The sequence below is a fragment of the Eucalyptus grandis genome, chromosome 8 (genome assembly GCF_016545825.1).
Source record: "Eucalyptus grandis isolate ANBG69807.140 chromosome 8, ASM1654582v1, whole genome shotgun sequence".
Lineage (NCBI taxonomy): Eukaryota > Viridiplantae > Streptophyta > Magnoliopsida > Myrtales > Myrtaceae > Eucalyptus > Eucalyptus grandis.
The window spans coordinates 40427392-40495859 of NC_052619.1; the positions used below are offsets into that span (position 1 = coordinate 40427392).

The 68468-nt window shown below is 39.3% G+C and overlaps 5 protein-coding genes across 6 annotated transcripts; 2 read left to right on the top strand and 3 right to left on the bottom strand.

Moving 5' to 3' along the window:
- Positions 1–6321: 6321 nt before the first annotated feature.
- Positions 6322–7947, bottom strand: LOC120287221. Its single transcript, XM_039299949.1, has 3 exons — positions 7927–7947; positions 6952–7730; positions 6322–6868 (listed from the first exon to the last, which is right to left on the bottom strand). Exons 1-3 carry the CDS (start codon positions 7945–7947, stop codon positions 6322–6324), a joined length of 1347 nt encoding a protein of 448 aa, XP_039155883.1.
- A 3828-nt stretch (positions 7948–11775) lies between these two features.
- LOC104414423 (nuclear transport factor 2) lies at positions 11776–19899 on the bottom strand. The gene is given in 11 exon segments (XM_010025536.3): positions 11776–12315; positions 12406–12484; positions 13443–13508; positions 13592–13713; positions 13910–14099; positions 14208–14273; positions 14276–14469; positions 14878–15184; positions 19212–19346; positions 19511–19624; positions 19772–19899. Coding segments are annotated over 10 exon segments (1335 nt in total). The 5' UTR covers positions 19550–19624; positions 19772–19899; the 3' UTR covers positions 11776–12178.
- Positions 19900–28268: 8369 nt separating this feature from the next.
- LOC104414424 lies at positions 28269–31689 on the bottom strand. 2 transcript variants are annotated; one of them, XM_039299108.1, is made up of 5 exons: positions 31400–31689; positions 31111–31245; positions 29274–29360; positions 29084–29179; positions 28269–28871 (listed from the first exon to the last, which is right to left on the bottom strand). In XM_039299108.1, coding segments are annotated over exons 1-5 (402 nt in total). In that variant the 5' UTR covers positions 31401–31689; the 3' UTR covers positions 28269–28788. The 2 variants fall into 2 exon arrangements, with proteins under 2 accessions (XP_039155042.1, XP_010023840.2); XM_010025538.3 differs by having other exon boundaries at positions 29084–29173; positions 31400–31688.
- A 6654-nt stretch (positions 31690–38343) lies between these two features.
- Positions 38344–40141, top strand: LOC120287222 (plant intracellular Ras-group-related LRR protein 4-like). The gene is made up of 2 exons (XM_039299950.1): positions 38344–38784; positions 39905–40141. The coding sequence occupies exons 1-2, from the start codon at positions 38344–38346 to the stop codon at positions 40139–40141; spliced, it is 678 nt and encodes a 225-aa protein (XP_039155884.1).
- A 3180-nt stretch (positions 40142–43321) lies between these two features.
- Positions 43322–46085, top strand: LOC104455494 (disease resistance protein RPV1-like). The gene is made up of 4 exons (XM_039299951.1): positions 43322–43918; positions 45046–45350; positions 45469–45577; positions 45897–46085. Exons 1-4 carry the CDS (start codon positions 43322–43324, stop codon positions 46083–46085), a joined length of 1200 nt encoding a protein of 399 aa, XP_039155885.1.
- The last annotated feature ends 22383 nt before the right edge of the window (positions 46086–68468 follow it).

Sequence of the window (68468 nt, forward strand, 5' to 3'; positions counted from 1 at the left end):
GAGGTTTTGGTTGCCTATCATATGGCAAGCATAAACTTGAATATCAATCGACACCTTGTATATTTCTTGGCTACTCTCTTAATCAAAGTGCTTACAACTATTTGATCCTCAACAAAACAAAGTCTTTCTCAAAGTCTTTCTCTCATGTCATGTGGTGTTTGATGAGTCCATGCCTCCTTACTCAAACTTGCTAAAATGCTTCATTGTACTAGATCTCAATCCGTCTCTACCACCTCAAAATACTTGTGCATCCTCTCATTTTTTATTAAGGAATTTCAGTCACTTCTTCAATATAAGACAATTAAGCCATACCATGCATAGTCAAACAAGTCTTTAAGTTCAACAGATGGAGAAGTTTTTTTATCACTATTTAAATGGCCCCTCACGACTTTGGTGGAGAATGCCAATTTAATGTCCCCGGTGCATATCCATCGTTAGCCATTGAAGCTCCATTTATCCTCCTACAAACTCAAACACTTCATTCGGCCCCTCCATCATAGTTTCATAAGTACCCACATGTTCTCATCCAATGATTACTCACTCTCAAAATAACATTAATAAACTCAAATAGATACATTTAGCACCAAACATCCTTTATCACGTTTACTTGAACCAACATGTGTCTTCCAGGCCCTAAAAGATCTAGAGTGGTGCACTGCCGTGTTAGAGAAATTTAATGCAATTCTCCGAAATGGTATATGGCAGCTTATACCACCTAAGCCGCATTATAATATTATTGACCGCAAGTGGATATTTCGAGTCAAGCGAAACTTAGATGGCAGCATAGTTTAGTAGAAGACACAACTTGTCGAAAAAGGGATTTCACCAATAGCCAAGACTTAACTATGATCATATGTTTAGTCTAATTGTTAAACCCTGGTTGTTCTTTGTCTAGTTTTGTCAAAGGGTTAGCCCACTTCTACAATTAGATGTCAACAATGCTTTCTTACATGGCTCTCTCATGGAGGAAGTTTATATGCATCAACCACTAGAATTTGTTGATCAGTCCAAATCACATATGTCAAAGAAGGCTAATTACGGTCTTAACAAACCCCCTTGTGCATGTCATCAAACACTTAGTTCCTTTGTTAGTTCGTTTGGATTCATCCAATACAAATTAGATTCCTCACTCTTTATATATAGACATGATGGCATCATTACTTATTTCTTAATTTATGTAGATGATTCGATCTTGACTAGAAGTAATACATAATTTTTGTAAAAGTCTGTGAGAGCTCTTGTAGGTTAGTTCTCACTAAAGGACCTTGGGGATCTACACTACTTCTTGGGATCTGGTGATACACACAAAAGTTTGGTCTCTTTCTCACAACACAAGTATATAAGGGACATTCTCAATCAAGCAATCATGTTAAGAGCCAAGGAGATGACCACCCCAATGGCTATGCTAGCAACTCTCTTTGCTCTTGTTGATTGAGTCGAACCATACCGATACAACTAAATATAGGAAGATTGTTGGTGCTCTCCAATATCTTGCATTCACATGTCACAGGGCCTGATATTGCTTTTGTTGTCAACACACTCTCGTTTATGCATCAACCGATAGAGTTACATTTAAGTCCTATTAAACGTGTTTTACATTTTTTTCAAAGGGATTATTAATCTTTAGTCCACAGCTTCATGCATTCTTTGATGTTGATTGGTAGGCAATCCAAACAATGGTAAGTCTACAATCGCCTACATCTATTGGCCATAATATGATATCATGGTGCTCTCGAAAACAATGATTTGTTGCTCATTCATCAACTAAAGTCAAGTATCGCACTATTGTTGCGACAGCTTCTAAGCTCATGAGGATTCAATCTCTCATGCATTGAATTGAGTATCTTCTTCGACCACACCTAACATCTATTGCGATAACATTGATGCTACGTATGTGTGTGCTATCTCGTTTTTCTCTCAAGATGAAATACATTACCATTGACTATATCATTTTGTTCGTGACATGGTTAACAAAGGCCTTAAGAAAGTCATGTGTCCACTCATGATCAACCCGTGGATGCACTAACCAAGCCTCATGCATGACAAGCTGTTTTCTTCATTTACGGTCCAAGATTGGCATTCGCAATGAAACACCTCTCTTGCAGGGCATATTGGAGAAAATATCTCTAACAACAAAGCAATTCCGAAAATTGCTCTTAATCGATCAAGACCAATCAAGCAATTCTTGTACTCTTGGCAAGTGCGGTGAGAGTTTCCAAAGTTGACAAATTCAATTTATCTTTTATATAAAAGATTTTATCTTTCCATGTATAAAGGCCACGGCTAGGAAAGTTACTGAATTACAGTTATTCTAGCTGATTTCTTTCTATAAACAATCGGCTAACCTTGTACTTTAAATACAAGTAAGTAATGATAGTAAAGTGCATCTTGTCCAATCCCTCAAAATGTAGGTCCTTTTAGGTCCATTAAAACCCCATTAATTTGGTTTTGATATATTTAACCCATTGCCTCGTATAATTTAAATCTTGGGTAATCCATATATCACCCAACCCATTAAATCTGAGTTAAGATATAGGTTCATGACCCATTTTACCACCTCTAGCCACCCCTTTGATCTGATAATTTAGACATGGCGAGCTTTCTAACTACTTCACGGAGAGGAAATAATTTCATGTAGTGGTGGCAAGGCTCGATTTAACCTCGAAAAACATCCTGGTCCACCCAAAAATAGATATAATCTAGCTTGAGTTTAGAGTAAACAATCTGTATCCGACTCATTGCGCTCGGAAAAACGCACAACTGAAAATTCCCAGCTGTTCAACCATTATACCCAACCAAACTCGGGAGCCAATCCTAAGTGAACATAAACCGGATGTGCACGGAATCCATGTAAACTAAATCCTGCTCCTAGATGTCATAAATCGAAATGACTCATATGTGAATGACACAAAATCCAAATTTTATCGAATCCAAATGATATGACCCATCCATTTACCTCCACTGTTGAAATCAAAACTGAAGTAGGCCTTATTTGAACTATCTGAAATGCGGCACTTGAGACCAGTTTTGACCTGAACTGAACCCGAAAAGTAGACAATTTGAACTATTCCGACTTCGACCCAGCTGAACCTTTTCTGTAATCCGAAATGACATGTACCAATTACGAGAAGGTCGAAATCGAAGTTAGTCCAACTGGAACCGGTCTGACCCACCCATTTGCTGCCTCTAAATCATCCCTTGAATCTATGCGATGTTTTTTGAGTAATTTGATCAAAAGGCGAGCGCTTAGAGCCCAACATTGGCTGAAAGTTTAGGCCCATTGGATAGGCTTGGGCTGAAAAAGCCATGCCCGTTCAATGGACGATGGGAAGGACCTACTTAAGGCCCGACTCGACCATTTCAAAATGTTACACGTTATTAAGATTTAATATGTCCTCAATACAGGATAGAAACAAATAAACTAGTAAAACAAAATAACACGGATGCTAAAATAATTTTCCATTAACTTTCAAATTTTATTAGCTTTTAACTGGAATCGAACGATATTACAAAAGAATGGCCCGATAGAGGGGACTGGGCAGTCCGCCCAGTGAGCTCTAATGGGACTTGCGAGTAAGAAAAAGTATAATGGTAATAATTTTAGTAGACAGTTTATAACCAATTAAAAGAATACATATGGAGTAAAATTAATGAAGTAAACAAATAACCGGGTCAAACAATATTTTAATAAACAAAAATTTACGCAAATTGCTAATGAAAAATAGAAATGGATGGCTGCGTGAATTCCACTTACAGTGAGCTCATGACTTGATTGTAACTTCTTTTTTTAAGATTTTAAACCCTCAATTGATCAAATAAAAATATTAATTTCTCAATTTGTCGATGATCAAAACCAAGTCGTTTTACTTATGCCTATAGTGATTATTTAAAGAATTTTTATTACCCTTAGCATATTTATGACTTCAAAATCTCTCATAAGCAAGCGTGCTGATGCGGAAGAATTGACTGGTCACTCAATGCCCATATATGCCATTCATAGAGATATATATATTTCTTGGATGAAATCGTCGGAGGTCCTTAAATTATTGTAAATATTTAATTTGATTTCTTAACTTTTTTTTTGCAATTAAATCTTTAAACTATGCAATTTTTTATTCTAATTAGTCCTTCCGTGAAAATTATGAAAGGGAAATACCAATGCGACTGTTACACCATCTTTAATTGCCAACGTTACAATTCCACCTAAAAAATGCCAATGGTGTCCAGCATGACTTTGGAAAAAAATAAAATAAATAAATAAATAAAGAGAACGGCTTCCAGTGCCACGGTACATAATTGCCCTCCCTGATGCCGCCGAGTCGTGCCGATGCAAGCATCGCTTGGCCAGGGTCGTGCAACCACTGGCAGATTCAATCGAGGTCACGTGGCCCCAGCGAGTTGCTTGGATGGGGTCATGCAACCCGATGATGCCAAACCAAGCAGTGATCGCATCATTACCCTCATTTCTCTCCGGGAGTGAATATTGGTCTAGAGTTAACGTTGGACCGATGTTGAATCGACCCAACTCTATCGGTCCTAGTTCGATTTCCAAGGGACTGGATCGATCCTTATCTTGAGGTCCCTAAATTAGCACTGTGAAAGTTAATCTTTGGTCTTGGAAATTTAGAATTGGTCCAATTCGGATCAACTCTGACCACACACACACATCTATCTAATATATTATTTACGACGCTTTTGCATGTGATGTTATGAGTATTATTGATAAATGATTATATAAACTTCTTATCTTATCCCATATCTCTATGAGTGGTTTTAATCGTTTTTATGGTTCCTTACTTTTAAAAGATATGGAATTTCTAATGTTGCCTTATCTTAAATTTGTTGAATATGTATTGGTATTTATAACTTAGTTGTACAATGACGCAATATCGATGGATATAAATGGTAGGTTTGCCTTTTGAGGAAATACAAAAACAAAATAAAAAAATTATCAGTTGGTCCTGAGTTGATCCTGAAACTAAATTGAACCTATTAGGTCGGATTGATTCTCGATCCTAAGCTCAATAGAGTTTATCCTCAGTTCCAAAAATTAAGAACTAATATTATGTGGGTTAATCATAGGATTAGGAAGTGGACCAACTTAATCCGGACCATGCTTACTCCAACTTCTTTCTCTGCGTGAGTTTTGACTGATGGTGGTGCTTGCTCCACTACGATTACCCCCTTCTCTTTCTCTCCAATAAGGAAAAGAGAAACACATTTAACCACCAATTTGTTAAGTCAGATTGATGTGACTTGACATGTCAGTTCATGTTAATATTTCTGTTTTCTTTCTTAACATAAAGCCAACTTGAAGAAATAATAAATAATTTAAAAACTCAATTAAACACAAAAGTTAATAGACGATATTGAATAACTTATAACAATTCTAAAACCTCAAATATCTTATAGTACGATACATTGTTGCCCTCTCTCAATGCCGTCAAGTCGTGCCAATTCAAGCATCGAGGTCACACGGCCCTGCGGTTGGGGTAGCGCAACCTCGATCATGCCAAATTAGGTGGTGGCTACCTCGCTGCCCTCTCTCCGCATGTATGTAAGTTTAGGGTGATGGCAGTGACTACGACACCACCATCACCTCTCTCTCTCCATCTAGGAATTTAATCACCAACATGTTAAGTCCGGTTGATGTGACCTAATATGTTGGTTTATATTCCCATTTACATTTTAACGTAAAAACTAACTCAAAAAAAATGAAAAGTAAATAATTTGGAGAGTCTACATAAATTGATGATGATACTGAATAATTCGTTGCAACATTTCAAGGATCTCTAATGTCTCATGCTTAATTTTTTTTTCTTCCTATCTCTTGATCAATAATAAATATGGGCAACGTCAATGTTTATGATCTACCAATAAACTTTGCTCCGGGTGAAAATGGAAGAAAACATGTCCACCTTTTTCTCGGTAACTTTGATATGAATTGTCCCACAAGAAAAGCTCAGCAAAAAGCAAGCATGGTATAAAGTTATTAGCAAAATGGTCAGCATGGTTTGGAACGAATACACATATATGGCAAAAGGTTGAAATCAAGATGGAACCAAGGGACTAACTCAAAAATCATATTCCCCACCAATCTATATCCATCCCCCTAGTGATGCATGATCATATACTGATTCAGGTCATCAGCACCCTTTTTATCAGCAGGAGGCCACCACATCAATTCAAATGAATCCAACCCAAGTAAAAATGTGTACCATCTACTCCATCAAGTCAATTCAAATGGAAGGAATAAGTATTATTGGGACATTTTTTTTTTCTCTTGGAACCGACTTGTGTGTGTGTCACCATAATTTTACCCTAGGGAGGTTCATTATTTCCACAAACTATGGTGCATTCCAATCCACATATGTTACCCACACAGGAGAACAGGCTTCCACCTCCTCCACCGTCAGTGTGCCGTCGAACGTGTCGCCGGCCGCTTGACTTAGACTTGACAATGTTGTTGTTGTTGCCGCTGCCGCTCGACGGTAAGCTCGAGTAGTCACCACGGTCATACAACGTCGGAAGCTCCATCCGCCACCTCTCGAGCTTAGACTGTAACCCTTCCACGCTCTCGTTCAGGCTCCACCCGCCCACGACCGGGCTCTCGACCTCCTTCTCCTTGTACCTCTCCTTCGCCGCCACTGCCGCTGCCACCTCGGAGGGCGACGGGCCCAGCTCGGATTCCGTGATGATTAGCTGACCCGGCTTGCTCGGAAGAGCTTCGAAATCCAACGCCGCGTTCTTGGTGAGGGGCTTCTGGGCGCCCGGGATCTGCTGGAAGGGAACCATCGCCATGTCCAAATCCTCGGCCTTCGCATAGGGCTTTGGATTAGGCGACATATCGGACCCGGTCTTGTGGTTGCTGCCAACTTTCGATCCATTGACCGTGGAACTAGATCTCGAGTTCGATTCCTTCTTCTTCTTTCTTCTCTTTGGGTCGGCGACCCGTCCTCCGAGCCGTTGATGACGGAGTTCGGCCTGTTGAGGAACGATACCTTTCTTTTCAACGTCTTAACTTGTCCTGCGGCCATAATCGAACTCGTGTCGCTCTTGGTCCGCCTGAGTTCCGGTTTTTTTCGCTGCGGCTGCTCCTGTTGATTAGGATGATTAGAAGAAGGCAAAAGATTGTTGTTGTGATGGTGATGGTGATGGTGATGGTGATGATACGGATCTTCCTCGCCCATTAGGTCGCGGTAGCCGACGGCGGAGGCGTTGAGCTGCATATACAGTGGCATGCTCCGCATGGAGCTGTCGAGCACCGCCACGCCGATGTTCAGTATGCCCTGAGGCCGCCCCGAGGGGCGTCGCACCTGGAGGGCCACGAAGCGCATTCCGACGTGGTGCTGTTGGTGGCGGAACGGATGGGGCTGCGGGGTCACGAGGTGGCCCACGAGGACCCGCACCCTGCCCACCAGCACGTCCTTGAACCAATGCACGGCGTAGATCTCGATCATGACCCCGGACGTGTCGGACCGGAGGAACTCCTCGTCGACCCGGAACACGAACTTGTCGTTCCACGTGGGGCTGTTCCGGCCGTTGGAGTCCACCCGGGTCGACAGCTTCCGGTCGGGGTGGACCCAGGCGACCGCGTACGTGCGCATGGTGCGCGCAACCATCGCTAGGTCCTGCGCGGAGATGATGTTCAGCTCTAACAATTGGAAGGATTCAGGATTATCGACGACATTGCCGGCACCGGAATGGAGAGATGGAGGGACCGGACGGTCCTGTGCTCGCCGCCGCCCGGATCAAGGACGACGGGGGAGGGGTTGGCATTAAAAGACCAAGAGGTCGGGCGACGAGGGGGAAAAAATTGCTCGGAAGTCGGCAAAAGGGGGAGATTAAGGACAGAAACGAAAACAGGTGTGCATGAAACATTAGCGAAAGCTAAGGAGATGGTTTTGCCTATTTTTGTGTCCCCACGTTGTCTAGACTCTCCGTCATTTCGGAACTCGTCAACTCCCTTTGTTAGTTGGTACAGAGAGATTTTTGATGATATTTTTATGAAAACTCCAGGAATCAGTATTACGCGTCGAGTGTGTTCAGAAATTCTGTGTGCCAGAAACAAGAAGATTAAATAGGATGAAAAGAAGGTCTTAGATAGATAACCAGGAATAAACAAAAACTGATATATTCGTAATAATTATACTTCAAATTAATTTTGTGACCGCAAAAACCCAAATTAATATACCCGTGATAAATTTATCACCAAAAAACCAAATTGATACATTTACAACAAATTTACCTTCTATTAGTTTCCGTTAAATTGGATTATTATCATGAAAAACCACAAATTGATACACCCATAACAAATGAAAGGTAAAACTCTAAATTAATACAGCTATTAATTGTTATATTGTTTAATTCAGTAATTTAACTATAAAATTTAACGAAAAGTAATTTGTTACAAATATATCGGTTTAAGATTTTTGTATTAAAAAAAATTAGTTTTGGTAAACTGTCAAGATAGGGTTTTTCGTGACATTAACTTAAGAATTATTATGCTCTTGGATGACTAATTTTATTAGGTTTTTAGTAACATTTCACTTTTATGGATGTGATTGTGCTGGGGGGTGCTTTCACCATCTGAAATAAGTACATGCTGATGCTCAATAAATTAGATTAATCTACGTGTCATTACTGGTACTCTAAGATTGAAAATAAATTATAAATTCGATATATGCATACAGAATAAATTTGCAAGGAAGACTAGTACATATTTGTAACACAATTACGGAATAAAAGACATAAATTACTTTATAGTTTCTTTGAAAAAATAAATAAAAGAAAGTTAAGTGAAAAGCCAACCGGCATTGTTCAAACAAAGAGGCCCAAAAACTACATTTGAATTTGTTAATTTCTTTGGAGAAAAAAGATTTTTAATCTTTTCAAAAGTTAAGATCGCGTGGATCTTCTACTGATTAAAAGCATATATTTTTTTTTACTGCTCGCATATGAGCTCATAATTATGAAACATAATTAGATTATGGGGCACTGTGTGGGTACTAATAAATTCAATTATTATAATATGGACAATTTATTAAAAATTAGGAAATACACGCCGGTAATGTACTAACTGTCTTAACCGGCGGGTGTCCGAATAATTTAATTTTTTCTTTTTTTTGCATTAAAAGCTAGTAGGAAAGAAAGACCTATTTATCTTTGGTAATTACGCTACCTTAGGACCGTTATAATTACGACCGCCATTCACCAAGGGTTTGGTCATCGCCTCCCCTGTCATTAGGTCACCAACTTTCTCGATCTTCTAGCATTGGGTAGGCGTTAGCCTCATACATAGTCTTACGACTTTGCGACCTGTGTTTTTGATAAATAGTTGCCTATGCTAGGTCACCGCGACTTCCTTTATCAGGAGGCCTCTTCTCCCGAAGTTATGAGACTATTTTGCCGAGTTCCTTAGAAGAGTTGTCTTGCGTCCCTAGGTATTCTCTACCTACCGAGTTGTGTCAATTTTGAGTACAAGTACCCTTTTGTTCAAGGTCATTTGAGCTTTTTCTGGAAGCATGACACAAGTTACTTCAGCACTGTAACACTTGGTACTCGAACATTGAATCGGGGTATTTTCTCTACTCCTTATCCTGAAAAGCAATGGCACTTTGCATTCGTTCATTTCCTATTTGATCCCTTTAAATTCCATATTCAAAATTGCAATCGAATTTATTCATTAAAAAAGACTCAATTCCATATATTTCTTATGTAACCATAGGTGCTATATTGGATTTGAATCAGAGTTCCGATCTATCTATATTAATTGACTATCTCCATTATGTTGTTGCTAGCAAATACCACTGTTTTTTATTTAGGATCTTCCAAATCATTCATGCATGAGATTTGGATCCATTTATATTGATTGACTGCCTCCATTATGTTGTTGCTAGAAAATATCACTATTTTTGGTTTTGAATCTTTCCAATCATTCCTACGGGAGATCCAAACCTTTTTTTTTTTTTTTTTTTTCTGATCCTTTGATAAAAGATTCATTCTCTTCATAAAAAAGAGGAGGTAGAACCAATAAAGATTTATGTCTCAGTTCAAGAATTGTTTTGATCCAATACATAAGAATCTATAGAAAATGCAAATCCTTATGATGCATCATATTCGACTTGCTTATTGATAGAGTGAATAGATTTGTCATTTCTTGAAATCTCTTTTCTGATTCAAAATCGTGGCATAACGTGTATCATCTCTTGTTTCGGTCTTTGGTAATTATGCGATGTGTGCGGGATGAAAGCATCTTCAAACATGATTGGACATTACTTGATTGCATAAAGAGCTCTAGACACCAATCGATATAGAATAAAAAAAAAAAAAATTAAGTTGATAGTATACTTTTAGTTGCGCGATCACCCACGGGCATAAATGATCAATACGAAAATGCTCCCTCGTATTTATCTTTTTAAATGTTAACAGGTAAGATACAATCGTAGATTACTCATCGAAATAACAGATAAGACGAAGATAACCTCTCAAAATTATCATTTTAAAATTCAAATGGACTAAGATTGAATTGTCCATTTATCCGACTTTGCGCACTAGCCTCGTCAAGATTTAGATGAGATGAAAAGACACTGCCTTGTAATTATCAATTAAAAATTTAATTAGTATTAAATAAAATGGTCATTTATTTTTCTTTTCCTAAACATACATGAAAAATTATAGCTCCGTTTGTTTAGTAGAAAATGAATAATTTTAATTATATTTTCTTAAAAATGATCATTTATATAACTTGAAATATTCAATCAATTGAAAATATTTCCATTATCGACAATAATTTATTTCTAAATATTTTCTTGGACGATGAAAATAGTTTTAAGTGATACAAATGATTATTTTTAAGAAAATATTTTCTAATTCTTTCATTTTTCGCAAAATAAACGAAGTTTAAATTACAAAACTAATAAACGAAGTTTAAATTACAAAACTAGTAATTTGTAGCTTTCAACCAATATTTCATTCAATTCGATTTTTGAATGCGGAACCTTTTGAGGACTTGCTGCAAATGATGTTCTCAGCTGTCCTATTACTCATGATCTCAAATTGCATGTACCTCTGATTTTTTTAAGGATACATATCACAAGACATGTCTTGATTTGGCTCAACCCTAGATTGATTGACGGACGGTGCCTTTGCGTTCTAACCAATTTAGAATGAAAACCTCGAATTACAATTACCGACCTTTTTCAGATACCAATTTATCTCATCAGAAATTCAGAACGAACCTCTTTCAAACACGAATCTATGCTATCCGGGAGGGAATAACTTGAATCGGTATTTGAGTTCAATTCGAATGTGAAATTACCTCAGCCTTATTTACAGGTCCAAACGCAACAGCAAATTGTAAGAGTTCGTTCAATCAGTCTGCAGGTCATTCAACAGTTAAAAATGAATGTCTTTTTACAGTAACCACTAACATAGGATGAAAACATGCTAATCGATCAGCATCAAGTTTTATTCTATAAAAAGCACAAAAAAAGATTCATCAGGATCAGAGCAAACATGGAATAATTATAACCAAATTCGTGACAGAAACAAGGATTTAATCATACACACTCAAATCAAGTAGATTTCAACAGTATAATCGATATCAGATGCAACTCTTTCTTGCTGTTGTCCCGGACGAATCAATCACTACGCGGGGAAAAAGAAAACATACCAGCTGCGGCCTTTTCAACTGCAGACAAATTCTCGACGCAATACCTATATCTTTAGGACACATTCAATAATGTCACATTTGATAGGAATCGAATCACTCAATGAGAATAGAATTTCAAGGCGAATACTATACCTCTTATTGATGATGCCAATGAGTTCAGAACTTGGACTCATACAGAAAATTTCATGTGAAAACCAGGTAATTGTCAACAAATTTCACTCCGAAATGTCGGAGTTTAAACTCAATTGCGGACTCATACCCTATAAATTAGCAAAAGCCGTGTCTGGTACCATTCTTCACGAATATGTCCTCCCAAAAACAGTAAAATTGGCTCCTGTCAGTATCAATTTATGGTAAAAATTGATGGGATTGAATGTGATGAGTTCAAAAAGTTTGGCCTCAAAATTTTGTGCTCCTTTTGCTAAGCTTCTCTACTCTTGTAGGCTTTGCCCGTTCCTCGAATTTTGTTGCCCCAACACACCTCTGTCTTGTCGAGAACTTGGCTTATAGAAACCGTTCCCTCTTGGCTTGTTGTATTCTCTGTCCACTCCATTCTGCCCACTTCCCCCTGCTAAAATTTCTCCCGCCAAATCGCCCCCTCGAAACCTCTGTTTGGTAGCTACCTCTCCCTCTGCCTCGTCCTGCTCAAGAAGTGTTGATCACTAAAAACTGAAGAATAAAGAGGAAATTCATAAATAATAGCGACGCTGAGATTTATATGCAAAGCGTACTTGGTCGGGATGGAATGTTGCTGTTCGGTCTCCGTTCTTCAATGTACACTTGTCGCCCAGCAATCTGTGCACTACCGGCCTACATAAAAGATAGGTCAAATGGTCTTAAGTCATATATCCACAATTATATTGGGTCATCTACAAGAAAATTGCAATCCGCTAATAGCATAGAAAACAGAAAATTACCCATAAAACATCTAAAACTTACAATTTTCATGAGCACCTTGAAGAAAAGAAAATATCAAAAGTCACATGCCCACCCAAAAAGTGACTTGATCCAACTGAGTTTCAACCAAAAAGTCAACGAATAAAAATCCCAGTTAACCTCAAGCCCAAGCCAAGCCAACCCAAACTCAACACAACCTGGCTCTCATAAAAACCATCCTCTACACAAAACCAATTAAAGACAACATCTAGACTTCACTCAATTTGGTTCACCTTGTGTAATAAAGTCTTGATAAATACATTTTGTAATGTAATAAATATATCAAAAGGATACACCATTTTAAGACCATATCAGCTCAGAATTCTCAGTGTTGTTTTTTTCTCCAATCATAAATAGATTTAAAGTTGATGATACATAGCATTACTTTTCACCCATAAATTTTCAAGTTCTTTAGATCTTTGACTGTACCAATGAAGTTAACCATACAAGCATTCAGTTAAAACAAAAGTGCATTTCATCCCGTAAAAATAGTGACAACAACACTGTCTCTTGTTTCTCAATGCAAGCCAAAAGCAATGAATAACGATTAGTGCACTATGCGTACTTTGAACCTGCTGCCTATAACTTCCTGTCAATGCATTCTCCACAGTTTAAACCACTTAGCTAAATTGTTCAGCATGCATCACAACAACAATAATTCCAATAGGTTAATTATCTATAGGTCGAACCACCAATTCAACGAGTCCCCAGTGGAGTGGTCAAACTGCATACCAATCAAGTGTTCTCACACAAGTCCAGGTTCAGAAACACCATAGTAGAAACAGATCTAATTTTAATATAATATGAAAAATGATCCAATGCAACTACATACCTTGACAGCATTGTGTACAGCATCCATGTCTTCAAATTCGACAAATGCATAGCAAACACCTAAATCCTGCATATTAACACATTTCAGCAAATAAGGAGAGCCAACAATCTGCTTTGAATCTTACAGTTTAGAAAGGACAAGAGCGAAACCTTGCGACCCCGAATGACTACACCGTCAGGCCTGATTTTACCAAACTGCTGAAACTCCTCCTCTATTTCAGATTCAGAAACAGTAGGCGGCAAATTTCTTACATAAACAGACTTGATTTCACCTAAAAGGAAGCAAAGAACAGAAAAGATTCTTTTATGAAATTTTAATGGAATTGTTTACACAAGTGGAACACTGATGGACTGGAATGCACTCAGAAAATACTGTATGCAGTTCAACAGAGATACTTAATGCTGAAGCTTACTTTACACTTCTTCACAAGACAATCAATGTTCGATAGGGTTTGCTGGAAAACTAACCTTCATCATCTACACCTGAAACCTCCTCTACTGTCTCTGCTCCAGACAGTTCATGCACATTAGTTGGTGCAAGTGGCTGCTGCCCCGTGGGCTCCGGAGTATGATCCCACTCTGACGCAGCTAAAGAATTCTTGTTCACTGAAGGAGGTGGAGCTACAGATGGTGCAGATTGTCCCTTGGCAACACGCAGCTATTAAGCAAACAAGCAGGAATAGTTACCATTAGATTTGTGAAATTATCAGGTGTACATCTATGTTGAAACAGCAAAAAAAAAAAAGTTTCTAGATGCAGCACGCACAATAGAGGCGTAAGTACGCTTTTTGTGGCTCCCCAACAGACTCATCAACAGAAGTTGGTGAGTTATCTTGAAAGCATTTACAGCATTCTGTATGGAACCATTTGACTCTGCCGGCTGATTGGTCTCCAATGTACTTTCCGACTCGGGGACTGGCTGAGACCTTTCTGGCACTCTATAATTATCGACTGGGCCATTTTCCTTGACATCAGATATAGGAGCAAACTCCCGTGGCTGGACTTCCCGCCCATCACATATGTAGGCACTGTAAATCCCATTGCTTACTCTCAGATTCTTACCAAAGAAAGTATAATTCAGAAGGAAATTTATTTCTGTGTATTAAATCTGACTACTCTTCTTTATCCTTTAGCAGGTATCAAGTGACTATCCTTTATTCCAGCACCACTATACAGTTGAATTCATGATGACCAAACAGTTACACGCTACCATTCAACATAATTTGCAAGATTTGAATTGACAACAATAGACCCAACACAGCGAAGTAACCCACTTATCTCTTTTTTTAGCCAAAATTAGCCTATTTGAATAAGAGCGCTATGAATCATGATCACTATTGCTTCCTTCTTTCTCCAAATGACCATGTTAGGCCACCATCACTAATTGCATTGACAACGTGATTACAGCTTAGACAGTCAAAGACAAATATTTTTACCTGGCTCCGGAGTTGGGTGAGAAGCACTGAGTTTGGTAGGATAATTGCTTTGAGCTAATAGAACCGCTGGATGGTGGTGAGTTTGGTCTTCTTCGACAAAATGGAAAATGTCATTCAGAATGAAATAGCCAGTCTCTTGTGGAGCCAGAAAGAATGTTTGGACAAACTTTCTGCTGCGAGTGAAGTTCTTTTGTTGCACAGAACCTGAAATCATCACAATAATACCGCCATTCCAAGATTCCAGTGCATGTATCGTCTTTATTTCAACTCCAGTGTAACTGACTGACATGACTAGCTTGTGGATTTGCTGCCACAAAGAAAGGAAAATTTAATACAGGCCCTCTCTGGACACATCAATCAGAAAAAAGTCACACACTATGGGCAATTAAAGACAGGACCACCATATTAATAAATGGAAACATCATACTACTCTACAGCAGGCAACCAAGCAGAACTGTGCATGTCAAATGGGGGGTCATATTAAAAGATATAATATGCTGGAATCATGAATCTCATATCTAAAAGGATTCGCATATACATCGCCACATAAATACCAAAGTAAGTTCCCTGGTGCGTATCTTCTCTTCATTGACAGAATGCATAAAGTTCAAGATTTATATATAGATCTGATAAGAAATAAAATAACAACATTCACTTTGTTTAGGAAAAACTGCACAGAGAACAATTTCCGTTGACATCATGTAAGATTCAAACATAGTCAAAGAAACATGATACAACTCTATGCCAATATATTGGGAACAAGATAGACCCTCTGCATAATAGCACCAAACCGTTGCTCACAGACCAAGCAGAGCATATGGTCCAGCTATTTATACTTTTCAACCTAGAGCCCCTCGCTTGCCACTTTCTGGGACCAGGGAATACATTTAGGGAAAAATAAAATTGGAAGCCATTTAAGAATACAGTTTGCATAACTGCAAAGAGCCCGAGTAATTCACCGATTTTTCAGCAATCAATAAGAACTCTTTTTTTGGCTTTGGGCTCTTATTTGTAAATGGGTTGGCAACCCCTTGGTGCCTCATACTGAAATTCTCTTTACTTATCCCCCCTTCTAACATAAATTCCAAAAGGTATAGATTATCAAATATCTCCCTTCTCAAACCATTAAAGCTAACCTTTTAGATAATTCACTGTGGAAGTTAATTAATCGATAAATTGCTAAAACAAGCTCTTACATCTATGTTTTCCACAACTCATTTCCAACACAATAGATTCATTTCAAAGTTAGACAGCAGAAGCACAAAAATAAAAATAAAAATCCTTGCAATGTAGAAATTGACCAACATTGTTCACACACAGATAGTTACATAGTACTTAATAAGAATGATAAGATACAGAGCAGACAAATTTGCTAAAGATTTATCTAATAGATAATATCTTATTTAAAAAACTTTAACATATATTTGCATTTTGTGCTATAGATACCTCCTCTTCACAGAATATAAAACCCTACAGATCACCGATAACGATACAAACCATAGTCATCCAGTTGAACTTTAAATTGTGAACTGCAACCTAACCTTGAAAGTGCCTGCAAGCAAGTGCCCAATACTACATATCTACAAATACACTTGAAAGACAAGTAAAATGAACTGCAATGCAAGTTGTCTTAATGAACTCTACTGATAACATAGTAAACTGAAAGGTAAATTGAAATATTGTCTGGTTTAATTGCATGCATCATTTTCCTACAACTGAGCCTCCCCGTCGTGTAGGGCTAGCAATTTGTGTTGGGGGTACAACGGTATTCATATTTGGTGTAGATAAGTGTCAACATAAATCATCATAAATTTGATACCGTGTGCCAAATATTTAAATCATGAGGAAAACACGTTAACTGGTTTCAGAATGTGGGGTCAAACATATCATATTGAGTCATATTTGGGATTTTCTACAGTTCGCATTTTTGCTTCATGTTGCGTAGTGCAAAAAAGTCATGTCAGATATTGCCATCCTTGTAGCCACAGAGACAGCGTGATCAGTCCTAAAGAAGTGGACTGAAACTTATTTTGAATGTCTTCCTATTTCATTTCTTATCAAGTTCTGAGACTATGTGTCGTCTGCTTGCAAAGCAGGCAGGTGCAAATCCCAAGTAGAGGTCAATCCAGAAGAACCCAGCCTTCTCCTCATCAAAAGAATAGCTTCCTGGAGCTGTATGAGCTCACTTCCCCTTTCCTCGGATTAGGATGCTCACTTCCCCTTTCCTCTGTTTAGATGCATAGATCGAGATGCAAGCCAACACACGCCACTACTTCGCCACTACTTCGAATGGAAAAGTTCGAAAGGGTGACCTAACCTTCAGAGCATCTTACTGTTGAGAAAGATGCCAAGTGGGTGACGTTTCTTCGTATGTATGAGGCTCAGGTATAAATCCAGATAGTAGGTTTAGATCTTATTACTACAAGGCAGATATATGCAGAAACTCACCGACACACCCAGAGGAGAGGTCTTTCAAATAAAAAAGGTTGAATTGGGCAACCTTAAAAGACAAATAGAAAAGAAACTTGATTTATCATGTATGGTGGACAAGAAAGTTATCATATCAGCTTGAGAAGTATATGTAGTAAATGATGAGAATCACTTGATTGTAACCTTACTGATGCTATGTAATAAATTTATCAAGTATATCTCCTAGTAGTAAGGTCCCTTAGAAAACCCTTCAGTTTGTTGCTAATGTTTTGCTTCCTAGGATCAATAAGAGTTCAGATGTCTCTTAGTATGACAAGATGTGATGAAAAGGCTCATGCTGGCTTCTTCATTTATATAACCCGTTCCACTCTAACCTTTGAACAAGAAATAACTCTACTGATTAAAAAAAAAAAAAAAAAAGGATATACATTCGATTGCAAGTGGTGACATGTAAATCTAATTCCTGCATCATAGGTTCTTTAGAATTAAAGGGAGTAAAGTGAACCTAATTGACGTAACAGAAGGAAGTTGCAACACTTGCACAGAATTGTCATCTTAAATATCTTCTTTTGCTCAGAAATGTGAGAGACCTGGATTGGTCAAAGAAGGGGAAAAAACCATTGGTACCATATGCAATAGCCAAAGTTCACCCGCAATTCAGTTCATATACATAAATCTCACATCTCTAGAATAAATCTAAGAGAAAATATCAAGAGGAGCATGATCCTGAGAATCAAATTTTGAGAGAAAGAGATCAAGCTGTGAAACAATAGAAACATTTGGCAGCCATCAAACTCATCCTCCAATTTTTGCATAGAAAATTCAGCAGAATGACCTAATAAAAGAATGTGTCTCGAGCAATCAAAGTACTTTTCACAAGCCTAACTCAGTCACCCAGACCAATTATATGGAAATCCAATTTTCACGAATAATGCAATGTTATCCAGACTCCGAAATTTTAGAATAAACATCCTACTGCATGTACTTCTAGAGAACAATTTTGCACCCCAAGCAGTTAATAACACAGGCAGTTTGTGAGCAATGCCAACCATCAGGTCAACTAAGTTAGGTAATTTCAAAGCAGAAACTTCCCACAAATAGACTCTTTCATAGTTTGCACACCTTTCCGAATGAGCTGATTTGTTCATCTCCATCATGAAAATAGTATAGCATATCTCGAGTATTGAGAAGCTACCTCATTACTGGCATGCCATTTAAAATCAGTACTTGAAGCTCAAGACTCCATAATTGATGATTCCAATATCTATTACTTTACTTGCTCATCTATATGAATAACTTTAACTAGCATCACAAGCTCAAGATTCACAAAGAAGACCAATATTCACAACATTAAATTAATGCTTCTGGTAAAACAACCTAGCTCATCATGATGGAAATGCTTCAAATCCACCGAAGGAAAAAGTAACACTCCTTCAAAATGATTTTTCAAAAGAGAACAAAATTTCTGCCAATACTGCTAAGACTAATGCTGTCAATTAACCAAAGTATTCTTGAGGTCCATATGTGTAGTCAGAGCAGTTTGCTGCCTTTACAACTGCAATATGACTACAAGGCACTCAGAATCACAACCTTTTCTATTCAATGAATTGTAATATGCTAAGGCAATTGAAAACTTGAATGCAAACCAAATCGAAATCTAGAAATCTCACGCAAATGAAACTGCGTAGAATAAGCAACATGGAGACCAGTACACTGCACACAACACATCATGCCTGGTCCATTGATTTGAGTGGTCCGCGCCACAAAATAGGAAAAAACACTAACCAGGACTGTAATACAAGAAACGCAGATTCAAGATTTGAACACGCTCAGAAAGTGGACTAGATAGAGTGCGAATCCGCAAAAAAAAATAATTAGAGTGCAGACAGAAGAAAACATTTTACCAGCATTGCAGTGGCTGACTCTCTCACATGGCCGTCGATGCGAAGCATGGTGCTGGCATCCGAATAGAATTGGTGAACAATCTCAGGCTGCTGCTGTAGCACCTGATAGTAGTGCCCCACGAAATAGGTACCCACCTGAACCCAACGACCCAAAAAGAAAGCACGTCATGTACTGTGCAAAATCGAATCCAGGGCCAAAAGACGAAAAATACCCAAAATCGAGAATGCTTCATATGGTCATGCACATACTCGTGCAATGCCCCATGTACAAGCAGAGTTGAATTGGAATGATAAAGAACCTGAGCAGCAGTGAGGGGAATGGGATAAGCAGTGGCCATTGCTCAAAACCCCTTAAACCCCAGAACAAGAACTCCAATCTCCCAAAACCCAGATCCAAAAACGACCCTCAAGATCTGCACAACCACCGAAAGATAAATTCCTCATAAACAATCCACAAACGATAAAAGGAGACGGATTTCAGCAACTTAGGGATCTGGGTTCCATCAGAGTGCCAAAAAGAATACAGCTTTAGAGAGAGAGAGAGAGAGAGAGAGAGAGACCTCTTGAGGGTGGTGGGATGGTGTTGATATGGAGATAGATAGATTGCGAGAGACCAACCTTCTCCACTGGTTCGTGGTGTCTAGCTCCCGTCTGCTGCGCCCGTGTTGCGTCTCTCGTCGCTTCCTGTTTCTCTTTGTTGGTGTTTTATGCCTTTTTTGCCCTTCTCTTTGCTTTTCGTCGTTACCCCACAAAAAAACCCAAAAATAGAAAATAAAATGAAAAGAAGAAGAAAAAAAAAACCCACGAGTTCCAAAAAGAAAGGGCACTCTTTTTCATTTATTTATTTATTTTTTGGGCCAGAAAGAAAATGTGTTTTTTTGGGAAGAGAAGAAAGAAAATGTGTTAAAAATGGAAAATAAGCTGGACAATTATCATTGGCGTTGAAACTGCGTTGAGACTTTTGGAATGGCGGGATTGATTTCCTTTCTTATGACTTTTCTCTCCTTTTCCTAACGTTTGAAACCCTAACTCTCCTTTGATTATTTTGGGAAGTACTAACTGACTTCCCATTCTGGCTTTTCCTTTCTTTATCCACTAGAATAGAAAAAGGTAAATTTGACACCAATAATCTCTAAATTTTGGCCATGTGCAGTGTCATCTTGAATTTTTAATTCATTTAATATTGTTCTGGAACTATTCTTAAATATTTGATGTGATCTATAAATTTTCAATTTATTCAATTTAGGACGAAGTCAAGCAAATAATTCAGTATTTTCACAATTTTCATAATTATACTACTATCCTAAATTGTGCTTGTTTTTATACAATAAAAAAGGACCAACATTTAGATTAATTTACAGATATCTATGGAGAATTAATATCATTTCTAAAAATCTTTAAAAAAAACAATTAGAGATAAAGTTGTAGGAATAGCTTTTTGATATAACTCTAAATAAGGTTCCATTTTTACTATAATAAAAATGATAAGATAAAATAATCAAATAAACTATGGTAATATTTAAGAAAACCCACAAGGTAAAAAAGATAATCCAAAGATGGCATACGTTTTTAGGTTTTTTTATTTTTTTTTTTGGTAGAAGGTAAGACATATATTGACTTTAAATCAATAAGCTATGCAGCTGTACGTACAACAAAGGAACTCGATACCAAAACTTACACTCAAGGTGATAAAGTAATCAAACCGAGTGGAAGGGTGTCAAGACAAGGAGGGAAGAGTAGAAAAGGAGAAGGAAAACAACTAGCAAACAGCCAAACAATGGCCACAACCAAACAGAGAGGGGGTATCTAGCAAACAGCACAGAACTACCCTAAGCAAAACAAGACAAAGCTAGGACAGGAATAACAAAAATCCAAGCCTTCATCTTCAAATAGTGCGCTAACAGTGACTAGGTAGCGATGACCCAGCACAGAGGAGGAGTAGTCGGTAACAGCTTCCGAAGAGACGAATCCATCCCCAACCGCATCTTTGTTGGCCGCGAGCAACTCCATCTTCTATGAGACCAAGCCTGTAGCACCTAATAGACCCTCCAAGGGAAAGAACGAGATGGCTAGCCCTCTATTGTAAACATAGAAAGCACTCCCAGTGAATAAGTAGCCACGACCCAGCTAGATGAGATAGAGAGACAGCATGATCATTCAAAAATAGAAGGATGCAATCCCCAGTTCAGTTGGAGTCTTCTGTTTCTGGGGGTGTCCGAAATCCCTTTGAAAGTTAAAGCCTTGTCCTTAAGTGCTTTATCGAGGTATAGCTTTAAATCCAGTATGAAGAACCTTTGATTGCAAAAGATAAAGTTGTTCCTCACTTTCCAAATAAGGTAGCATAAGGCGCCAAAAGCAAAGCAGGCTAGAGATTGGTGAAAACTTTTATTGGATAGGTGCTTCACAGCCAACTCTAGATTTTCCCCCAGGAATGATTTTGCCAAGCGGTGTAGCTTTAAAAGCATACATTTTTAGGTTAATATTATAAAAAATCCTAACTAATATACTTGTGACAAATTTATCAAAAACTATTTTTGTTATTACTAAAAATCCCAAACATGTACATTTATAGCAAATTTACCTTCTATAAAGTTTCATTAAATTGGATTAATAATAAATCAAGTACATCCATGACAAATAGAGGTAAAATCTCAAACCGATACACTTGCCAACCTGCTACGTATTATCCAATTCTATAATTTGACTTGTAAAATTAATGTAAACTAATAGTAGGTAAAATTGTTATAAGTGTACTAGTTTAGAGTTTTTTATGATAAAAAAATTAGTTTATGGTTAATTTGTTACGGGTATACTAATTTGGGGTTTTCCATGATATTAATCCTATGGCTATGTTTGGTCTTCCAGATTTGGATTGGGATATGATATGATAAAATGGGATTAAAAATCCTTCAAATATACAATTGATTACAAAAAATCATTTTCCATATTTGGTGAATCCATGATAGGATTCAAAATCTCTCAAAATCTCACTTGCTCGCATTGCCTTCCAAATCTAAGGTAGCATCTTGTCGACGTAATCTCACACGGCCGAGAATAGCACGATTTGAGCTCACTGTTTTTGCCGGAGGTCCTCCTCCTCCTCCTCCTTTGAAATCTTCCAATTGTCAACACAAGTTTCAGACATGAGTAGATAACAAGATTGGAAATCAAAACATTGCGGCAAAATCAGGTGACCACCGTTCAAGACCAACATATGAACGCCGAAAGTTTCGTGCATTTTAGTTTTTTTCCTCTTCTTCTTTAATAAAAACGACTTTTCGGTCGATCCATCGATTTTGATCATTCATCAGCGATAGCCAATTTGGTTCAATAGTCGTAGGAGGATAATTGGCCGAATGGCGATGATGATTGATGTTGGTCGAAGACGATGACAATTGCACGAAGGTCGGGAGTGATAGACTATTGTGGTTGTGGTCCTTGGACTCCATCACTCCAATGTTGGATAGATTTCTTCTTCTTCTTTTTTTTTGTTAATTTTTTTATCAAATTTAGGTCTATCCCACCTTCTAGCCCGAATTTCTTAGCCGGCATTTTATCCTGGTTTATCTCAATTTACTAAACTTAGAAGATGTCACGAAATACTGGATATGCTATTTTGTTATTCCATCTGGACTCATGTCCAGATTACCACCTAGGTTTTTCAATTGATTTAGGGAAATGTTTGAAATGAGAAAACACTCTAAAATATTAAAAGAAACTCCTCTTTATTCGTGGAAACCAAAGTTTAAGATCAAGTAACTCCATTTTATTCGGAAGTTGATTTTGTTATTTCGATTTGTTTTTTTTTTGTCTTTTTCTTTAAATATTACTGAAAGGAGAAAATAAACTGCACGTGTAAGCATGGAAAAGCGACACAATGTCCTTATGTTATTAATGACGTGCGATATTAGAACAATGTTTTCCCTCGTCTCAATAGAATATGCCAATCATCAGCGGTCGATAATGATTCCTACACTGCTCATCACTTATAATAGCATACTTCCCATTTTAATCTGGTATTTCAAACCACCATTAATATTTGGAATGATATTCATATTCTTTTTTCCTATTTTAAGATTTATTTCATGATTTATTATCTCCACTTTCTTTTTCATTCATTTCCCTGATTTAGCGTAAATTTTTATAGCATCAGACAAGACTCTCCAACCATCTAACTCACTTTAATTTTTGTCGTGCAAGTTGAACTGGCATTATCCTAGAATCTGGTAGTGTTTATTTAGGTAAAATTACTAACAAAAGGATACATAGAAAGCTACTTTGGAATATATGAAATTTACTTTGTCATGGTAAAAGTTACTAAGTACATTGAGAGTAACTTCGATGTATATGAAATTAGTTTTCATGATCAAATATCAATGTTACAAGCAAACAAGATGTTACCGCCTTCATTAACTGTTTTATGTTTTTCATGTTACAAGTTATTAAGCATGTTAAAAGTTGCTCAATTTAAAATAAAATTATTAATAACATATAGATATACTAGTGACAGAAAAGCTATTATCCTTCTATGTTTGTTGTTTTCTATATTAAAAGCTACCATGCATGTTATTTTCATATGTAAGAAAATTGCTAAGTATATATATATATATATATATATATATATATATATATATATATATATATATATATATAAATATATATATATATATATATATAAATAACAAGTCAATGAAAATTTATGGATCGCTTTTTCATTGTTCATTTGGTTCAAACACTCCATTTTACAGTATATCGACCAAATTACCCCTTACTTTTTCCTCCTTTAAATGTTGTACCCCACATAGTCAAATGTGGGGTCCTTTTTTGAATTTGTTTCTTCTTTTTCTTCCACTTTTCTCCTTCTTGTTCTTGCTTGTGTTTAAGCGTATTGCCAGCACCTCTTCCTCTTCCTCTTCTAACATGTCAATGCTCACCAATAATAGGGCAGTCTCACATAACTTCACAAGCTTCCTCTCTACCTCACCATCACCCCTCATCAATCCTTGACATGTTTGGCAGAACCACCCTTATGCCGGCACGAGCTTCTTCGATGTGTAGTTCTCAATGGCAATGCTTTGATTTTTGTGATGATTTCTAAGAATCAAAATAAAATGATCGAGGTGCTCAAGCCTAAGGGCAACACAAGCAAAGACCTATACGTGAAGAGGATAACTCTGATGTTTTTACAATTGGCCACCCATAAGGATAAAGAGTTTTGCATTCTTATCCAAGAATCATTGCTCGGAAGACGACATCGTTAGATTTACTAGTCCTTAATCAACAAAACCACCAAGATGAAAAAGGAAAATGGAAGAAAAAGAAGAAACAAAGAAAATGATCCCAAATAGACCTACTTTTGACTCTTTGCAGGTACAACATGGAAAAAAAAAGAGGGGTAATATAGTCAGTATAACTAATAAAGGGAGTGTCAAAGCCAAATGATAAGTGGAAAAAGTGCGATCCAAATTTATTAATCTTAATGAAAGTAATCTTGATTATTAAGAAAATTATTAATCACGTATCGATAATACTACATATATAAGTCACTAACCACAAAATTTTTGTTAATCTTCCAATCTAAGCATATTGAAAGTTATTTTCACGTCTATGAAATTTACTTGTCATATACGAATATTACTAGTAAGTCAAATGATACTAACCGCATTAAATATTGTACAATTCCATATCAAATTTTATTAAACATATTCAAAGTTATTTCTTTGCATATGAAAATTACTAATCACAAATTAGTATAAGGATTTAGGAGTCAATATAAGTTTTGCACCTGGTTAGTTATTTTGCATTGAAAGAGGTTACTTTCCATGCACCATGAGAAGATTTTTGACATTGGTTAGTAAGAAATTAGGTTCTCTTTTTTTGGTCATAAATTAGATTCTCTTTCGCCAGTTATTTATTGTCTATCTCACTTCGTTGCAAATACTAAATTGCCGGTCCAAATTTTTTTCAAAGCCATCCCAATATAATCAGTATCTACGATACATCGTGAGAAACTTTTCATATGGAAAAATATGTTTCAATATATTATAAGATTAAAATTTGCCACATTTGTAGATAATTTTCGTGATTATGGAAGTAAGTTTGTTTCTACATGCAATTAATAATTTTTTTAGACTTTTTAATAATATCTTAACTTGGAAGTAATTTAAGTCTGTCCAAAATATAGTAGTGACCTATGAACATCTTTTTCACTTTTATTTCTAATTTCCAAAATCACAAATGTAAGTTTTCTGTTATCATTGATTAGTAGTAATCACAAGTAGCTATTAATTTTTTTTCATTTTAGAGATAATTTGCAATTACTAGTAAAGTTCCCTAGTGTTTTAGCAGTTTCTGAACACTAGATTCAATTTTCATAGAATTAGTTTCAAATAACTTTGGACGTGAAGTTCCAAATTTGCTGAGAATCTCACTAGTACCCAATTGGATTATGTGTCCCCAATCCAGCGGTGCTCATTGCTTCCTTGGAATGAATGGTAGAGATTGGCCAGGGTTCGATCTCTGTGAAAGAGCTCACAGGATTATAGAATTTGCCAATTACTAAACTTTGATTTCCACCACTTAACTCTCATCTCTCTGTGACTGATCCACGTTAACCATTTTTTAAATTGATCTTCCAACTAGAATGTGTTTATGTGACTTACCACATATGATATTATGTTTCCGATGTGGTCGCCCCCTCTGCAATTCAAATAATAAAATAAAAATAAAAATAAATTAAAGTATCCCAAAAGTTCCCAAAAGTTCCCAAAAATGGAAAGAAAATCAGGTCCCCAAGCGTCTGTACTATTTAATGGCGAGAGCTCGTAAGCTCTTGTTGCACCAGCGTTGAAGAGTTGGCGAGCCCTGTATGATGAATTGAATCAGATCGTGTGAGTCCCGTTCACACAAACCGTTAAATGAGGTAAGACCCACCGATGGATCATTCGGGCCAGATAATGTGGACTTCACTTCCATGAACCAATTGTGGGTAATACTAAAGATATCAAAATGGGATGAAGAAACCATATTCAATACGATGGGTCGTATATGGGTTAGTTAAGTTTTAATAAATGAGTTGTTAATAGGTTTGGATTATATGTAACTTTAATTATAAATGAGTTGGATTATATGTAACTTTAATTATAAATGAGTTGTAAATGGGTTTGTCTTTAAACCCATAAAAAGACCATTTAACTTATAAAGGTTATTAGTTGAACCCATTAATGATATATCATCCTCTGAATAATTTTTATCATTTTTTTAAAATTTTTTTTTGACATTTTAAAATTATTTTTGTTTATTTTCTTTTTTCTTTTTACTTTTTTCCCCTACGACGTGCAGTGGCTGACCATTGCTAGTCATGGTCGGTGGTCGCGAAGCCCTCGTCGGTAGGGTGAGTTTCACGGCCCCCATCCAATCACAACAATGAGCTCAAGGCTTGCTGATTGCGACCTCAAGCTCGCTAGATTTTGTGAGCCAAGCTCACTAGCCTCAACGCTGACAAGACTTGAGCCTCCTAATTTGGCGAGACTTGAGTTCGCTAGCCTTAAGCGAGCTCGAGCTCGCTCGCTATTGGCCATGATTGTTGTGGCGGGCGACGAGATGAAGAAGAAGGAAAAAGAAAAGAAAAAAAAAAAAAGAAAATTAAAATTAAAATAATTAAAAATTCCATTTAAAAAAATGAAAATAAAATAAAAAAGTTCTTATAAGGAGTGCACGATAAATCAAATTGGATTTTCTACACTAAGTGGAAAATTTTTGATTTATTTTGAGTTTCAACTAGTTCTTGAAAAATATTATCATTTTCGAAATATCAAATTGTTTGTGAAATAAGTGAAGCCTCAATTTTTAAAAAATTATAAAATTTATACATTAATTTTGTAATTGTATGGGAGTGTTTTAACTATATATATATGTTAAAAAATCATACAAAACATTTTTTTTTATTTTTTTTTAGATTTGATAGGAAACTTTTAGTTATATGGAGAGGGTCAAGTATGAGTTAGGTCAGGGTTGGGTTGGATATGGGTGAATAAATTTACATTGGTGATAAATGGGTCATAAATGATTAATGAGTCAATTTGGGTTGGAAAATTTATGATCCATTGCCCAAACTGACCCGAGCCGACTCGACCTAACTCGACCCACCATAGGTAATACCTATCTTCTATGACATGGGCATCAACTTGGTCTCTCTTTCTCTCTCTCTCGTGGCACCTACATGGCACCACATGAACACCACATGTTGGACAAATTAGTAAAGATTGCTATGTAAGTGTGTATGGACTTAAAAAGAAAAGTTCTGCTTATTAGGTAGGTGAGTAAAATCAATGTTTATTGTAGTGACCCCTTGATGTGGTGACCACCACACATCCCTCAAATACAGAGTATCAGTTTTACACCATAAGTCTTTACCTATCAATTCATCTTAAATTGACTTAAAAGTGTGTTTGAGTAAGTTGGTTGCTTTAAATGCAATAATCACTAAATAACCAGAATTTAGTCAAATCTTATGGGAAACCTTTAAAATGTTTCTAATGAACTGTTTCCATGAAACCTTTAGCTGCTACTCTCTCGCCAAAAGCTGAAACTGTGTGACAAAATATAGTTAGAATCAAAAGTGACAATGCCGTTGCCTTAATGGGCCATAAGTATCACCCAGCCATCCAGGTGAGATAATAAGAGCTCGTGCTCATTAGACTGAACAGTTTCTTTAGCTCCTCTCTATGGCACTGAAACTGAAAGTCCCATCTGCAAGAAATGTCTCAGAGTTTCAACCAGCAGAACACTGTTGAGACTTTGTCTACTTCCCGAGTGTCACTAAAAAAGTCGATCCATGGTCATTCTGAACCCCTCAAATCATCGGATGGATGTTTGTAACATAAGCAAGGATTGCATGAGTAATAAATATTTCCATCTTTCATAGGCAAAGAAAAGCCGCCTTCGAATCGACACGTGGTAAATGGCTCTATACCAGATACATGGTATTTAGACCAAAAAAGGTCAAGTGGCTATAAAATAGACATCAGCGAGGAATAAAATTGACGATTGCGATGATTAGAGACAAAAAAAAGGTGGATTTCTTCGCAAAAGGATCATCGTTGATGTTTACAACCGCCAAAATTGCACAGCTCAACCAGTATTACCTATATACAAAGGTAAGAGACAAGAAACGGGGCTAAATATGAAAAGTCTGCAACTCTGTTAACAGTTAACACTTTCTTCATATATGTATATGTAAGCTTAGCCTAGAAGCCTTAGTCTAGCTAGATTGAAAGTGATTGGATTTTTCAAAACCATCACAGGTATAGACAGCCTATATTTGAACGAGCACCGCCACAGAAACAGCAAAACTGCTTGCTTTGAATATGTCTCAGATCCCTGGCAAATCAAATTCACACAAAGCTTGGTTTTCTGGTTTGAGGGAGTGTTCTCTGGCTCGCAGCAACAACTCTGTTAGCCGGCTCCTTTATCCGCCTGGACAGGATCTTATCATCAGTGGTCTCCTTGGGTTTTCTTGTGCTCTTAGGCTCATAATAGACAGCTTCTTTCGAGATATCCTTAGGCTGACCATTTCTCAATTGGAGGGGTTCTTATTCTTCAAAGCTGAAGGCCGCTCTACAATTCTTTTGTTCTTTTTCCCTATCATCACATCATTATCTGTAGATCACACAAACAAAATGTTAAAGAGTCACATTACTTGAGAGGCAACAAAATTAAACCACACATGGAATTGCAAAATAGAATCAATGAGTGCTTGAATGGTGCTAATTTCCCCACTATAGAAACTTGATGATAGCACTAGGAGGAGGAGGAGGGGGAGAGAGAGAGAAGCCGTTTTTTTTTTTTTTTAAGGGGGGGAATCTATTTACCAGGACTAGATAACACTGCACGTGGACGAGGCACTGTGCTGGCTCTGATATTTAGTTTAGAGTCTTCGTCAGATGTTGATTCACTCTTCCCTGCCATTGTCAATGAAAAGTTGTCAGATGTTAAAATGATTAAGACATCGCAATATGGCCATTTCTAATTGAAATGAGCAATTGAAAGACGATTAAAGACCTTCAGATACAGGATATCTCAGAGCATTTTCCATGGAACTCTTTTGGACCCTTGCTGTGCGGGGTCGAAAAACTTGATGCTCCTGCACTATAATCAGAAAATTTATAATCAAGCAATTGTTTTAAATAAAGAGAAAAAAAGAAAAGGAAAAAGAAAAAAGATCAACCATATGCCAAAGCATAAAAGCTGATTAAATACAAAGCATCAAGCAGCTGTTTGATGGTAGCCGCAGCAAAACCACCCAATTGATCTACAGAGGCATTTGCTTCCTGGCTTCATGAACCACAAGTATCATCTCTGATAAATTACTAGATAACTAGAGGTTAGTTGAGTGTTATGATCTCTCTCAAGCAGACACATCCTCTCATTTTAAGTTTCTTATTAGAAAATGAAGATGCTCATGCATGACAGCATATGTGCTAGTGGAACCGCAAGTCAGAAGACAAATATTCAGGGTCACAAGGTTATGCATGACAAAATATGTATTAGTGGCCCTGCAACTTAGAAAAGGTATACTCTGTGTCAAAAGGCTAAAAAAGATTTACATCTATTTTTGGGAATGAGAAACAAAAACTCCCATTATTTTGCAGCGCTGACCATCTTATGTTGACCCGAGACCCTTAACTTTCAGAAAGAGTCATCAAAATCAAATCAGATATTCCAAGCACGAGAATCTTCTTACAATTTGGTTAGTGCCAGCATGTGCTAGGCTACTACTATAAGCACAACAAAGCATTTTTAAAGAAAACCTACTATCTATGGAGCTTGAGCAAAAATCTGAGGTCGCACAAATGTAACTACCAAGACAATGTTATTTTTTATAAAAATAGTCATACACTGTAAAGCATTTAAATGTGATCGTGTAGTCAATATCCTTACACACGTCTAGTGACCAACTTACTTTCCCCCTCTTTCCCTCTAGCAGTGGGCATTTCTATGGTACCATGCCATATACTCGGCAAAGTTGCAGTGTCGCTTGTCAGCCATCTGATTTAGGTGTTTTAATGTCAGTCAATCAACATCTCTCGTCAGCTGTCTGATCAAAACCTATTCGACCTCAGCTGTTGGATTGAGCATGGCCAAATTACAGTGCTTAAATTCACAGGACTGTAAAACAGCCCACTAGATGATCTAACCAAAGGCATTTTCGCATTTATTATCCATAATCCAGTGACCTGTGTTGAATTTCCAGCAACCATTTGGGCATAAAAGTTGAGGCGTTAGATGACCAAGCAGGACTGGAGAGTGCCTCTATTTTACCAACTGGCGTTCGCCAAGTAATTTTGCACCTCTGTTCTCTACATGTTAAAATCGATTCACCACAACATCCTTGTTCTGTTCTGACTCTATTTATGTACCTTCACAGATCAGTGCAAAACAGAGTATGAATTTTCTCGCGTTTTTGTCCTTCGCCTAGAGTCACATCTGACATCAGATTCCATTGTATTCTAGCCCAAAGTTCTTCGAGGGAAATCAAGACCTACCCTAATTCATCACCCGATGCTAATCATCTGGAAAAAACTAAAGTCCCTTTGCAAGGAAAAATCAGTACAAGGGAACAGAGATCTAAAGGCGACTCAAATATCAAAATTCAAATCCGAACCAAAAGTGAACTCTAGCATCAACCCTTTAAATCATACGAAAGTCCAAGTTTTCTCAACTCCCGGGAGAGGCATCAACAGCTATCTTCCATTCATAACCAAGAAAAGGAAAATCATCCAGGACTAGAAAAATGAAACCAGAGGGGGCAAAACTTCTGGTGCTTTGTCAGGGCAATAAGCATCAGATAGATACGATCGACTGGGTACGAAGAAAAATGAAACCAATGATATTTTACCAGGAGAGTCGAAATCGTGCAGAGAGAGATAGTCGAGAGCTTTCAGTCCCAGCAACGGACTCTTGGGAACGTCGCGCTTGACATCATCGCGATCTCCAGAATCGTCTCTCACCTTCACCTTCACCTTCGGATACACTGCAAAACGCATTCACTCAAAAAGTCAACTCTCCCTCTCCAACAGCAACAGCCCAAAACTGGGCATGAAAAAGAGAACAAAAAAAGCAGCAATCTTTGCGACGAGTTCGAAGAGATGACCGCGAATCAAGAAGACCCAGATGAGGAAACTCACTTGCCCTCCTGATGAATACCCGAGAACTCCCCCCCGTACGCCGGTTCTTATTTTTCCTCCCTCCAACAAAGCTGAAAGAAGAAGCAAAACTCGTGGACTTTCGAGCTCTGATCCTCGAGCTTGCAAGCGAAGGCGCACGAGGGTGATGGTGATGATGATGATGATGATGATGGAGGAGAACGTGCGTGTTCCAGAACCGAAAAACGAAGCTACCAGATCATGCCTCGTAAGCCTCTGCCCTCCTGCTCCCGACTTCGTAACGCCAAAGGGACAAAAAATAAAAAGGAAAACGCGAAGAAGAAAGGTAGTCGTGAGCGAATTGAAAGGCTGGCTGGCTGGCGCTCTGACTGTGACTCCACGGAAAGCGGCGGGCCCCGCTCGGGCACTCACGGCAAGCAGGACAGATTCAGGAGAGATCTGCGGATTTCGAACGCGGACACGACTCTCCCCCGAAAAGCTCCGCGTCAACGGTCACTGACGGTGACGGCGACGGCCGACCTCCTCCCTTCTTTTGTTTTTTTCTTCTTTTCGCTTTTTCTCTTTCTTCTTCTTCTTCGCTCTTTCTCTTCCTTGCCGACCACCTATTCTGACACGAGGTTCGCCTTTGAAAACGTTGGAATATTATTCGTATGAAATGAAACTTACGCTTTTTAGCCTGAGGTATGTTTGACTTTTTTTTTTTTTTAAACGACTGGTATTTTTCAAAACATATCAATACCGATGCGTAAAACTTAAGGCTTAATACCACAAAAAATTTAAAATTATGCCCATGATGACAAACATATCTTGAGTTTTTGTTTTTGTGACACAAATATTCTGAACTTACTATTGACTAGTGGGCAAATTAAATTTTTTTTTTTTTTGGAGATGTGTATTTGTGTCGCAGTAAATATAATTTAGATTTTTTGTGATATTTATCTTATTTTTTAATTTTTAAATATTTATGTAATATCATAAATCTTGATGGGAAATAAAAAAAAAATGCCTTTTACGTTAAATTTAATTTCAAACAAATAAGTCTCAGAAACTCTGCGATGGGAAGGAAATTTTGAAACCGAAGGAAAATTACGGGTGAAATTTTGAAACCGAAGACAAATTGTCCCGATCAAGTCCCAATAAAAGATGCAGTCGAAATTTAAAAATTGGCTCTTGTTGTTAAATCTGGTGTATGCCCTATTTTCCGTCAACGCTTTACTAATATTTATGGTTTTTTCGACCAAATCTCAACGAAATTTGCTGACTCAACCCTTAAAAAACAACCTAGATAAGAATAATAAAAAAGAAAATCTGGTGTACGCCCTATTAGCCCTCCCTCGTCTCAAAGGTTCGCTTAAGTTTTTTTCCTGCCTTTTAGGTCGGTCCAACATATACAAATTAAAATAATAAAAAGAAAATCCCCTCGCCCCCCCCCGGGGGAAAAAAAGAAAAAGAAAACCCAGAATAAAAAGGCGCGTGGAATCATCGGTGAATAGGATATTATATTTCTATCAATTTAAAAATGAAGTGGGGTCAAACGCAAGCTTATCTTTTCAACGCTCGTGTTAATTTAATATTAATACCTGGGGTTAAGCAAATTTGACCGGGGCCTCCTGCATTAACGACAGGCAACATGCGCTTACGATCTCGTCTCCTAAGAGTTTCAATGGTTTGATTCAGTTTGAATTTTCAGGAAATCTAAATCAAACCGAATCGTTTAGGTGTGTGTTATCTTCAAACCAAATCATGACCCAAATTGAATATAACCAAAACTAAAGACTTGGTTTGGTTTGGTTCCCTTCGATTTGGTCTGGTTCGGTTTTTTTCGATTTTCTTTTTTTGTAATATTGAGAAGAGGTTTCAATGAAAAATGAGAGAGAAATAAACTGTAAAATAAATAAAAAAGGGGCAATTTTCACTTTGGTTCAGTTCGTTAATCAAACTAACAAAAAACGGCTATTTTTTATTATCCGAATTGAACATTGAAATCAAACTAAAAATGCATGAAATTCAAATTTGATTTGATTTGGTTCGGTTCAATTTGGTTCAGTTTTCCGATTTGATTAAGACACTTTACTTGAGCATTATGCGATAATATATTCAACAAGGAGCAATTTGTGGAAATGTGTGGTCAACATTGGCCTTACTACTCCCCAATAATGAGTAAATTACTTGACCTAACGAATGGTCGAGTGGTGACCGGCGACACGGATGGAATCTTACATCACACAGGATCGATTTTCATACGGGTGCGATCGCATAGGATTCAATTCATAGATTCTTGACCACTCATCCAATTCTAGCATGGATGGTTTGCCTTTTGCCCATACAGAAGAGCTACAGAACGTCTGCTGTATGACCACGATACCATTGTTAGAGATATATCTATAGATTTTAGATATCTCCCTTGATACTCCATATATATTTATTTGGATTGTGCATATATTTCTCTTAATTCTGCATATATTAGTCATGATTGATGTCGTAATGTCATGTTATCTTGGATAATTATCTAACGAAGTCTATAGATAGACTTATGTTTTCCTCATCATTATGAGATATACAAAAATATATAAAAATTGCTCAATTCCCCCTTTGATAATTTTCTTATTGTGATTTCAAAGTAGGAAGCCCTAAGTTTAATTCTTTTTAGGCCCCTCATTTATCTCTCTCATTATACATTTGCATGTTTGAAAGGTAACAAGATATTATGCTAGCAACTACAATCAATAAATGCTATGCTATATGCACAATTTTGAGAGATATGGAGAATAGGAGAGAAAAATCTAAACTAGAGAGTTGGGAAAAAAAGTTAAAAGAAAAAAAAAATGTCCAGCAGTTTGGCATGCTGAAGAGAGAAGCGGCTGACCTAGTTGCTGTGTGTTTCCATGCTACAGGATTAGTAGTTATTCAAAAGAAGATGACCCCAGCTAATCGCACCCAATGCACTCAAAATTTCTCAGCATTATCTAGTTAATGCGGAAGAGACAATTGTGTATATTCTCTATATTTTCATGTATATCACACAATGAATTGAACATAAACATATTTATATACTTTACTAGATGACTGTCTAATTAACACGGTATCAACTATAGTCAATCTAGAATATGCACCAATGAGGAAAAAGTATGCACAATCTTGATAGATAATGAAAATTAAGAGAGATATGTAAAATCTCCTAATGTATCTTTAACACTAGCAAAAAAGAAAAAAGAAAAAAAAGTCTAATTGGAAAAATGAAATGGACTTGCTGACGGTGCGAATGAGCAAATTGTATGATTAGAAGAAGTTTTAATACAAAGTTTACGAGATTTTGGTGTTAGTCAAGGGTAGGGATTATAAAGGCTTTCTTATCTTTGAACAGAGAAGTCTCATTGGAACAAAAAAAGTCTCTTATTAATTTGTACTTACGACGCTCCCCATCTTCTTCTGGCCTACAATGGTATGCACACATTCGGCGTCACAGATATAGGGCGTTTGAAAACTTAGTCAACCAATTTGAACGTCGGATTTTAATCTAAATTCGTAAGTTAAATTCAAGATTTACACATGCATAAAATAACTTAAACGAAAAGAAAGGAATGAACAAGGAAAATATCGGTAACTGTTCGTATCTACCGAAAAATGCATTCATCCAAGTTCTAGCGTGGTCTGGAATCTTCTGTATGTGATATACGCTTACCTCTTTACGTTGGGCCTCGGCCAGATCAATCACTCTCTCAAACAACCATTGGGAGCACGATAGCTTCATGCGCTTAGCTTCAAGTGAATTTGGTCTAAAAAATTATTGAGCAAAGCTTAAGATCTGGGAATCTAAATATGCCAAAGGGACCCAATAATGCTTCTATTCTTCATCCATAGGAAAAGTACCAAACAAATTCTAAATTTATTATATTGGTACCAATTTAGTTTTAAACATTTTTAGCTTGGTATCAATTGAGTCAATCTAGCCACTTTAGACTAGAAATTGCTGACGTGTATGTTGACGGTCATTTTTAATTTCTTCTTTTCTTTTCTTTGTTTTTATTTTCTTTTTATCTTCTTCCTTGTTCATTTTGCTTCTTCTTTGACTCGTCATTGGCCATGACGATGGCTGACAAGCTTGGGCTTGGGTAGATCAGGTGAGCTTGTAACTTCTGGTTGTGAACCTTAAACTTGAGCCTTGCTAGCCTTAGGCGAGGCTGGAGCTAGCTTATGGTTGGTCACTGGCCCCATTGCAATGGTTGGTGATTGGCCAAGAAAGAACCAAAAAAAAAAAAGGAAAAGAAAAGTATAAAATATAAAATGATTAAAAAACATGTTTTTTAAAAATAATTTTCCCCATTATATTTTCCTTGCCAAATAACGGAACATATTTTCTAGATTTTTTTCAAGTTTTAGCCAAACACCGGAAAATGAAGTCATTTTCCTAAAAACATATTCAAAAAATGACTCATTTTCCATGAAACAAACAAACCTTATAATTGGAAGAGTACCATCAGGGTTAGGTTTACTTTTCCTTAGAAGAACTTCTAAGAAGAAGTGAAGAGTAATCTATTGCCTCATCATCTAATAGGTTTAAGAAGATAAGGTTGATATGTTCTATTTGGAAGAAGGACACCCTGGGTGTCGGAACTTGGCATGGGGCACGAGTGGACACATAAGTATTAAAACTTCCAAAAGACATATACTGAAGTATCAAAATCAGAGAAGAAATAAATACATAAGTGTCAACAATGAAAATTTTTGACCAAACAACAGACTTGGCTTTTTCCGACGAGATTTTTAATTGACATGGCAATTCTTTTTTAAAAAATTATTCACATAGACATCAAGAGTATGATAAATGATACCATTTTTAGTACTTAAATGATCGCCTCTATAAAACTTGACACCTAAGTATTCACTTTTAACCATGGGTGGAACTTAAATGATCTCTTAAATCATAATTTGACATTAAGTGATCTTTTTTTAACCATGACTGGATTTTAAGTGAATATGGAGGATGACGTTGTTTTAGACAAGGATTGCTAAGTGGATATTTGAGTGAGCCATGCAGACTGGTTTTGTTAATAAAATAATGCCTTGTTAGAAATCCAAGAAGGTTGTTGGAGTTGACACTTAAGTGTCCAATTTTTTAAAAAGTGGTAGTTAAGGGCTTGTTTGTTTGGGTTTTGTTTCCGTTCGCTGGAACACAATTTTTGTTCTTTTGTTCCGCGGAACAAAAAAGAACAAAACCCGTTTGTTAACACTTTTGTTTCCAACGAGTTTAGTCTGTTTACATGTTCAATCCGGCGAGCTGCATTTGTTCGACTTTCAAAAGAAGAAGAAGAAGAAGAAGATACGTATTATACGCATCAAAGCCCATTGCGAAGGGTTTTGTATCTTGAGGAACTATTTCTTTTCAAAAATAGTTTTTCTCTTTTTCTGCTTCGGGATCAATTTCCGAGTAAAATAAGGTATTTGGTAATTATACAAAATTTTCTACTCTAGGAACAGGAAGAGAATAGCAATGAGTTCGGTAAAATTTATAAATTTTCTCATTTATCTGTTTTTTCTTCTTGCTCACGAACCACCGCCCGTCGCCGCACGGCCGTCGCATGAATGACGCATGGCCGTCGCACGACGGCCGCACGACCGCGGCACGATCGTAGATCGTCGCCGCATGATTGGCGCCCATAGCCCACCGGCCGTGGGCTTGGACTGGAAGGCTATCCAAACTAAAAGAGTTGACCTTGTATTTTCTCGAGTTCACTGCGTCGGTTCCAGAGCTGGGTCTCCTTTCTCTGCTAGAACATCTTCGTTGGAGAGGACTAGTCCTACAACCCCTCAAGCAGCTACCGCCTTCCTTACTTTCTTTAAATCCTCACAATTTCAGCTCCACAGGATCGCCACTATTTAACTCGAATGTTCTGGGAGATTTGACGCTTAATTCCAGTCGGTGGAACTTACCCAAAGCCATTGGACAGTTCGAGAAACTAGGGGAGCTTTATCTTGGTCGTCGCAAGGAGTTGGAAGGCGAGATCCCCGATGAGGTAGGACATCTTTCCTCTCTAAGGGTTCTGGATTTATGTTCTACCAAAATCTGTCGAGTTCCGAGAACAATTAACATGGTTTCTTACCTCTTAACACTTGACTTAACGAGGTGTGATGAGATTACAGACTTGCCTGAGCTTCCAACGAGTTTAGTCTCGTTTACATGTTCAATCCGCGAGCTGCATTTGTTCGACTTTGAAAAGAAGAAGAAGAAGAAGATACGTACTATACGCATCAAAGCCCATTGCGAAGGGTTTTGTATCTCGAGGAACTATTTCTTTTCAAAAATCGTTTTCTCTTTTACGCCGGGATCAATTTCCGAGTAAAATAAGGTATTTGGTAATTATACAAAATTTTGTACTCTAGGAACAGGAAGAGAGTAGTAATGAGTTCGGTAAAAATTTATAAATTTTCTCATTTATCTGTTTTTTATTCTTGCTCACGGACCGCCGCACGGCCGTCGCAAGAATGCCGCACGGCCGTTGCACGACAGCCGCACGACCTCGGCACGATCGTAGATCGTCGCCGTAGGATTGCCGCCCATAGCCCACCGGCCGCGGGCTTGGACTGGAAGGCTATCCAAACTAAAGAGTTGACCTTGTATTTTCTCGAGTTCACTGCGCCGATTCCGGCCGGGTCTCCTTTCTCTGCTAGAACATCTTTGTTGGAGAGGACTTGTCCTCCAACCCCTCGAGCAGCTACCGCCTTCCTTACTTTCTTTAAATCCTCACAATTTCAGCTCCACAGGATCGCCACTATTTAACTCGAATGTTCTGGGAGATTTGACGCTTAATTGCTCGGGATTGCAAGAAATTGAACTCAGGGGACTTTCACAGTTGCAGCACTTATCTTTGCTCGGTTGCGAACTTCGGTGCTTATCCATACCGTATAGCTTAGGGACACTGTATGTACGCCTTTGCCCTAATATGATTGAGATTCGGTCTGTAGGGATGTCGGCATCACTGAAGTCAAGCTTCTCTTTGCGTGGGTGCTACTGTGTGAGCATACTCCCCACCTCTATCGGCGACTTGGCATCATTAAAGAAGCTGGACCTTTCAATTACTCGAATTGGAAGCCTAACGGAGTCCGTTGGAAAGCTACAGTGTTTGTCAGATCTCTTCCTACAATTCTCGGGAATCGATGAAATTCCCGGTGCAATTGAAGTGTTAGTAAAGCTGCGGCATCTTCATCTGGCAAGCGATGAGATTAAACAACTTCCATACTTCATTGGAGAATTAAATTCACCGTGCCCTCGAATTTGTCAACTAATGGCTTGCTTAGCTCAAATTCCGAGTCGGTGGAACTTACCCAAAGCCATTGGACAGTTGGAGAAACTAGAGGAGCTTTATCTTGGTCGTCGCAAGGAGTTGGAAGGCGATATCCGCGATGAGGTGGGACATCTTTCCTCTCTAAGGGTCCTGGATTTATGTTCTACCAAAATCTGTCGAGTTCCGAGAACAATTAACATGCTTTCTTGCCTCTTAACACTTGACTTAACGAGGTGTGATGAGATTACAGACTTGCCTAAGCTTCCAACGAGTTTAGTCTGTTTTACATGTTCAATCCGGCGAGCTGCATTTGTTCGACTTTGAAAAGAAGAAGAAGAAGAAGAAGATACGTACTATAAGCATCAAAGACCATTGTGAAGGGTTTTGTATCTCCAGGAACTATTTCTTTTCAAAAATCGTTTTTCTCTTTTTCTGCTTCGGGATCAATTTTCGAGTAAAATAAGGTATTTGGTAATTATACAAAATTTTGTACTCTAGGAACAGGAAGAGAGTAGCAATGAGTTCGGTAAAAATTTATAAATTTTCTCATTTATCTGTTTTTTCTTCTTGCTCACGGACCGCCGCACGGCCGTCGCACGAATGTCGCACGGCCGTCACACGACGGCCGCACGATCGTAGATCGTCGCCGCAGGATTGCCGCCCATAGCCCACCGGCCGCGGGCTTGGACTGGAAGGCTATCCAAACTAAAAGAGTTGACCTTGTATTTTCTCGAGTTCACTGCGCCGGTTCCAGAGCTGGGTCTCCTTTCTCTGCTAGAACATCTTCGTTGGAGAGGACTAGTCCTGCAACCCCTCAAGTAGCTATCGCCTTCCTTACTTTCTTTAAATCCTCACAATTTCAGCTCCACATGATCGCCACTATTTAACTTGAATGTTCTGGGAGATTTGACGCTTAATTGCTCGGGATTGCAAGAAATTGAACTCAGGGGACTTTCACAGTTGCAACACTTATTCTTGCTCAGCTGCGAACTTCGGTGCTTATCCATACCGTATAGCTTAGGGACACTTTATGTACGTTGTTGCCCTAATATGATTGAGATTCGGTCTGTGGGGATGTCGGCATCACTGAAGTCAAGCTTCCTTTTCGTAGATGAAAACCAAAAACTCTCTCTCTATCTCGCTCTCTTGAAATGTCATTGCATTACAAGAATGCTAGACTTGTCTGCATACTCAACTTTAGAGAGGTTGGCTTTTGATAATTGTGGGAGTTTGAAGGAAATAGACAAACTCCGTTGGGAAGTCAATGCACTTGCGTGAACTGAATATCACGGATTGTGAGCTCATTGAGCATGTGCGTGATGAAATTGGAGTGCTAGCGAAGCCTGAGCGCTTCTCTTTGCGTGGGTGCTACGGTGTGAGCATACTCCCCACCTCTATCGGCGACTTGGCATTATTAAAGAAGCTGGACCTTTCAATTACTCGAATTGGAAGCCTACCGGAGTCCGTCGGAAAGCTATAGTGTTTCTCAGGTCTCTTCCTACAATTCTCGGGAATCGCTGAAATTCCCGGTGCAATTGAAGTGTTAGTAAAGCCGCGACATCTTCATCTGGCAAGCGATGAGATTAAACAACTTCCAGATTTCATTGGAGAATTAAATTCACCGTGCCCTCTGAATTTGTCAACTAATGGTTTGCTTAGCTCAAATTCCAGTCAGTGGAACTTACCCAATGCCATTGGACAGTTGGAGAAACTAGAGGAGCTTTATCTTGGTCGTCGTAAGGAGTTGGAAGGCGATATCCCCGATGAGGTAGGACATCTTTCCTCTCTAAGGGTCCTGGATTTATGTTCTACCAAAATCTGTCGAGTTCCGAGAACAATTAACATGCTTTCTTGCCTCTTAACACTTGACTTAACGAGGTGTGATGAGATTACAGACTTGCCTGAGCTTCCAATGAGTTTAGTCTGTTTACATGTTCAATCCGGCGAGCTGCATTTGTTCGACTTTCAAAAGAAGAAGAAGAAGAAGATACGTATTATACGCATCAAAGCCCATTGCGAAGGGTTTTGTATGTCGAGGAACTATTTCTTTTCAAAAATAGTTTTTCTCTTTTTCTGCTTCGGGATCAATTTCCGAGTAAAATAAGGTATTTGGAAATTATACAAAATTTTCTACTCTATGGCAGGAAGAGAATAGCAACGAGTTTGCTAAAAATTCATAAATTGTCTCATTTATCGGTTTTTTCTTCTTGCTCATGGAGCGCCGCTCGTCGCCGCACGGCCGTCGCACGAATGACGCACGGCCATCGCGTGAATGCCGCACGACTGCGGCACGATCATAGATTGTCGCTGCAGGATTGCCGCCCATAGCCCACCTGCCGCAGGCTTGGACTGGAAAGCTATCCAAACTAAATGAGTTGACCTTGTATTTTCTCGAGTTCACTGCGCCGGTGCCAGAGCTGGGTCTCCTTTCTCTGCTAGAACATCTTCGTTTGAGAGGACTAGTGCTGCAACCCCTCAAGTAGCTACCGCCTTCCTTACTTTCTTTAAATCCTCACAATTTCAGCTCCACAAGATCGCCACTATTTAACTCGAATATTCTGGGAGATTTGACGCTTAATTGCTCGGGATTGCAAGAAATTGAACTCGGGGGACTTTCACAGTTGCAGCACTTATCTTTGCTCGGCTGCGAACTTCGGTGCTTATCCATATCGTATAGCTTAGGGACACTGTATGTATGCCGTTGCCCTAATATGATTGAGATTCGGTCTGTAGGGATGGCGGCATCACTGAAGTCAAGCTTCCTTTTCGTAGATGAAAACCAAACTTAAAACTCTCTCTCTCTCTCTCTCTCTCTCTCTCTCTCTCTCTCTCTCTCTCTCTCTCTCTCTCTCTCTCTCTCTCTATTGAAATGTCATTGCATTACAAGAATGCTAGACTTGTCCGCATACTCAACTTTAGAGAGGTTGGCTTTTGATAATTGTGGGAGGTTGAAGGAAATAGACAGCTCCGTTGGGAAGTCAACGCACTTGCGTGAACTGAATATCACGGATTGTGAGCTCATTGAGCATGTGCGTGATGAAATTGGAGTGCTAGCGAAGCCTGAGCACTTCTCTTTGCGTGGGTGCTACAGTGTGAGGATACTCCCCACCTCTATCGGCGACTTGGCATCATTAAAGAAGCTGGACCTTTCAATTACTCGAATTGGAACCCCACCGGAGTCCGTCGGAAAGCTACAGTGTTTGTCAGATGTCTTCCTACAATTCTCGGGAATCGCTGAAATTCCCGATGCAATTGAAGTGTTAGTAAAGCCGCGACATCTTCATCTAGCAAGCGATGAGATTAACAACTTCCAGACTTCATTGGAGAATTAAATTCACCGTGCTCTCTGAATTTGTCAACTAATGGTTTGCTTAGCTCAAATTCCAATTGGTGGAACTTACCCAAAGCCATTGGACAGGTGGCGAAACTAGAGGAGCAGTATCTTGGTCGTCGCAAGGAGTTGGAAGGCGATATCCCTGATGAGGTTAAACATCTTTCCTCTCTAAGGGTTCTGGATTTATGATCTACCAAAATCCGTCGAGTTCTGAGAACAAATAACATGCTTTCTTGCCTCTTAACACTTGACTTAACGAGGTGTGATGAGATTACAGACTTGCCTGAGCTTCCAACGAGTTTAGTCTATCTACATGTTCAATCTGGCGAGCTGCATTTGTTCGACTTTGAAAAGAAGAAGAAGAAGAAGATACGTATTATACGCATCAAAGCCCATTGCGAAGGGTTTTGTATCTCGAGGAACTATTTCTTTTCAAAAATCGTTTTTTTCTTTTTCTGCTTCGGGATCAATTTCCGAGTAAAATAAGGTATTTGATAATTATACAAAATTTTCTACTCTATGACAGGAAGAGAATAGCAACGAGTTCGGTAAAAATTCATAAATTGTCTCATTTATCTATTTTTTCTTCTTGCTCACGGACCGCCGCCCGTCGCCGCACGACCGTCGCACGAATGACGCACGGCCGTCGCACGAATGCCGCACGACGGGCGCACGACCGCGGCACGATCGTAGATCATCGCCGCAGGATTGCCGCCCACAGCCCACCGGCCGCGGGCTTGGACTGGAAGGCTATCCAAACTAAAAGAGTTGACCTTGTATTTTCTCGAGTTCACTACGCTGGTTCCAGAGCTTGGTCTCCTTTCTCTGCTAGAACATCTTCGTTGGAGAGCACTAGTCCTGCAACCCCTCAAGCAGCTACCGCCTTCCTTACTTTCTTTAAATCCTCACAATTTCAGCTCCACAGGATCGCCACTATTTAACTCGAATGTTTTGGGAGATTTGACGCTTAATTGCTCGGGATTGCAAGAAATTGAACTCGGGGGACTTTCACAGTTGCCGCACTTATCGTTGCTCGGCTACGAACTTCGGTGCTTATCCATACCGTATAGCTTAGGAAGACCAGTATGTACGCCGTTGCCCTAATATGATTGAGATTCGGTGCGCGTAGGGATGTCGGCATCACAAGTCAAGCTTCATTTTCGTAGATGAAAAACAAACTTAAAACTCTCTCTTTCTCTCTCTCTCTCTCTCTCTCTCTCTCTCTCTCTCTCTCTCTCTCTCTCTCTCTCTCTCTCTCTCTCTCTCTCTCTCTCTCTCTCTCTCTCTCTCTCTCTCTCTCTGTTGAAATGTCATTGCATTACAAGAATGCTAGACTTGTCCGCATACTCAACTTTAGAGAGGTTGGCTTTTGATAATTGTGGGAGGTTGAAGGAAATAGACAGCTCCGTTGGGAAGTCAACGCACTTGCGTGAACTGAATATCACAGATTGTGAGCTCATTGAGCATGTGCGTGATGAAATTGGAGTGCTAGCGAAGCCTGAGCGCTTCTCTTTGCGTGGGTGCTACGGTGTGAGCATACTCCCCACCTCTATCGGCGACTTGGCATCATTAAAGAAGCTGGACCTTTCAATTACTCGAATTGGAAGCCCACCGGAGTTCGTCGGAAAGCTACAGTGTTTGTTAGATCTCTTCCTACAATTCTTGGGAATCGCTCAAATTCCCGGTGCAATTGAAGTGTTAGTAAAGCCGCGACATCTTCATCTGGCAAGCAATGAGATTAAACAACTTCCAGACTTCATTGCAGAATTAAATTCACCATGCCCTCTGAATTTGTCAACTAATGGTTTGCTTAGCTCAAATTCCAATCGGTGGAACTTACCCAAAGCCATTAGACAGTTCGAGAAACTAGAGGAGCTTTATCTTGGTCGTCGCAAGGAGTTGGAAGGCGATATCTCCGATGAGGTAGGACATCTTTCCTCTCTAAGGGTCCTGGATTTATGTTCTACCAAAATCTGTCGAGTTCTGAGAACAATTAACATGCTTTCTTGCCTCTTAACACTTGACTTAACGAGGTGTGATGAGATTACAGACTTGCCTGAGCTTTCAACGAGTTTAGTCTGTTTACACGTTCAATACGGCGAGCTACATTTGTTCGACTTTCAAAAGAAGAAGAAGAAAAAGATACGTATTATATGCATCAAAGCGCATTGCGAAGCGTTTTGTATCTCGAGGAACTATTTCTTTTCAAAAATCGTTTTTCTCTTTTTCTGCTTCGGGATGAATTTCCGAGTAAAATAGGGTATTTGGTAATTATACAAAATTTTGTTCTCTAGGAATAGGAAGAGAGTAGCAATGAGTTCGGTAAAAATATATAAATTTTCTCATTTATCTGTTTTTTCTTCTTGCTCACGGACCGCCGCACGGCCGTCGCACGAATGCCGCACGGCCGTCGCACGACGGCCGCACGACCGCGGCACGATCGTAGATCGTCGCCGCAGGATTGCCGCCCATAGCCCACCGGCCGCGGGCTTGGACTGGAAGGCTATCCAAAGTAAAAGAGTTGACCTTGTATTTTCTCGAGTTCACTTTGCGCCGGTTCCGAGCCGGGTCTCCTTTCTCTCGCCAGAACATCTTTGTTGGAGAGGACTAGTCCTGCAACCCCTCAAGCAGCTACCGCCTTCCTTGCTTTCTTTAAATCCTCACAATTTCAGCTCCACAGGATCGCCGCTATTTAACTCGAATGTTTTGGGAGATTTGAAGCTTAATTGCTCGGGATTGCAAGAAATTGAACTCGGGGGATTTTCACAGTTGCAACACTTATCCTTGCTCGGCTGGGAACTTCGGTGCTTATCCATACCGTATAGCTTAGGGACACTTTGTATGTACGTTGTTGCCCTAATATGATTGAGATTCGGTTACGTGGGGATGTCGGCATCAAAGTAAAGCTTCCTTTTCGTACATGAAAACCAAACTTAAAACTCTCTCTCTATCTCACTCTCTTGAAATGTCATTGCATTACAAGATTGCTAGACTTGTCCGCATACTCAACTTTAGAGAGGTTGGCTTTTGATAATTGTGGGAGGTTGAAGGAAATAGACAGCTCCGTTGGGAAGTCAACGCACTTGCGTGAACTGAATATCACGGATTGTGAGCTCATTGAGCATGTGCGTGATGAAATTGGAGTGCTAGTGAAGCTTGAGCGCTTCTCTTTGCGTGGGTGCTACGGTGTGAGCATACTCCCCACCTCTATCGGCGACTTCGCATCATTAAAGAAGCTGGATCTTTCAATTACTCGAATTGGAAGCCTACCGGAGTCCGTCGGAAAGCTACAGTGTTTGTTAGATCTCTTCCTACAATTCTCGGGAATCGCTGAAATTCCCGGTGCAAGTGAAGTGTTAGTAAAGCCGCGACATCTTCATCTGGCAAGCAATGAGATTAAACAACTTCCAGATTTCATTGGAGAATTAAATTCACCATGCCCTCTCGAATTTGTCAACTAATGGTTTGCTTAGCTCAAATTCCGGTCGGTGGAACTTACCCAAAGCCATTGGACGGTTGGAGAAAGTAGAGGAGCTTTATCTTGGTCGTCGCAAGGAGTTGGGAGGCGATATCTCCGATGAGGTAGGACATCGTTCCTCTCTAAGGGTCTTGGATTTATGTTCTACCAAAATCTGTCGAGTTCAGAGAACAATTAACATGCTTTCTTGCCTCTTAACACTTGACTTAACGAGGTGTGATGAGATTACAGACTTGCCTGAGCTTCCAACGAGTTTAGTCTATTTACTTGATTGAGATTCGGTCTGTAGGGATGTCGGCATCACTGAAGTCAAGCTTCCTTTTCGTAGATAAAAACCAAACTTAAAACTCTCTCTCTCTCTCTCTCTCTCTCTCTCTGTTGAAATGTCATTGCATTACAAGAATGCTAGACTTGTCCGCATAGTCAACTTTAGAGAGGTTGGCTTTTGATAATTGTGGGAGGTTGAAGGAAATAGACAGCTACGTTGGGAAGTCAACGCACTTGCGTGAACTGAATATCACCGATTGTGAGCTCATTGAGCATGTGCGTGATGAAATTGGAGTGCTAGCGAAGCCCTCGAGCGCTTCTCTTTGCGTGGGTGCTACGGTGTGAGCATACTCCCCACCTCTATCGGCGACTTGGCATCATTAAAGAAGCTGGACCTTTCAATTACTCGAATTGCAAGCCTACCAGAGTCCGTCGGAAAGTTACAGTGTTTGCCAGATGTCTTCCTACAATTCTCGGGAATCGCTGAAATTCCCGGTGCAATTGAAGTGTTAGTAAAGCCGCAACATTTTCATCTGGCAAGCGATGAGATTAAACAACTTCCAGACTTCATTGCAGAATTAAATTCACCATGCCCTCTGAATTTGTCAACTAATGGTTTGCTTAGCTCAAATTCCAGTCGGTGGAACTTACCCAAAGCCATTGGACAGTTGGAGAAACTAGAGGAGCTTTATCTTGGTCGTCGCAAGGAGTTGGGAGGCGATATCCCCGACGAGGTAGTACATCTATCCTCTTAAAGGGTCCTGGATTTATGTTCTACCAAAATTTGTCGAGTTCCGAGAACAATTAACATGCTTTCTTGCCTCTTAACACTTGACTTAACGAGGTGTGATGAGATTACAGACTTGCCTGAGCTTTCAACGAGTTTAGTCTATTTACATGTTCAATTCGGCGAGCTGCATTTATTCGACTTTCAAAAGAAGAAGAAGAAGAAGATATGTATTATACGCATCAAAGCCCATTGCGAAGGGTTTTGTATCTCGAGGAACTATTTCTTTTCAAAAATCTTTTTCTCTTTTTCTACTTCGGTATCAATTTCGGAGTAAAATAAGGTATTTGGTAATTATAGAAAATTTTCTACTCTAGGAACATGAAGAGAATAGCAATGAGTTCGGTAAAAATTTATAAATTTTCTCATTTATCTGTTTTTTCTTCTTGCTCACGGACCGCCGCACGGCCGTCACACGAATGACGCACGGTCGTCGCACGAATGCCGCACGGCCGTCGCACGACGGGCCGCACGACCGCGGCACGATCGTAGATCGTCACCGCAGATTGCCGCCCACAGCCCACCGGCCGTGGGCTTGACCGGAAGGCTATCCAAACTAAAAGAGTTGACCTTGTATTTTTTGGAGTTCACTGCGCCGGTTCCAAAGCTGTGTCTCCTTTCTCTACTAGAAAATCTTTGTTGGAGAGGACAAGTCCTCAGACCCCTCAAGCAGCTACCGCCTTCCTTACTTTCTTTAAATCCTCACAATTTCAGCTCCACAAGATCGCCACTATTTAACTCGAATGTTCTGGGAGATTTGACGCTTAATTGCTCGGGATTGCAAGAAATTGAACTCGGGGGACTTTCACAGTTGCAGCACTTATCTTTGCTCGGCTGCGAACTTCGGTGCTTATCCATACCGTATAGCTTAGGGACACTGTATGTACGCCGTTGCCCTAATATGATTGAGATTCGGTCTGTAGGGATGTCGGCATCACTGAAGTAAAGCTTCCTTTTCGTAGATGAAAACCAAACTTAAAACTCTCTCTCTCTCTCTCTCTCTCTCTCTCTCTCTCTCTCTCTCTCTCTTGAAATGTCATTGCATTACAAGAATGCTAGACTTGTCTGCATACTCAACTTTAGAGAGGTTGGCTTTTGATAATTGTGGGAGGTTGAAGGAAATAGACAAACTCCGTTGGGAAGTCAACGCACTTGCGTGAACTGAATATCACCGATTGTGAGCTCATTGAGCATGTGCGTGACGAAATTGGAGTGCTAGCGAAGCCTGAGCACTTCTCTTTGCGTGGGTGCTACGGTGTGAGCATACTCCCCACCTCTATCGGCGACTTCGCATCATTAAAGAAGCTGGACCTTTCAATTACTCGAATTGGAAGCCTACCGGAGTCCATCGAAAAGCTACGGTGTTCGTCAGATCTCTTCCTACAATTCTCGGGAATCGCTGAAATACCTGGTGCAATTGAAGTGTTAGTAAAGCCGTGACATCTTCATCTGGCAAGCGATGAGATTAAACAACTTCCAGACTTCATTGGAGAATTAAATTCACCGTGCCCTCTGAATTTGTCAACTAATGGTTTGCTTAGCTCAAATTCCGGTCGGTGGAACTTACCCAAAGCCATTGGACAGTTGGAGAAACTAGAGGAGCTTTATCTTGGTCGTCGCAAGGAGTTGGGAGGCGAAATCCGCGATGAGGTAGGACATCTTTCCTCTCTAAGGGTCCTGGATTTATGTTCTACCAAAATCTGTCGAGTTCCGAGAACAATTAACTTGCTTTCTTGCCTCTTAACACTTGACTTAACGAGGTGTGATGAGATTACAGACTTGCCTGAGCTTCCAACGAGTTTAGTCTGTTTACATGTTCAATCCGGCGAGCTGCATTTGTTCGACTTTCAAAAGAAGAAGAAGAAGAAGATACGTATTATACGCATCAAAGCCCATTGCGAAGGGTTTTGTATCTCGAGGAACTATTTCTTTTCAAAAATCGTTTTCTCTTTTTCTGCGGGATCAAGTTCCGAGTAAAATAAGGTATTTGGTAATTATACAAAATTTTCTACTCTAGGAACAGGAAGAGAATAGCAATGAGTTCGGTAAAAATTTATAAATTTTCTCATTTATCTGTTTTTATTCTTGCTCACGGACCGCCGCACGGCCGTCGCACGAATGCCGCACGGCCATCGCACGACGGCGCGGGATTGGCGCCTGACCCCCCCGGCCGGGCTTGGGGAAGGCTATCCAAACTAAAAGAGTTGACCTTGTATTTTCTCGAGTTCATCAGCGCCGGTTCCGGAGGCTGGGTCTCCTTTCTCTGCTAGAACATCTTTGTTGGAGAGGACTAGTCCTACAACTCCTCAGCACTACCGCCTTCCTTACTTTCTTTAAATCCTCACAATTTCAGCTCCACAGAATCGCCACTATTTAACTGGAATGTTCTGGGAGATTAGACGCTTAATTCCAGTCGGGGGAACTTACCCAAAGTCATTGGACAGTTGGAGAAACTAGGGGAGCTTTGTCTTGGTCGTCGCAAGGAGTTGGAAGGTGAGATCCCCGATGAGGTAGGACATCTTTCCTCTCTAAGGGTTCTGGATTTATGTTCTACCAAAATCTGTCGAGTTCCGAGAACAATTAACAAGCTTTCTTGCCTCTTAACACTTGACTTAACGAGGTGTGATGAGATTACGACTTGCCCGAGCTTCCAACGAGTTTAGTACGTTTACATGTTCAATCCGGCGAGCTGCATTTGTTCGACTTTCAAAAGAAGAAGAAGAAGAAGATACGTATTATACGCATCAAAGCCCATTGCTAAGGGTTTTGTATCTCGAGGAACTATTTCTTTTCAAAAATCGTTTTCTCTTTTTTACGCCGGGATCAATTTCTGAGTAAAATAAGGTATTTGGTAATTATACAAAAGTTTCTACTCTAGGAGCAGGAATAGAATAGCAATGATTTCGGTAAAAATATATAAATTTTCTCATTTATCTGTTTTTTATTCTTGCTCACGGACCTCTGCACGGCCGTCGCAAGAATGCCGCACGGCCGTCGTGCGACGGCCGCACGACCGCGGTACGATTGTAGATCGTCGCCGGAGGATTGCCGCCCACAGCCCACCGGCCGCGGGCTTGGACTGGAAGGCTATCCAAACTAAATGAGTTGACCTTGTATTTTCTCGAGTTCACTGTGCCGATTCCAGAGCTGGGTCTCCTTTCTCTGCTAGAACATCTTCGTTGGAGAAGACTTGTCCTCCAACCCCTCGAGCAGCTACCGCCTTCCTTACTTTCTTTAAATCCTCACAATTTCAGCTCCACAGGATCGCCACTATTTAACTCGAATGTTCTGGGAGATTTGACGCTTAATTGCTCGGGATTGCAAGAAATTGAACTCGGGGGACTTTCACAGTTGCAGCACTTATCTTTGCTCGGTTACGAACTTCGGTGCTTATCCATACCGTATAGCTTAGGGACACTGTATGTACGCCTTTGCCCTAATATGATTGAGATTCGGTCTATAGGGATGTCGGCATCACTGAAGTCAAGCTTCCTTTTCGTAGATGAAAACCAAACTTAAAACTCTCTCTCTCTCTCTCTCTCTTGAAATGTCATTGCATTACAAGAATGCTAGACTTGTCTGCATACTCAACTTTAGAGAGGTTGGCTTTTGATAATTGTGGGAGGTTGAAGGAAGTAGACAGCTTCGTTGGGAAGTCAACACACCTGCGTGAACTGAATACCACCGATTGTGAGCTCATTGAGCATGTGCGTGATGAAATTGGAGTGCTAGTGAAGCCTGAGCGCTTCTCTTTGCGTGGGTGCTACGGTGTGAGCATACTCCACACCTCTATCGGTGACTTGGCATCATTAAAGAAGCTGGACCTTTCAATTACTCGAATTGGAAGCCTACCGGAGTCCGTCGGAAAGCTACAGTGTTTGTCAGATCTCTTCCTACAATTCTCGGGAATCGCTGAAATTCCCGCTGCAATTGAAGTGTTAGTAAAGCCGCGACATCTTCATCTGGCAAGCGATGAGATTAAACAACTTCCATACTTCATTGGATAATTAAATTCATCGTGCCCTCTGAATTTGTCAACTAATGGTTTGCTTAGCTCAAATTCCAGTCGGTGGAACTTACCCAAAGCCATTGGACAGTTGGAGAAACTAGAGGAGCTTTATCTTGGTCGTCGCAAGGAGTTGGAAGGCGATATTCGCGATGAGGTAGGACATCTTTCCTCTCTAAGGGTCCTGGATTTATGCTCTACCAAAATCTGTCGAGTTCCGAGAACAATTAACATGCTTTCTTGCCTCTTAACACTTGACTTAACGAGGTGTTATGAGATTACAGACCTGCCTGAGCTTCCAACGAGTTTAGTCTGTTTACATGTTCAATCCGGCGAGCTGCATTTGTTCGACTTTGAAAAGAAGAAGAAGAAAAAGATACGTATTATACGCATCAAAGCCCATTTGAAGGGTTTTTGTATCTCGAGGAACTATTTCTTTTCAAAAATCGTTTTTCTCTTTTTTTGCTTCGGGATCAATTTCCGAGTAAAATAAGGTATTTGGGAATTATACAAAATTTTCTACTCGAGGAACGGGGAAGAGAATAGCAATGAGTTCGGTAAAAATTTATAAATTTTCTCATTTATTTGTTTTTCTTCTTGCTCATGGACCGCCGCCCGTCGCCGCTTGGCCGTCACACGAATGACGCACAGCCGTCGCACGAATGCCGCATGGCCATCGTACGACGGCCGCACGACCGCGGCACGATCGTAGATTGTCGCCGTAGTATTCACTTTTAACCATGGGTGGAACTTAAATGATCTCTTAAATCATAATTTGACATTAAGTGATCTTTTTTAACCATGACTGGCTTTTAAATGAATATGGAGGATGACGTTGTTTTAGACAAGGATTGCTAAGTGGATATTTGAGTGAGCCATGCGGACTGGTTTTGTTAATAAAATAATGCCTTGTTAGAAATCCAAGAAGGTTGTTGGAGTTGACACTTAAGTGTCCAATTTTTTTTTTTTTTTTAAAAGTGGTAGTTAAGGGCTTGTTTGTTTGGGTTTTGTTTCCATTCGCGGAACACAATTTTTGTTCTTTTGTTCCGCGGAACAAAAAAAGAAAAAACCCGTTTGTTAACACTTTTGTTTTCGGAAATAAATTTGGAACAAAAACAAGAAACAAGAAATAAGAAGAACTTGTTTTTGTTCCCGGGAACACTTCCGAGAAACACTTTTTTTTTCTTATTTTCTTCTTCTTTTTCTCTTTCTTTTCTTCTTCTTCTTCCTTTTGCGATCCTGGCCTTGGCCATGGTTGGTGCCGTGGCCCGGCCGGATGAGGGGCCGGCAACCTCGCCCCGGCGTCGCTAGCCCACAGAGGCCGAGCCACGGCAAGGCTCGTCGGCCCGAGCCTCATCGTGGCTGCACGACCTTGTTGGTGGTTGGGCGAGGCCGAGCCTTGCATGGCCACGACGAAGCTAGAAAAGGTCATGTCAGCTGTTTGGTTGGAAATTCTAGCTGTTGGCACTTAAGCATTCCTTTCTTCTCCGATTTTGGTAGTCAAGTATACTTTTGTAGACTTCGAGTGTAATTACCTAGGAGATATCCAAGAGGCATCTATATATAACCCCATTCAAAAACATTATAATTTTCATCCATTCACTTAGATGCCAATTGTCTTTGTAGGTATCAATAAATGCATCTAGTGATTATGGGGTGATCGCAACCATCCAACCAGAGTACACTCACAACTTCAACCCTCTAGCCACCTAAATAAAATATGCCATGGGGGCCTCCATCACCTCCATGTTATTTGGTTTTGGTTATTCTCCTCTTCAAAACAAGAGGAAACAACTTGTGAAGCATGGCTCATATATGTTGCTTTGGATTGTGATAATGGATCATCTCCTGAACTCCTCATTAGTGATTCATGGGCCTGAAAGAGTAACAGTGAATTCAGTTAATCTTATTCTCCTTCACGAGTGCTTTTAATAAGAGACTTTTTCATGCTTTGAAGAAGCGAAAGAAGTTGTCTCATCAACGAACTTGAAAAGCCTTTATAAGTCTCGCATTGGGTCGAGTGAAACACCAAGCTGAATGAAAGCTTAAAGCTCCAATTCTCAATGGCATCTTCTTTTCACGGTGACTCTAGCTCCAGCTCTAGCTTGATGATGTCACCTCCAAGGAGACAATACTTCATAGACTTCAAGCATAGTCTTATAAAGATGTCCAAGATGTATCTATTAGGGGTGTGCATGGTCCGAGTGGCGGTTCCTGACCTAGAATTGGGAACCGCCCGCTAAGAACCGGTTCCGAAAATTTAGAATTAGGAACCGCCCGCTAGTTGCATGGATCCACTCGGGAACCGAACTGTTGGTCCGGTCTGGTTCTTGGGTGGACCCATAGAACCAGTCCAACCTCCGCGCCTTCCCCTTTTTGCCCTCCTCACATCTACTTATTTTGACTCTGTTGACCATGGTAGCTTTATTCTCCTCAAGTACTAGCGCTGCGGCAGCAGCAGTTGTGACCCTCTTGTTGCTTCCATCTTGACCACCACAACCATCTTCGCCACTGCCTCCGCCTCCTCTCGCTTCTCCCTTGAGACCGACAATGAGGAGGACAATGGGGACGATGAGCCATTCTTAGACCTAGAGTTCGCCCTTGTCCCCAAAAATGAGGATGATGGGGGGAGGCCTGAGGAGGGTGAGGAGGAAGAGGGGAGGTAGAAGCGGGACGAGCCAAACAATGAAGAAGATGATAGTGATAGTGAATGTGGAGGTGGCCATGAGGATGGCGACGACATGGAGAGAGTTCAAGTTTGCGGGGTGGGGGGGGTAAAGAGAATCAACTCACTATTTCGCTGAGTTTGGACTAGGACTCGAAGGGATATGAGTAGATCCAGAGGTGAATTAGAGAGGAAGAGGGAGCTTGGGGAGATTTTGAACTAAGAGAGATGAAATAAAGTAGGAGTAGTGAATTGAGACAAGATATTGTAGTCCTAAATTTTAGATTTACTAATTTCTAATTTTTTAAATATTAAAAATTAATATATTATTATAATATAACTGGTTCGGTTCGGGTAGGTAGGTGGGCGGATCTGTTTATGGAACCGGAAACCGGACCGGTACCCACTGGTTCTCATAAATTAGAACTGGGAATCAGACTGGTTCCCTTAAGAACCACCGGTTCTAGGCGGTTCCGGTCCGGTTCTGGGCTATCCGAGCGGGTCTCGGTTCTTTTGCACACCCTTAATATCTATATACACCACCGATTTAGAAAAGTTATAATTTTTAATACTATATATGCCACCAATTCACTTAGATGCCAATTGTCTTTGCAGGTATCGAAAAACGCATCTAGTGATAATGGGGTTATCGCTGCCATCCGACTAGAGTCCATTAACAACTTCAACTCTTTAGCTACCTGAATAAAGTATGCCATTTTATGTGCCCTGAGGTCCTCCATCACCTCCTTGGGTTTTGGTTAATCCCCCCTTCAAAACTAGAGGAAATAGCTAGTGAAGCATGTCTCATATATGTTGCCTTGGATTGTGATAATGAGTCATCTTCAAAATTCCTCAATAGTGAGTCATGAGCTTAAAAGAGTAATGTCACAACCTAACATTGTGTGGACCATTTAGGGTTTGATTAATGGATTACTAAGCCTAGACTAATCTTGGGCTCTCTTAAGCCCGTACCAATTTGCGACTTAAGGTTTAAGTATTTAACATGCAAAAGATTATTGTCTAGGAGTCACCACTAATCTATTTTGGTGGGTCGATTAGAAACTCAAATAAAGTAACATGAGTATTAAGGCGCGTTTGGTAACGATTCTGTTCCTGGGAACAATTTTGATAAGAAATGATTTTTATAATTCCGTTATCAAGAACAATTTCTGAGCAAAAGAACTCGTTTGGTAACTTCCCAAAATTTTTATTCCCGAAATAGAAATACATTTGGTAGGATTCTTAGATTTTTTTTTATTTCTTTTAATATTTTAATTCTTTTATCATATTTTCTTATGTTTTCCTTTTTCTTTTCCACTTCTTGTTTTTACGTTTCCAAATTTATTCCTGGGAAAAAAATAGATTTTTGTTCCTAGAAACAAAATTTTTATTAAATAGGTTTCTATTTTTTTTTTCGTTCCCCGAACAAAAGAACATAAATAGTTGTTTTGGAAACATAAACAATTTTTACCAAAAAGTCCCTTACTTCACCGCTATGAACCGGAGATTGTAGGAATGAAGACTTGATTATGCTATAGTACTCTAATGCTCTTTCGGTACATTTTCTCTTTTATTTTCAAAAATATGTTTATAGGCAGTCTGAATTGATTTTAGCCTAAGTCACTAATATGCAATAGGGTGATCATGTGAGTGCGTAACCATTATTGAACACTCATTGAATCAAATAAATTACACCAAAGGAATTTAACACGCTAAAGTAAGCAATTTTTTTTTTTTTAGGTTTACTCTTCTTGAAATTAAAACCTATATGACATGCACAAGCTATTTCTATATTTTAATAATAACATTTGAAATTAATAAAGACCTTAATTAAACTATCTAACATGAATAGTTATCTAATCTAGTTCAGTGATTATTTTGACCTAAACCCTATCCTATCTCATAAAACAATTTTAAAGATGTAGTATTATCTAAGCGTGCAAGCATTATCAAGGCCCTATCAATGAAATAAAATACTATCTAGAATCTATCTAATTTATTCTAGGAAACATGCAATTCTATTCAAACTAGGCAATGTTATCTAGAAATTTGATATATTTTATCATGCAATCTAATCCATAAAAAAAGAAAAAAGAAAAGGAAACATGCAATCCTAATCTTATTTAGAAAACTATCCTATCTAATATACAATTTGATCTTTTTGATCGATTGGCTGCCAGCTGTTCAATACAAATCCTTATCTACTTCACCTTGCCTATGATACATTCCTTTCTTTCTCACCTCTAGTTCCCTAGGCTTCTGATTTATAGGTGAGAAAATAGGGTTGGTACTTTTCAACTATATTGATGAGAAGCTTGATTCTATAGAACAGCCACCCTAGGGGGCCTCTCAATTCCTTGTTAATAGTAGGATACGACATCCCTAGTATGTCTTTTGTTTTTTGGGATAGACTTGAATCCAATTCTTTCGTACTATAACTCTGAAGAATTCCTTGAAGAGACTCCAAAGAAGCACTTTAGAGGGTTCATCTTTTGGTTGTATTGCCTAAGCCTAAGGAAGATTTTTTGTAAATCTGCCAAGTGGTGGACTCCTTTATGGCTTTCACGACTAGGTAATCCACATCGCATTTTATCCAACCCACTTAAGATATTCGTCAATAATTCAAATAAAGGGTTAAATAATAATAAAATAATCCATTGCCTCACATATTAAATTAACAATTATTCTAAACCTAAACGTCTCAACATGTAGGAAAAATTAATTAAAAAATTGATCAAAAATTTCACGGATCAAATTAGCAATTATAATGATTTTTGGACATCACCAATGCACATAAAAAAATAAAAAAATCATTAAAAAAGTGATCTAAATTCTTACGGATCAAATTAGTAAGTATAATGCTTTTTTAATAATATCATATCGGAAAATGTCTAACATCACAATAGAATCAATATTAGCACGCAATTATCTAATTTAGGCAACAAAAAATCAAGATGACATATGGCTTAAGAAAATTACCTAGTTCGGATGATTAGTTTCCGCAATAGGACTAGCATGGTTTGCGTCAAGACGGGCTCAGTGATGGCGGGCTTACGAACAATGAACTTGCAAAAATAGAAAGCTCACGGAATCGACTTGGTTCGGACATGAGCAGGAATGGCGGTTGGCATTGGGGGTATGGACGGCAACTGGTTGACAAGGAGGTGGCCGATTTTGTCTTGGTTGTTGCAACAGCGAGTGGCGGCGAATAGTAGCAGACTTGTCATCGGGAGGTTAGGATGTAGCAGCTTGTCAACACGTGGGCGGCTCCTCATCAAAGGACCGACAGATGTGGCAGCAAGAGGGCATGGTGACGGTAGGAGCCATGCAAGTGGCAAAGACATCATGGAAGGCAAATAGCGCCTGGTCGTCGTCGTCGTCGAGGGCAATGAGTGAACAATAGTGACATCGTGGGTCGAGGCTCGCTGGAAGAAGGGAGGCAGATCTCATGGGGTCGTGGTCAAGTAGCGTGTTAGGAGTAGGATAGCTACAAGCTCGAAGTCATTGGTGCGGCTAAGTCAAGTGGACGGGTCGTTGCAGGTCAGCAAGCACGATGGCACGATGGCACTCGGGGTAGCAGCGGCGACGGTTTTCGGGGCAGTGGTGACGGTGTTTGGGGCAGCGGCAACAGCGAAACAGCGGCTGCGGGTGTGGGTAGCAAGCATCGGGAATAGGATGGCCAGAGAAGATGAATCCCAACTTTCTTCTCTTCTTTATTTTTATTTCTCTCTCTCTCTCTAATGTTATTTCTTTGCACTTGTCAGAGAAGAAAATACCTCACCTTTTCCCTTATCACTCTTTTCCTAGGGCGTCTTTTCTCTTTTCCTTCTGCACTTTGTTAGAGAAGAAGGAAAAAAACCCTCCTTTTGTTGACCCATTGATGGAGGAACCAAAGAGAAACGCTTTTTTTTTTTTTTTTTTTAAGTCTACTATGCCCTATCATTTTTCTTCTCTTTTCTCATGAACACTCTCTTAGAATTGTGGCCCTCCTTGTCGTGTAATGAGTCCCTTTCATAGACAAAAGGGCCTGAACTATCAAGGGGTAATGTGCATTTATAACACATTTCAACAATACCAGGTATGTGCATTTATAACACATTTATTTGTGATTCATGCATCATGGCTTTAATGTGCTATTATTACTAGAATTCCATGGGGAGAGTCATAACCATGATGATATGTTCTTGCAATGCAGATATCTTGATAATGCCAAATGAGAAACTTTCGATTTAAAGGACTTTTACTCACTCTCATTGGAAAGGTTGTTTTGCCCCGATAATCAATGTGGGCATATGAGAATCACTTTAACTCACTATCATTATGTCAAACAAGGTTCTAAGTAATTATTGTGAATGGTACAATCTTACCAATCTGAGAGGTCTTTAACAGAGACCATAACACAGGCTTGGTAAATGGCTCAACAAATGGGAATCTTTGAGTCAAGGCTATTGAAAAAAGATACTTCACGATTATCTCCAAGTTTATAAGTTAAGAAACCTGTAAAATGAGATATAAATAATCTTACTCGCACTTCTTCGAGTGATGCTTTTAAACATATGAACTTATACATTAATTCAAGTGACCTAATCTGAAAAGACTTTGCAATGGACATAAGATAGGCTAGGTTCATGGGTTGAGAAATGAAAGGATCATTAGGCGCAAAATGTGTTTAGAGGGGTGAAAGTTGGTGATCATCTTGACATTGCCACCTATCTTCTTCTTTGCCATCGGGGATTTTCTTTATATGGAAGCTCCACTGACTCAACATTTAAGTTCTTTGAGTACCACTCCACTAGGGACACAACTTTCTACAATCGATAATCCTTTGTTTGATTTTTTTTTCAATGAGCATTAACCTTACTTTTATCAGGTGCACTACCTTTTCAAGCCAACTAGTTTTCATTTCATTTTTTTTTCTTATATCTATGGCCATCGGCCTTACTTTAATTAGACACACTGTTTTTTTTATGCCCTTAGTTGTAGAACCCATTGATAATTGACTTCAAGAAAATTACACAACATCAAACACACCATGAGGAGCAATTTCATGAAGATAGTTTCCTTAGGTGAGCTACAAAGGAATTTATAAAAGAATTAAAAAAAAAAACATAGCATCACATAAAAAATGTAACGGGATAGCAAGGTATCATAGCATATCAACAATGATTTGACCTAGTAAACAAAGTCTAAAAAAATTTGAAGTTTTACCACGATATAGATAAAATAAAGAAGAACAAACTTCATTAGGACTAGCCTTAGAATTCTTAATGAGAAAATCATACAAAAAATAACAAGATGTCAAACTCGACAAGGGCAAAACAAGAGTTTCGAATTTTACTAGAAACAAGTTTCTTGGCTAACTAAACAAAAATAGAAAACATATCAAACAAAGTGCAAATGATGCAAAATTAATGCCATCAAAAAGACCAAGACGTTAAAACGTGGCAAGTTCAATTAGAATCAAATTCATGATTGAATAGCGACAATTACAAAAGCGTGCAAATCAGCCACAAGCAAAATAGAAAATGATTCATGATTATTGTTTTGTAAAACCACCTAAACGATGCATGAAAAATGTAAAATTCACACACGACCTAGAGCTAAATGCGATGGTTGAATTTGGTTAAGACACTTAACCCTAAATCGAAGTGCAAAAAGTCACATGGATTCATTAACATCAAAAGGTGATTTGTCATTAAGGACCAAATGCATAGCAATTTCAATTATGATTTATTAAATTGATGGAAAGATTTCACATGGTAAATGAAGTTCAAATGGACCATGCCATATATCAATGCAAAGCTTGCGACATGCTCTTAACATGTCTAGAAGACCTCGTGATCTAATTTAGTTCTTAAGGAGCCAAAATAAAGATGTTTTGATAAGTTTGCTATTAGCCTCAATCCCAGCAAATATAACAAAAAAAAAAAGTGATTCTGATGACTTAATGACATGCCAAAATCCTATGAAAAATATTAATGTAGAATGCAATGTCATGATCATTTTCTATGAAGACACCTAAACTTAATTTGATTCATATGAGCCTACACAAAAATCGCACTATAGAGCCATGCAATGACCTTCACAAGTTGCAACATCATTAACATGTCTTCGCACACATGATTAACCTAGTAAACTACGCTCATTTGGCGGGAATTATACCTAGTTAGAAAGCTTGTAATGCATACTACAACTTTTATGAAGGATATGAATTCAATTGATATCATTTCAAAGCAAACATAGATTAGACTTAGCATAAGACAGATTGGCACAAGGAAGATTTTGCAAGGTTTTGCCTTACCAAATCAACTCCAAAAATTATGAGAAAAAAGATATGGTATGACCAAAACATTTTCATGCAACTTCCATGAAGAAAGAATTTCCAAAATCTAATCATAAAAATTAGTAAAAAAAATAGAAAATAGACAACTCAACCAAAGTCTAAACATCAAAACAAAGCACAAATACAATAGAATCGTCTAACTTCTAAGGCATAATTCAAGTACCAAACGAAGTCCGTTTGGGGCCTATAACCTATCAAATCGAAGCTTGTCGAACCTAGATTATATATATAGATGACTCAAGGGAAAAAAATGATGTTTATCACCTTAGATCCGCCTTAACAGAAGGTAACACACAAGCAAACGATTTTTGCAGATCAAGGTAAATGAAAAAATATTCAAGCTCAAACTCATCCTTAATCAATATAACCTCATCACATATTCACATATGATGTTCAAATCTTCATATCTAAGTATAAAATGCGATCCTAAGTTCGAATCCTACCCTTGATTGACTAGTTCAATCTCACTTCATCGGATTAATGATTCAATTAGTACCTTTTGCGGTTTCATCAAATCAAATGCGATCGGTCAATGATTGGATCTTTGGATTGTGTCATGAACCTTGAGGAATGCCGGACAAACTTCAAGGGTCATCAAATTTGGTCAGATCATCAGCCGAACCACCTATCAATGCTCAAGGAAGGAGACCTATCCGATTTGGACCGGCCTAAAGTGCTAGTAAGAAGGAAGGGCGTCAGTAGGAAGGAAGGCCACAGGAGCTTGTCTAGCGGCTATTTGGCCAAACCCTAACCATCAAAGGGTTGGGGATCCATCCAAGGACAAATTAAGGATGATTAGATGGCCGATGGTTGCCGCTAACCACCGATCAAGGAAAGTGAACTAGTTAGAGTTATAACCAATTCCACTGCCAACCTTCAAGGTGCAACTAAACGAGAGGCTATGGTGATTAGAGGGAGGAATTGAGGTGCCAATGAACCAAAGGAGAACTCATCGGTCATTGGTGAAGGTGGAGCGTCACCGACGGGGGCCCTAGTTGGCAACGATCGGCACGATGGAGCAAGGAGGATGGGCAGTGTGCAGGTAGAGAGAGAATTTGGGTGAGAAAAGTGAGGAAGAGAGAATTTTTAAAGAGAATTCTATGCTTTTGATCTGTAAATTGATCAAATGAGCCTCCCTAAAGTTTTTTTTGGAGGAAAAGTCCTTGTATAGTATTGATTTAAGGTTAAATCTCGACCGTCGGTTCAATCCAATGGTCGAAACTTGATCTAACAGTCTAATTAAGCTCATTAGGGGTTAATTCTAATTAAAATGTGTCATATGGTCGATCAGATGGTATTGATTTGCAAAAAATGAGAGTTTAAACACAAATTGCAATTAGGGCCTAATTATGAGCAACTTTGTAATTTCAATAAATCCAAGGGTATTTTAAAAAATTCAAGAAATCAAGGGACATAGGAATAAAGTACACATAATGAAGAATTGATGGGCAGTCGTTGACCATCGAGAATCAGCTAGCAAAGGGCTGAACCAGCTTCCTCCACTGGTGGCTAGTTGGTTTAGTTGAGCCGGTTTGATTGGTTCAAGCCGGTTCGATTAGTTCTTAATTGTTTTGAGTTAGCTAGTTCTTGGGCGTGCGAAATTTTATGCAATTTCGTCCCTCAAGGACCAAATTAGAAGGGAAAACTTACTCAATTTGAGGAACAACGGTCTAATTCTAAAGGGATTAGGCCAATTAAATCACATAAATGATATCTATTGATTTTGTATTGATCTAATTGCTCGATTATTATAAAAAATAATGGACCTACACAATAGGTTCACCTAATTGGACATTATATGCTAAGTCGGATAATCTCACAATTTCTTGATCAACATCACAAATTAATTGAAATTTAAATCAATTAATATTGTGAGACACCTATTCAACTAATTGACCATGCTTAGAATAACCTATTGCATCGAAATTGATTTTGAATTGACATCACAACTCCTATGCTAAAAATGAATCAATGTTTAATAATGAAATCAAAGCTCGATTCACAAAATTAAACCTTAGTCTCTGGATCAACTTGAATTTCTTCAATTGAAGCTCATTAGCTTGGCTTTCCTATATTTAAGGTGGAATTCCTCAAATTGAAAAGTTCTTGAGTGAAGCTGTCAAAAAGAACCCCAGATTCAGATTTATTTTGAGAAAATGAGTGGAATGAAAGCTTTGTTTGCAACTCATAAAGAATTGATTTGGACCCCTTATTTAGGGCCAAAAGTGACAATTCACATTTCGACATGTCCGTTTTCTTAACAAAGTAAACGAGTGAATGAGAAATAGTCCTAAGACCAAATGTTGTAAAAAGAACTAGGCTTAATTATGACCCCACTGATTCATAAACGTTATAATTTTTAATACTGTATACGCCATTAATTTATTTAGATGCCAATTGTCTTTGCAGGTGATAACAAACACATCTAGTGATTATGGGGTCATTGCAACCATCCAATCGGAGTCCATTGACAAATGCAACGCTTCAACCACTCAAATGAAGTATGCCATTCATGTGCCATGGGGGTTTCCATGACCTCCTTGTTATTGGGTTTTGGTTAGCCCCCTTCAAAACAAGAGGAAACAACTCGTGAAGCATGGCCCATATATATTAGGTTGGATGGTGATAATGCGTCATCTTCCAAACTCCTCAGTAGCGAGGCATGAACTTAAAAGAGTAAAAAAAAGAATTCAGTTAGTCCTTTCCTCTTTCGCGAGTGCTCTTACAAGAGACTTTTTCACACTTTGGAGTAGCGAAATAAGTCCCGTGTATGCCAAGCTGAGTGAAAGATTAAAACTCAAATTCTCAATGGCATCTTTGCTTCATGGTAACTCTAGCTCCAACTCCAGCTTGATGACATCGCCTCCTACAAGACAACGCTCCATAAACTCCTAGTGTAGTTTCCTAAGAGATATCTAAAAGGTATCCATATACGCCACCGATTCAAGAACACTATAATTGTTAATATTATATACGCTACTGATTCACTTAGGTGCCAACTATCTTTGCAGGTATCAACAAACGCATTTAGTGATTATGGGGTCATTGCAACCATCCAAATGGAATCCACGGACAACTCCAACCCTTCAACCAACCGAATAAAATATGCCATTTTGTGCCATGGAGGCCTCCATCAACTTAATGTTATTAAGTTCTAGTTAATCCCCCTTAAAAACAAGAGGAAATAGCATGTGAAGCATGGCTTATATATTTTGCCTTAAATTATGATAATGGGTCATCTCCCAAACTCCTACTCGCAATAATGGCATTTCAAGGATCTACGAAGAGATGTATATTCGCAAGATTTGGCCGAAAGAGCGTGTACAGCCGCATTGACTTCCAAAAAATGACGGGAGTATAAATTTTTAAACAATTGCAATACGGCTTGTTTTCTTATGTCATTCACCATGTTTATTATGTGGTTCACTCTAATTTTTGCTTCCATAAGATTCCGTTGAATGTTTTTGCGAGCTTTGGTGTGATTAATTGCATATTCTATTTCAATTGGTGTATATTAATTTGAGATTTTTTGTGGCATTTTGCAAATTTTGTTTCCATTTGATAGGAAAGCCATGAGTATTTTTCTTTATAAGTGCAGCCAATTGAAACAAAACATGCGATTGATCACACAAAAACCTGTAAAAGCATTCAAAAAGGCCTTACAAAAGCACAAATGAGAGCTAGCCATATGTTAAACATGGTGAGTCTAGTGCACATTTGTCTCCGAAAGGATATGTTGCTTATGAGGATTATAATTACAACAAGTGACATGTGAAAACAAATTGTATTGCAATTGGTAAAAATTTATACTCCTACGGATATTTGAAAGCCAAAATTGGACCCGCTCTTTTTTTGGTCGAGTCTTTCGGAATAATAAAATAGGCAAACGATAGATACTTTCCCAAATTAGCAATACATCCCCCTATAAATTCCTTGAGAGGGGTCATTCATCTTTCATCAAATCACTCTTTTCTTTCACCCAAAAAAATGTAACACTTTTATTTGCAAGGCATGACTACCAACAAGAGGAATTTATGTCTGATACGTGTAATTCAACCAAAAGAGAGGGAGGAAAAAAGGAAATCATGGGAGAAAGGTATGCAAAAATGTCATGGTCATCGCAGTCCCACTCGTAACAATTGCGTTTCAGCCAAATGTAAGTCCACCGGGAGGCATATATTCTAAAGACTTGGCCTCAAGAATGCATCTAATCATATTGGCTTCCAAATTTTCGTGGGAGTATTAAGTTTTTTTACCAATTACAATATGAATTGTTATCTCATGTCGCTTGCTATAATTATAATGCTCATAAGCGGCATATCCTTAAGGAGGTGGATGTGCGCCAAACTCAGCATGTTTATCATGTGGTTGGCTCTAATTTTTGCTTCTGTAAGGTTCTCTTGAATGCTTTTACAGGTTTTTGTGTGATCAATTCCACATTTTGTTTCAAAAGGTTGCATTTATATATATAAAAAAAAAATCATAGCTTTCTTGTCAAATAGCAACAAAGTTTACAAAATGCCACAAAAAATCTCAAATCAGTATACACCAACTGAAACAAAACATGCAATTGGTCACATAAAAGCCCATAAAAACATTCAAAAGAACCTTATAGAAGCAAAAATTACAATTAACTACATGATATATATGGTGAGTTTTGGCACACATCCACTTCCTTAAGGATATGCCACTTATGAAAATTATAATTATAGTAAGTAACATGAAAAACAAATCGTATTGCAATTGGTAAAATATTTTTACTTACATGGATATTTGGAAGCCAATATAATTGGACCTGCTCTTGTGGCCGAGTCTTCCGAGTATACGTCTTCTAGTGGATTTATTGCTGCTTGAAATGCCATTGTCATGAGTAGGACTGCAATGACCATTACGATTTTTTACATAGCTTTCTTCCAGGACCTCCTTTCTTCATCCCTATTGTTCGGTCGAATTATACATGGCGGACGGGAATCCCTCTCGGTGGTGGCCATGCCGCAAATGAATAAAAATGTTACGTTTTTTTAAGGCAAAGAAGATTTGAGTGATTTGATGAAAGATGGACCCTCTCAAGGAATTTATAAAGGGAGAATATTACTAATTTGAAAAATTTATTGTTTGCCCATTCTATTATTCAGAAGACTTGGTCGAAACAACGGGAATATAAATTTTTTATCAATTGCAATATAGTGTTTTTTTTTTTTTTTTATGTCCCTTATTGAAATTAAAAATCCTCATAAGCGGCGTATCCTCGAGGAGGCGGATGTTCACCAACTCACAATGTTTATCATGTGGTTGACTCTAATTTTTGCCTCTGGGTTCTCCCTTAAATGCTATTTCAGGATTTTGTGTGACCAATTGCACATTTTGTTTTAATTGGTTGCATTTATAAAGAAAATTACTCATGGCTTTCACACCAATAAGATTGAACCCCTCTCGAGGCCGAGTTTTCCAAATATACGCCTCCCGATGGACTTATCGCCATTTGAAATGCCATCGTCATGAACCGAGATGACCATGACGGTTTTTGGCATACCTTTCTCCCATAATTTCCTTTCTTGCTCTCTCAATCGAATAACACGCGGCAGATGGGAATGTCTATCAGTGATGGCCATGTCTTGACGAATAAAAATGTCACACTTTTTTAGGGTGAAAATTACCCAAAACTATTTCTAAGGTTTTCGAGGAATTCTAATTTTTTTAGAATTTTATAAATTTTTATGAAATTTTGAACTTTCCAAAATATTTAAAATTGTTGAGTTGATATTTTTATGCATTTTCTGGATTTTCTAAATTTGAAAAAATTCTGAATTTTTTCAGGTACCGTTGATACCGACATCTTCCAACACCGATCCGTGCCAACACCGTTAACCTTCCCTTTCCTCGAACCGTCCACGACCAACCCACAAAACCAAATAAAATCTACGCGGATCTGGCTTAGACAAAACGTCGAACATCTGGAGTGCGCCCACTAAAAAGCTAACGAAAGCTCGATCGGGAGATCAAGCAGAAACGACAACCAAGCAAAGTCTAGAGACAACAAATCGCAGCCCGCCGGAGTCGGGTAGGAACTCGGGCAAACCGAAGCGCCGCGAGCTCCGATCCGACGAGCTGAAAAACAGAGCAAAAGGAGCACGTTTGTGCGCTCGGGTGACAGGGCCCTACTCGGCTCGATGAAGGCGGCCAGCAGGCGGGCCCGAGACGGATCGAACCGTGGCCGGCCGCCCTGGCGTCGTCGAGACGAGATCCTTGGGTCGAAGGGGATTGAACTTGAAAAGAGACTTACCGGAAAGATGGACGCCGGGAAGCGCGATCACGGGCGCGGCCAAGCCTCTCTTAGTCTCCACTCTTGATTTCTCGCTCTGCTCTCACTCACGGGCTCTCTCTCTCTCTCTCTCTCTCCCCGCCAGCTGCCCTCGTACCGCACGACATTCTCCTCGCCACCGTCTCACGCAACCTTCACTTGCCATCGTCGTGAGACGTCCTCCCTCCGTCCTTCTCCTCGCGTCGTCGTCCTTCCTCTTGTCCTCATTCGCTGCAGAGGTGCGATGGGATGAAGAGACCCCTGTTTAGAATTTGAGTTAAACAACCGTCCGTGATATCCGTCTATGGAAAATTTGAGTCATGGGCAAATGCTTGCCAAAAACCTCCCCTCTCTCTCTCCAAAATAACTCAAATTCCAACCTTTACCCACAACCGCAGACGGTCTTGATCGTGCGGTCGTGGGTAAATAAATGCTTATTTCAGTTGCCAATTCAAATTCATATTGTCTTGCCCGTTAGAATGCAAAGTTATTTTACCCACGTGGTTATCAGACTTCACGATTTGATCAGGATAAAATATTTATTTCACTTAAATTTTAAAATTATATTTTAATATCGACCCTTTTCTTAAAAAAAAAAAATTGTAAGATAACTGAAGCGAACAAATAAACAAGAACGAGAAATAGGACGGAAAAATCCGATAGCCACCTTGTTCTACGGTACTCGAGGGGTGGCACCACTGTCACCGGAGCCTAGCGAGGATCCTTCCACCCTTGTTGTGGCTAGGCGACTATGCCACCATCCTATCATCGCCATTTCCAATCCAACCTCAACATTTTTTTTTTCTCTGCCTTTATTTTTCCTCTAACTATCCTTTTTAATGAAAAATAATTTTAATGATACTTTGAACTAAGTTGTTAATTGGCACAGAACATGTGTTAGGAAAACCAACCTAAAATTTTAAACCTATAGATAGAAAAAGACCACGTAAATATTAAAAGCATTTAGTTTATATTGTCAAGAAATGTACAACAATAGTGCAAGACCCTCTCATGTGCAAGCTAGATTATTGAGCGATAACACGTGGAGCTTAACCATGACACATGGAATTTGGCTAATAGGGATTGAGACATATATTTGGGATAACACAGGCTTTGACACTAAGGGTGCATTTGTTTATGCGTTTTACTGTTTAAAAATTGTTCCGAGGGGAACGATAAATAAAAAAGTGTTTCGTTCCGGGAACAATTTCTGAAAAAACGTGTTTGGTAAACTTGTTCCGGAACAAAAATAAATAGAAACACGTTTGCTAATTTTTATTTTCTTTTATTTTTCTTATTTTTCCTTTTTTTTTCTTTTTTTTTTTTTTCTTTTCCTTTTTTTTTCTTTTTCTTTTTCTTCTTTTGGCCGGTCGTCGGCCTCGCCATGGCCGGCGACCGCCGACGAGGCCGGCGGCCTCGCCCGGCACGGCGAGGCTCGCCGGCCCGGCGTGAGCTCGAGCTCGCCCGACACGGCGAGGCCGAGCTCGCCGGGCCACCGCTGCGACGCTGGGACTGGTGGGCTCGAGGCCGAGCCTCGCCGGCCGCCGGGCGAGCTTCGGCCCTGCCGGATCCGGGCGAGATCGAGCTCGCCCACTCGACGCGCCGACATTCCGCCGGGCCGGGCGAGCTCGATCTCGCCTGATCCGGCGAGGCCGAAGCCGCCTAAGCTGCCGGGCTCGAGGTTTCGCCGAGCCACCGCTAGGCTCTGCCGCTGGCGGTGGCCCGGCGAGCTCGGGCCTCGCCGACTCGGGCGAGCTCGAGCTCGCCCACCAAGGTGAGGCCGACCGCCTGCCCTACGGCGAGGCTCTGCCTGGCGCCGGGGCCAATGGTCGGTCGCCGCCATGGCGAGGCCGCTACCTGCCAAAGAAAAAGAAAGAAAATAAGAAGAAAAAAAGAAAAAAAATAAAAAGCTGCTTTCTAAGAGCTTCGTAAAACAATAAACACAAATCAAGGCTTGTTGCTTCTTTTGTTCGAATAAAAAGAACAAAAAAGAATGCAAACGCACCCAAACGCTGCTTGTTCCTTTTTGTTCCCAACAAAATAAATTCTGCTCCTCGGAATGTAAATAGCGCCAGCCAAACGCACCCTAAGTTGAGAATAAAGACTATAAAAATGTAATATCGTAGAGAAAATATTAGACTGAATCGTGCGAGCGCAAAATTCTGAAAATGACGTAGAGCGGTGTCTCTATCCACGAGTGCCTTTTTGATTGGGCCACCACAACGCTTGCTCGTCGGCGCCGCGATGTTCTCTGCTTCTGCAACGTCAAACCCCTCTCCCTCTCTCTCTCTCTCTCTCTCTCTCTGTCGCGGACACTATCGGTTTCGCCATCTTCGTGAAACCAAGAGGTACAGTCACTCTTGCCCTAAGCTTATCTCGCTGTCGCTTTCCAAATATCAACTGAAAATGTGAACTAGAATTTGAGTATATCCCCCTCTGCTTGCCAGAGCATGTGTGATGTTGATTCTTGATTTGATCCAACGTTGGTTGTTTAGATAACTCACGAGGCACATGATGATCGTTATTATTTGAAGATAAGTACCATGATTGTGACTTAGTCAATACAGTATCAAATTAATGTAGGAATTTTTCAAAGATGTAATATTTGTATAATGTGACATGTTTG

What these genes read in the sequence shown, in the direction of transcription:
- LOC120287221 (XM_039299949.1), bottom strand. Translation starts at nt 7,947, where the DNA reads ATGACGGAGAGTCTAGACAAC. An exon ending in TGACGGAGAGTCTAGACAAC is followed by an intron (nt 7,731 to 7,926) that starts GTGGGGACACAA and finishes CGGCGAGCACAG; the next exon opens with GACCGTCCGGTCCCTCCATC. An exon ending in ATCAACGGCTCGGAGGACGG is followed by an intron (nt 6,869 to 6,951) that starts GTCGCCGACCCA and finishes GAAAGTTGGCAG; the next exon opens with CAACCACAAGACCGGGTCCG.
- LOC104414424 (XM_039299108.1), bottom strand. An exon ending in GCACGATTTCGACTCTCCTG is followed by an intron (nt 29,361 to 31,110) that starts GTAAAATATCAT and finishes TTCTGATTATAG; the next exon opens with TGCAGGAGCATCAAGTTTTT. An exon ending in GAGATATCCTGTATCTGAAG is followed by an intron (nt 29,180 to 29,273) that starts GTCTTTAATCGT and finishes TTTCATTGACAA; the next exon opens with TGGCAGGGAAGAGTGAATCA.
- LOC120287222 (XM_039299950.1), top strand. Translation starts at nt 38,344, where the DNA reads ATGTCGGCATCACTGAAGTCAAGCTTCTCTTTGCGTGGGTGCTACTGT. An exon ending in AAGGCGATATCCGCGATGAG is followed by an intron (nt 38,785 to 39,904) that starts GTGGGACATCTT and finishes TGAAGGAAATAG; the next exon opens with ACAAACTCCGTTGGGAAGTC.
- LOC104455494 (XM_039299951.1), top strand. Translation starts at nt 43,322, where the DNA reads ATGCTAGACTTGTCCGCATACTCAACTTTAGAGAGGTTGGCTTTTGAT. An exon ending in AAGGCGATATCTCCGATGAG is followed by an intron (nt 43,919 to 45,045) that starts GTAGGACATCTT and finishes GGGAGGTTGAAG; the next exon opens with GAAATAGACAGCTCCGTTGG. An exon ending in ATTCCCGGTGCAAGTGAAGT is followed by an intron (nt 45,351 to 45,468) that starts GTTAGTAAAGCC and finishes TGGTTTGCTTAG; the next exon opens with CTCAAATTCCGGTCGGTGGA.